This window comes from Helianthus annuus, chromosome 9, assembly GCF_002127325.2.
Source record: "Helianthus annuus cultivar XRQ/B chromosome 9, HanXRQr2.0-SUNRISE, whole genome shotgun sequence".
NCBI lineage: Eukaryota > Viridiplantae > Streptophyta > Magnoliopsida > Asterales > Asteraceae > Helianthus > Helianthus annuus.
Window position 1 is genome coordinate 12,065,016 of NC_035441.2, and position 72,089 is coordinate 12,137,104.

General features: G+C 38.7%; 3 protein-coding genes and 1 long non-coding RNA gene across 4 annotated transcripts; 1 reads left to right on the forward strand and 3 right to left on the reverse strand.

Annotated features, from left to right (window-relative positions):
- The first annotated feature begins 14,527 nt into the window (after positions 1 to 14,527).
- LOC110925666 (L-type lectin-domain containing receptor kinase IX.1) lies at positions 14,528 to 16,706 on the forward strand. Its single transcript, XM_022169554.2, has one exon. It carries the CDS (start codon positions 14,593 to 14,595, stop codon positions 16,579 to 16,581), a length of 1,989 nt encoding a protein of 662 aa, XP_022025246.1. The 5' UTR covers positions 14,528 to 14,592; the 3' UTR covers positions 16,582 to 16,706.
- Positions 16,707 to 33,666: 16,960 nt separating this feature from the next.
- On the reverse strand, positions 33,667 to 36,331 carry LOC110922192. The gene is made up of 3 exons (XR_002582949.2): positions 34,906 to 36,331; positions 34,624 to 34,821; positions 33,667 to 34,036 (listed from the first exon to the last, which is right to left on the reverse strand). It is a non-coding gene; the product is annotated as an uncharacterized LOC110922192 (long non-coding RNA).
- A 4,198-nt stretch (positions 36,332 to 40,529) lies between these two features.
- LOC110925486 (TMV resistance protein N-like) lies at positions 40,530 to 43,337 on the reverse strand. The gene is made up of 3 exons (XM_022169437.2): positions 42,198 to 43,337; positions 41,817 to 42,110; positions 40,530 to 41,720 (listed from the first exon to the last, which is right to left on the reverse strand). The coding sequence occupies exons 1-3, from the start codon at positions 43,224 to 43,226 to the stop codon at positions 40,530 to 40,532; spliced, it is 2,514 nt and encodes an 837-aa protein (XP_022025129.2). The 5' UTR covers positions 43,227 to 43,337.
- A 489-nt stretch (positions 43,338 to 43,826) lies between these two features.
- Positions 43,827 to 44,325, reverse strand: LOC110925469 (disease resistance protein RPV1-like). The gene has a single exon (XM_022169421.2). It carries the CDS (start codon positions 44,310 to 44,312, stop codon positions 43,827 to 43,829), a length of 486 nt encoding a protein of 161 aa, XP_022025113.2. The 5' UTR covers positions 44,313 to 44,325.
- Between the last annotated feature and the right edge of the window lie 27,764 nt (positions 44,326 to 72,089).

Here is a 72,089-nt window from a genome sequence, read left to right on the forward strand (position 1 = left end):
CCAGATTGTGTATTATGTACAATTTCTGGTTTTAATGGTTGTGACAAACTAGGTTTCCTTTTAACAGATTTTTCTTCAGGTTTTAAGGCCTTTTCTATTTTCTTAACATTTTGATGTCGTTGTTTCGTTTCTTGTTCTTTAATGGTACGTTTGTCATTTTTGGGTGAAACAGGACGACGTTCTGATTGATCTTGTTCAGAAGGGGTTCTTTCAACAAAATCTGGTTTGGGCGAGTTTATGCAGTCTTTAATGATGTGCCCAAACTTCCCACATTTAAAACACGTTTCTCCTTTCAATAAACTTAGGAGAATTTGATCGACTAGCAGATGTCGAACCTGTAGAACCTGAGGTACTTGCTCTTTCATCACACCCGTTTGTGTGTTGGGTGTAATTGTTATCACTATTACGTTTCAAAATCTTGACTTGTTGTACAAAATCGGTGTTTGATTTGTTTTCAAAAGTCTCAATTTTATCCGTACCCTTTGATGCTACAAATTTAACATCTTTTGCTTTCTTCTTGTAACGAGCTCCTTTTGATTCAACCTTAGCCTTTGGCTTTGGAGCTCGTTGTTGTTGTTTACCCTTAAAAGCAATTGGTTGTTGCTTTGTCGGTAATTTCTGTTTTCCAAATTGTTTTCTGATTTCAGCTTTTGGAATTGGGGCACATTGAGTTACAATGACTCCTGGAATTGTCTTTCCCAAAAACTGGTTTGTAGTATCTTCAAACACTTTGTCAATCAAAGATTGATTGACGTGTTTGATTGGAAAATCTTTGTCTGAATAAATTTTACTATCACCGACTAAAGTATACAACAAGTTATTGCTCTTAACAGCAGACACACATTCCTTGTCATCTTTGACATCCTTGACAGGATCTATCACTTGCTTGGCAACAGGTTGCATGACAGGAGTAGGAGGATCAAAAAGAATATGATTCTCAATTGGAATTTCTACTCCTTTCGTCTCATCAAGTGATTCATCCTGGTCATTCACATCTGATTCATCTTCTAAAGAATCATAGTCCTCAATGGTTGGAGGACTTTGATTTGAAGCACATGATGACTTTTCTTTGTTATCAGATGAGCCCTCCGATGAATTGTCTGGTTTGAACTCTAGGCCAGTAGTAACTTCCTAATAATCAAGAGGCACACTGGGTTCATACCGAGGCATATCCTCTTCATCGGGCATTTTGGTATAGTTGTGTCTCAAAGGAGGTGGACACGCCTTATACCCAACGCCTTTCACGTTCCCTTTCAGTTGTTGAACGTCAATTATGTGATCGAGCACAAATCGGGAGTTAGAATAACTCTCCAATTTTTGCTTGATTGCATCATGCTCGCATTTGGCAATGGCTAGTTCCTTTTTGCTTTCCTCAACGATGTTAATGTAATCGTTAATACTAACTTGTTTATGATAAACAACTTTGTTCAATTCGGAAACACTTTTCTTTAGGGTTTCAATTACAGATTTAAATTCCTTTTCGTTTCTAACCAGAGCCATATTTGCCTCTTTGCACTTTGACAGTTCAATAACCAAACTTTGATTGTGACTATGAACCGTTTCAGATTCACGTTTCAATTCAGCAAATTTAAGTTTCATATCAGCACAATCACTACATATGCTAGGAGTTTTAGATTGTACCTGACTTGTAGAAGCTGTGACATTAGCCACAAAGGCAGTCTGAGAAGAGAAAGGTGCATCTTCAGTGAGAATCTTCTCCATTTCTTTCGATGTAGCATCAGCTTTCTTGACCAAGTCAGATATTTGACTTTTCGTCTCCTTGGCATCATTCGACAAATTATCAGCTTCATAATCAGTTCTTTCATTCAAATTCGATTCTTCATCCGAACTGCCACTATATCCTTAGCTGTCATCATTTCCCGAAGATTCACCATCATTGACATTCTTGACAATTTCAACGTAAAACGCAGTTCTTGTTTGATCACCGTTTCCCAACTGTATGGCCGGACCACAATCGACACTTGGATCAAATTGAGGTTGTGTTGTGGAAACTTGAGGTTGAGGTTGTGCTTGAGGTTGGGGTTGAGATCGCGAAAGATAAGCACTTTGATTGAACTGTGGAAACGGAGATGAGCTTGTATTTGATACAAACGACGTTTGAAGCTTCGGTTGCTGAATTGAACTGGATCTAGCTAACTGATTAAAACCTGCAAGATACATTTCGGTGTTTTGAGTAGGTGCAATCCTTTTAGCTTTCCGAATTTCCTCTTCGTTCTTGTGCTCCAACTTCTGAATGAATTCATAGATATTAACATTGACAGCATCTAGAACACCCGTATGCTTTAAAAGCTCAATGAATGGGCTCCACTTTGGAGGTAGAGCATCAGCAAACCGTGCTACCATTTCCTGTTGAGATGTAAGAACACCAAAATAATACATTTCACACATCAAATGATAATAACGAGTAGTTATATCATTTAGGGTTTCATTCTCTAAGAAATGAAATGATTCGAATTTCTTCTTCAACAGATCCTGGCGTGTCTTTCTAGTAGCTGCATATCCTTCTCCTCTCGCTACCAAAAGATTCTGTATGTTTTGATTTTGATTCGACACCAAAGCCCATTGACTTGCACTTATGGATGGTTGAGGAATCATATTTCTTGCCCACGCGGCTGCGGAAGTTTGATCTTGACCTGGCTGTGGGTCCATACTCCAATCCCATGGACTCGTGCAACTCATGATTGGTGTATAGAAGTGAAAAATTCCTTTTTAATGAAACCGTGATATTTAGAAGCGCGGCTCAACTAAATTTCACGAACACCCGACCCCAAAACCAGTTAATCCCAAGGAGTATTAAATCAACAAAGTCTGTTTTGTTCGCTGACTAAGGCCCAAAAAAAAATAAATTAAATAAATTGTTGAGGCCCAATGATCGAAAATTCGGCCCAAGTCAACAACCCTATTAAACATCAGCCGCTAATCATATTCGGTATCAATTAAAGTTGCTGGCCACTATCTTTGAATTAATTGAATAGTTAACACTATTATCATCAATCAAATGAAAATGATGGTTGTATGCTTCGAGAGATCAGACCTGTGATCATAAATGAAATAAGGTTGCATGTGATATAATCACAATTTGCATGCAAGTGTCAGACCCACTAAAGTCTGATGATGAAAACCATGTGAATTGTCATGTGAATTGTATTGTCAGAATTAAATATATAGTTGTCGGCCATATCCCCAATTTTTTTAATTGACAAAACAGATGTTAAACAAAGTTCGATGAAACAGATAAATGGGTTTTCTTATTCCTGGTCGACGAAACTGAAACAGGATGATGATTGTAATAATGCGACGAAACAGACTTGAATAATCTAATCCGACGAAACTGGATTCCGTGTGTGCGACGAAACACAATACTAGACGACAAATCTGAAAGGTGTGTGTGTGACGAAACAGGATTGAATTTGTGAATCTGATCGACGAACAGGAATGGATAAGGTTGGGAGTTGGTGAGATATTTCAACTTGACCTTATCTCCTCTGACAAAGTGCACCGATTTCAATCCTTTTTTTTTTTGAACGGCCAACAAAATATTTTATTCAACTAGCAAGATGCTAAGCACCAAATATACAGTACATAGGATTATCCACCGATTAACATACACCAACTAGTTACATTATCACACTAAAACTCCGCCATTCATTCCAAGACCAATGAGCCGATCCCGAGCGATTTTTTATCCAATGATACGCCATTGATTTTGACTCTTCAACAACCCTCGTAATGCTAGGAACCGTCTGACCAAAAACGACATCATTCCGCATCCTCCATAGACACCAGATAACTACCTTAGAAATAGCATTATACACCATCTTCTTTTTCTTGGAACCACAAACCGACTGATACGACCGAGTTCGAGATGGTCAATCTCCAAGAACACAAGAAGGGAGAAGATGATCTGGGGCAAAATTTTCTGATAACCTTTATTAAAAAAAACAAAATACTTATAGGAAGTTCAAACTTAGAAAACAAGAAACAATCTTTTCAAAACGGGAAACAAATAACTAAAAATAAGAAAGCTGTAAATATTTTGATCTTGAGATCTTCGTCTTGAATTTGCATCTAATCTCTCAACCGAATTGGAACTCGGGTTTGTCTACTGGATCGTCGAACAACTTGTTGGGCCAGAATGACATCTGGTTGCGACCTGGATCCCGGGCCTGGTTCAATCGTATCAATATTCTCCCCTTCGAAAACGGCCTTGTCCCCAAGGCCGGAGTTAGCTGAGGAAACTGGACCCTCCAATAGATCTGGTGGTAAAGGAATGAAAGTTGAATCCCAGTCGCCTTTGCACAAGCGGAGCAACGACACGTGAAACACCGGGTGAATGCGAGAACCAATTGGCAAATCGAGCCGATAAGCGACTTTACCAACACGCTCTAAAACTGTGAACGGGCCATAATACCGACGACTAAGCTTCTCAACACCGCGATTAACAACCGACTTTTGACGGTACATGCGGAGTTTTAACAATACTCGGTCCCCAACATTGAATTCCATGTCTTGCCGGCGACGATTAGCTTGTTCAGTCATACGCTGACGAGTTTTGTGAAGATTAGCCTTTAGAAGATCAAGGATCTGTTGATGTTCCAATAAAGCATCATCAATTGACTTAGGCTTCGTATCCGACCGAGTGTAATGTGGAATAGACGGGGGTGGCCGGCCATATAACGCTTGAAACGGGGTCATCTCAATAGCACTATGATAAGAAGTATTGTACCATAATTCAGCCAAGTATAAAAACTTCGACCACCGCTTGGGTTCATCGCACGTGAAACAACGCAAGTAGCTCTCTAAGGTCCGATTAACGACTTCTGTTTGGCCGTCTGTTTGTGGGTGATACGCACTGGAATGCAATAACTTGGTACCAATGGCGTCAAAAAGTTCTGTCCAGAAACGACTTAGGAACACAGGGTCACGATCAGATAAAATACTTTTAGGTAACCCATGTAACTTATAGACTTGCTCAAGAAAAATGGCAGACAATGATTGTGCAGTGTAGTGAGCTGAAAGAGCAATAAAGTGGGCGAATTTCGACAACCGATCCACAATAACCCAAATTGCGGTTTTCCCATTTGACGGCGGCAAGCTCGTAATAAAATCCATAGAAATATCTTCCCAAACCTGATTGGGAATAGGTAATGGTTGCAACAAGCCATATGGTTTGTGTGTGGAGTACTTGGTTTGTTGACAAATTTGACATTCCGATACAAAGCGCGTAACTTCTGAACATAGGTTGGATCAAGAAAAATGAGATTTTAAGCGCTTGATTGTGGCGGTAATTCCGGAGTGGCCCCCTATCTTACTAGAGTGAAATTCATGTAACAATTTTTGGCGTAAGGCGGGTAAATCCGGAATTAATAGGCGTTGCTTATGATACACCAACCCATCATGAACAGTGTAATCGTTCACGGTAGTGGAGTCGCGGATGCCATCAAATAAGGTGCGACCAATAGAAGACTTGGCGTAATATTCACGCAACTCCTGTAACCACGGAAAGACAGGCGTGGATAAGGTGAGCATATGGAGATCGTCTATGCGACTCAAGGCATCAGCGACCTTGTTTTCTTTCCCTGGTTTGTAGTGAATTTCGAAATCATACCCCAACAACTTGCTAGCCCATTTGTGTTGTTCGGGCGTTTGGATGACTTGTGTCAAAAGATGACGGAGACTGCGTTGGTCCGTAAAGACTCGAAAACGGCGTCCCAGCAAATAATGACGCCATTTTTTAATGGCCTCAGTGATGGCAAATAGCTCCCTAATGTACGCCGATGACGCCCGCATTTTTTTGTTAATCTTCTTGCTAAAAAATGCAATCGGTCTATCTTTTTGAGACAAAACGGCGCCAATGCCATAATCAGAAGCATCCGTGGTAATATCAAAGACTTGAGAAAAATCAGGTAAAGTAAGGGTAGGAAGATTTACCATTGCAGCCTTTAGTGTTTCAAACGCACGCTGAGCAGCGTCAGTCCAAACAAATTTTTGAGAATGTTGCAACAAATCAGTTAAGGGACCAGCTATATGGGAGTACCTTTGGACAAATCGGCGGTAATAGCCTGTTAAACCAAGAAATCCACGCAACGAGGTTTGGGACGTGGGAATCGGCCACCTCTGGATTGCCATAATTTTATCATCGTCAGTGGCGACACCTTTCGCGGATATAACATGCCCCAAGTATTGCACCTTGGTAACCCCAAAGACACACTTAGATAGTTTAGCGAAGTACTTGTTGGAGGATAATAGTTGAAAAACTTGAGAAAGGTGTTCTAAGTGTTCATCACGAGACCGACTGTATACCAAAATATCATCAAAAAAAACTAGCACGAACCGCCGTAAGGAGTTACGAAAGAGGTCGTTCATAGCCGACTGAAAAGTGGATGGCGCATTCGAGAGTCCAAAGGGCATCACTAAAAATTCATAGTGGCCATCAATCGTCCGAAAAGCCGTTTTATGTACGTCAGTAAGCGCAACCCGAATTTGGTGGTAACCTGCACGTAAATCCAATTTAGAAAAAATTGTTGCACCTTGTAATTCGTCTAGTAAAGCGTCCACTGTCGGAATAGGGAAGCGGTCTCGAATGGTGATGGCGTTTAAAGCACGATAATCAACACAAAAACGCCAAGTGCCATCTTTCTTTTTAACCAACAAAACGGGAGACGAGTACGGGCTTGTGCTCGGTTGAATAATGCCATCTGCAAGCATGTCTTTAATCAGTTTAGTCATTATCTCTTTTTGATAGTGAGGGTAGCGGTACGGCCGAACATTTACGGGTTTACTGTTGGGTAGTAAATGGATGTGGTGATCATGTGGTCTAGGTGGGGGTAAGGTAGTTGGAGGTTGGAAGATATGGGAGAACTTTTGTAAAAGGGATTGAATGTCACTGTCAACATGAACTTGAGGTGTAGGCTTGGTGGACTCATTTTCATGTTCAAAAATTAATGTGTGCATGGAAGCTACACAACCTTTGGTAAGCAAAGTGTGAATGGCTGTGGGGGTAGCAGAAGAAACGATTGGCTCGCCGTTCAAGGTCATTGGCTGATCTTTAAAAGTGAACGATATAGACGGAACCGAAAAATCCGCTGTGATGCGGCCTAAGGAGCTTAACCAAGCTACACCCAACACAACATCCGCCCCTTCGATAGGTAAGACATAACATGGAATATCGAAATTTTGTTGTGAAAGTACCACCATGACTTGTGGACAATATCCGGCGCATTGTAGAAAATCCCCGTTACCTATCATAACTGAGAAGGGACAAATACGGTCCACTGGTAACTTGAGGAAGGAAGCGATTCGGGGTTGTATGATGTTGTGAGTGCTCCCCGAATCGACCAAAATCGTGACTGGATGGCCCATAATATAACCCGTGATTCTCAAGGTTTTTGGAGATGTGAGACCATGCAAAGCTGCGGCTGAAAGGGATAAAAATTGTGGTTGGGTGGCAGGGTGTGGGGAGCTGGTTGGTTCATCACTAAAATCGATCAAGGGCGCGGTGGTATCGAGGTCGTCATAGTCAACGAGCAAGTGGAACTGTGGTGGATTACACTTGTGTCCGGGGTGGTATTTTTCTGGGCAACGGAAGCACAACCCGGCGGCTTTCCGTTGTTGAATTGCGTCTGGTGATAAACGGTTGAAAGGTAGGGTGGTGGGAGGTTTCGGCGTGGGAAGAAGAGGAGCTGTGGTAGTGTTTGCGTTTGACTGAGAACTGGAACCGGGGCCGGTGGAGTTTGATGACACCAGAGAAGTGGTCGGACGGTAGGGGGGGTTGTTTTTGAAACGGAATCGTTGGTCATTGAGTTTATCCTCAACCAACCGGGCTAACCCAATAGCGTCCGGTAATGATTGCGGTTGAAGGATAGTAAGCTCCTGGTGGATATCATTCCGGAGACCGGATAAAAAGCAATTAAGAAGAACATCAGGTGGTATTCCTATCGTGCAATTGCTTAAGCGTTCAAACTCCGTTATGTAGGCGACAACTGTGGTAGTTTGCCGAAGTTTGAATAATGCGGCTTGATGGTTCACATACGAAGAAGGTCCGAAGCGAAGCTCGAGTTGTCGAGTAATGGCGGCCCAAGTGGTAAGGAGTTTGTTGTTGGAGAGGTACTTGTACCAACTGAGTGCGTCACCCGCAAGACTGAATGCCGCCATATTCATACGATTTTCCGGCGGAATATTATAATAGGTGAAATATTGATCCGCTTGAAAAAGCCAATCTAAAGGGTTTGACCCGTCAAAGGTTGGAAGAAAAAGTTTCGGTTGTCGTGGTTGGTTGTCATTGATTGTATGTGACGTGGATGCGGGTTTGGTTTCAGTTTTGTGAAGGGCTGCAAGGATGAGATTGGTTTGTTCGGCCTGAGCCGAGATCTGGGCGGTGAGAGTTTCGAACCGCTGGCTGGTTTCACGTGACTGGTTCGCGAGTGCCTCACTGAGTGCGGCGAGCGCGTCTTCGTTGTCCTTCCGGGGAGGCATTGGGTAAGCGAATGAAAGCACCAATTGATACGACCGAGTTCGAGATGGTCAATCTCCAAGAACACAAGAAGGGAGAAGATGATCTGGGGCAAAATTTTCTGATAACCTTTATTAAAAAAAACAAAATACTTATAGGAAGTTCAAACTTAGAAAACAAGAAACAATCTTTTCAAAATGGGAAACAAATAACTAAAAATAAGAAAGCTGTAAATATTTTGATCTTGAGATCTTCGTCTTGAATTTGCATCTAATCTCTCAACCGAATTGGAACTCGGGTTTGTCTACTGGATCGTCGAACATCTTGTTGGGCCAGAATGACATCTGGTTGCGACCTGGATCCCGGGCCTGGTTCAATCGTATCACCGACATTCCGGCATCCAGGATATCCCTTAGACTAAATGCAAATATGGGCGGTGCTCTAGTCCACTGTGAAATAATTGACCAAATCGATTGAGAGAACTGGCATGACACGAACAGATGATCACTCGTTTCTTCATAGTCTCTACAGAACAAGCACCGGGTATCCGTGATGTCGATACCACGAGCAGCCAATGCAACCCGGGTCGGTAACCTCTCCGATAACGCCCTCCAAGATACAATCCCAACCTTCTTCGGGATGAATCTATTCCAAAAGAACAAATATGCCGGGACCGATCTTGATGCCGAGGCTGCAATGGATTTGATACTTGCTACCGAGAAAACCTCCGATTTATCATACTTCCAGACCAGAGAATCAGACCCAATCCCGCCATTAAAATCGCACAGAAGCAGCATTAATTCCATCAGCTCCTCCTGTTCGCCCACCGTTAATGTCTCCCGATTCCAAACCCATGTACAGACCACCGAATTGTCATCCCATGAAACCCGATCCGATACACGGCATGCTTTTTCCTTTTCGATAGCAAATAATGACTGAAAAACCATATAAAGGGGCTGCACACCAATCCAATTGTCCAGCCAAAATGCTACCCGTGTTCCGCAACCCACCCGCCAACGAATAGAAGTTGGGAGATTAATACCCACTTGATTGAGCTATTCTTTAATACCAACAATCTGCTTCCAAGGGCCAGCCAAAGACATTTTTGCAGGAATTGGAGCCCATGACCTATTATTATGATGCAAAGCCCATACAATCCTCCTCCACAAACCATCCTTATCCGATTTGAATCTCCACCACCACTTCGATAACATGGCTAAATTAATGTCCCGGAGAGACCCGAAACCTAGACCACCATACTCCAAGGGGGCGATCACCTTCTCCCACGCCATCCAACTCATATGAGAGTTTTCCTCCGACCCACCCCAAAAGAAAACCCTTCTCAACCTCTCCAAGATCTCTAGGACTTTAACCGGAGCTTTGTATAATGAGAAAAAATAAGTTGGCAACGAGTTCAAAACCGACTTCACCAAAGTTATTCTCCCCCCATATGAAAGATTTTTTGCTTTCCAAATCGATAACCGGTTTTTAAACACCTCAATAACCGGCTTCCAGTTGCGAACAAGATTCATGTTTGCGCCTACCAATAAGCCAAGATGTTTAAAAGGAAACGAACCCTTTTTACATCCTAAGATATTAGCCATATAATTGACCTCTGCGTCCGCCACCCCTATTCCGTATATGGAACATTTAGCTAGGTTGACTTTCAATCCCGAGACTAAGTGAAAGCACCTTAATATTCTTCGCAAATTAAGAGCGTTTTCTACAGACCATTTCCCCAGAAACACCACATCATCAGCATAGATAAGATGTGAAATAGTAGGACCATTTGATGTACATCGCAAGCCATCGAAAATTCCACCCGACACGGCCTTTTTCATAATGATGGATACTGCCTCCATGGCTATAACGAACAAGAACGGTGATAATGGGTCACCTTGCCGCAACCCTCGTGTGCACTCGAATTCCATAGTAGGAGATCCATTTACGAGCACTGATGCCCTAGATGAAACTAGGGTTGCCATAATCCAGCCCCTCCAAAGATCCGGAAAATTCATTTGAGCCATCACTGAATCTAAATATTTCCAGTTGAGAGAATCATACGCTTTGTTGATATCAATTTTAAATACCATACCCGATTTTTTTACCTTTTCATCCATGCAATTGCTTCATTAAGAATAAGGGGGCCGTCCGAGATATTCCTCCCAGCTAGAAAGGCGGATTGTTCTTCCGATATTAGTTTCCCAACCACTTTTTTAAGACGATTAACCAGGACCTTAGAAATGGCTTTATTAACCACCCCGATTAAACTGATAGGGCGGAAGTCGGAGGGGGAAATCGGGTCCTTAATTTTTGGTATTAAGGCAATGAACGAAGACGCACAACACCGACTAATATTCCCATTACGGTAGAACTCCTGGAAAATCTTGGAAAAATCACCTTGAAACAGGTCCCAGTTCTTTTTAATAAATTTAAAATTAAAGCCATCCGGGCCCGGGGCCCTATCGCCAGCACAACCCCATATAGCTTCTTTAATTTCCGAAATAGAAAAAGGCTCGACGAGAGATGACGCTTCAGCCGCCGAAAGTGAGGCCATGCCCTGACACGATATAATTGGCCTATTCTCCAACGGTTCCACAAACTGATTAGCATAGAACTGAAAGAATTCTTCTTTAACAGCCCCCGGATCCGAGTTCCACACCCCATTAATCATGATACCATTAATACGGCTATTGCTTAGATTAGAATTTATAACATTATGGTAGAAGGCAGTATTCTCATCCCCTTCAAAGGCCCACCTGGAACGGGATTTTTGTTTAGCATCTAGTTGCTTTCTGTGATCCGACTCCATGATAAAACCGATGCATTCCGCTCTTTCATTCAGTTCCTCTACTTGCAGCACCCTCGATTTTGCCAGACTCTCCAAGAATTGAACCCGCTTCTTCTTTTCTAGGTACTCTCCATCCAATCTCTCCTTTTCATATTTAAGCCACACCTTAATATTATTTTTGAGCCACCTCAGTTTAACCGTCAAAGCCATATCCGCAGGCCCATCAAAGACAAAACTATGGCAGACCTGCTGCACAAGCCCCGAAAAACCCGGAAGGTCCATCCAGGAATTAAAGCATCGAAAAGGAATGTGACCATAATCCGATGGGGACGTAGATAACAGAATAGGCCGATGATCCGATACATCCCTGCTAAGAACCGTAACCGAAGCCGTTGGCCAATTCTCCATAAATCCCATACAAACTAGAAACCTATCTAGCTTACTTAGTTTATCCCCCCGATCCGAAATATACGTGAAATTTCCGCCCCCCATATTATACTCATTGAGTCCCGCCGATAGTATAAAATGATTAAAAGAATCCGCATTTGATGCATTGAACTCGGAATTAATTCTCTCTGCTTCGTTTCTGACTTCATTAAAATCTCCCATGAACACCCACAATCCCTGAATCGAATTTTTAATAGCCACCAACCTGTTCCAAATCACTCTTCTTACCGAAGCGTCGTTAGACGCGTACACATTCACCAGATTAATTCTCGTCCCTACCGGAAGTAAGGCTCTAGATAGGACCAAGAAATACCGATCCTTTATCACATTATCACAAGAGAATACAGCCGGGTTCCAAAGACATGCCAGCCCCCCCGATCTCCCAATCGCAAAAGATAACCTTTCAACTTTACACCATACCCATCATACCTTGAAAACCCAAATTTCAAATAAATATGATTTTAAATTACCAACAACTTGCACAGTTAACTTGTTAAAGATCAAAAAGTTGAAATTTTGAAGAACACTTTGAGGTTTGAATGAACTCTTATGAAGATTTCTGCCAAAGCATCAACTGACAAACTTTCGGAACCTAAATTTTGCATAAATTTTCAATAAAAACCAGTTCCTAACATGCAAACATTCAAATAAACAGGTTTTCACTAAAACTTACAGCAAAAACAACACAATGTCAACTGATTTTTGAACTATTTTTCCAGAAAATATGAATTTTTTTTTTTACGAACAAAAATCTGAAAAACAAAAGAACACACTTGTTTCAAACACGACAATGTTTGGTTTTAAACAAGGAAAAGAGCCAAAGCTCTGATACCAATGGTAGGTCCCGTTTTTTTTCGGTGGATCGATAACGAAAACCTATCCTTGTTTATCAAGAACACGGTAACGGGTGCGGAATCCCCGTGACGGTGCAAACTAAACAAAGTGTAAAATAAGAACACGCGTAACCAAAAGATTCAATATCTATTGATTAGGGATGAGTACAACCCGAAACATATACACACAATGTTTACAGAGTTTCACTAAGTCTCACAGGTCTCTCATGCATTTCACACAGAAACTGAGAGGGGTATTTGTACTAGACACAGACCAGACTATGACGAAACGCATAAAGGCACGACGAAACACTAAAGTCGACGAAACACTATCTGTTTCGTCGACATACATATTAATCCATGAAACCTGTTTCGTCGATTGTAGTGGAAGCCCAAATTGAAGTCAAAGCCCATCATAAGATCACGGCCCAAATGTTGAAAATCGGCCCAAAGCATGAATCTGCTTATAATCTTTGCTCAAATTCATGCATAGGACAAATATTTGACATCATCATGACATCACAATGATGATGTCATGGTGATGTGTAAACGGGAATGGGTTTGCGGCGCTCCGTGTTTCGCGTGTCGAACTCTGGGGCGCACGCCGGAGGAATGTCGTGATGTCGGGCTTGAGCCGGACCTAACCGTGTCAAAACCAAGTCAAACCGAGCCGAGTCTCGTCCACATAAAGTGTATCAACACAATCACTACTGTATGGTATTGAATCAAGAAAGTGTAGAACAAGAATGATGAAAATGATGAATGACATCACACAGAGTAGCCGTCAATTCACACACAGTGACAATGATTAGGGTTTCTTGAAGAAAAAACTTTTCACAAAAGAAAATCATTACGTATAACATTTCACTGAGAGTATATATACAAAGGAGAGTCCTGACTACTAAAGTCAGGACATGGGCCCAAAGCCCAATACAAAACAAAACACTGACTAAACAATACATCAAAATTCAGACCAAGGAAACTCCCAATCCCTGACCATGAAAACCCTGACCAAAATCAGTTTCAACTAATTATATAAAAGACCCTTGAGTTTGAGAGCCTGCACTTATCACCCAAATTGCATTTACAAAATAAATAAATAAATAAGTGGGAGAGGGCCATGCTCCATTTCCCTTGATACATTCTTGGAGGGGCATTCTCCTTGAATGTTGATGTGGCACTGACATGAAAGGGTATCCTTCAATAACTTGTCTCCTCTCATACTGAGTAGCCTAAGAAAGAAAACCAACGTTCATGTATAAAACAAAATACAAGTAGCATCAAAGGGAGTGTAATAGAGAGAAAAGAGAGAGGCTTAGGAAGGAGACATTTTCAACGTAGGTAGTCTTTTTTTTTTATACGAGATAGATAGGTTAAAACCCCATGACCGACCATAATTAACAAGGGCTGCCGTAAACAACCTTCTAATAAAAATTAACAATTTTTATAATATCTGATAACGCTGCTTATTATAGATAAATAATATGATTTGACATGCTATATTAAATAACATGATAAAATAAGAATGAGACTCGGTAAGTAATTATCGTTTGTCATAGTAGTTTAACTAAAGATGGTCTTATGCAACCAACAGAATTTTCTAATGGGTGTACATATTTGCACATCAAAATGTTTATTTGTAAATTAAACCTTAGATTTATATACTCCGTGTTTAGGTCTATACGTGGCGTATAACCAATTTTTTCAATTTCCAAGAGAATCTCTGATAAGATGTGGGAATTTGTCCCTTTATATACGTAGCGTATATAAATGGTGGTTTTTTTTAAGAAACATTGTTATACATTATTTATTGTTTATGCAACCAACAAAATTTTCTAAAATATATGACCTGGTTCTTATGCATATTAAATCTTACACACTTGACCAGTGTGTTGCCGTCTTAGACTTTTATGAACACTCTTATAAAGAAACGTTCAAATAGCTTTTAATCTCACTAAATCGTTGACTAAAGATATCCTAAGCAGATTGTTTAACTCATTATCACATAACCTGCAACTTAATTTTCTACCAATTGAATTTCCAGAATCATGGTGTCCTCCAGAACCCATTTGATCACTTACTTCCTTCCTTTCTTGATCCCTTTTGCTGTCTCACTTACCTTCAACTTCACAAATTTTGGTCTACAGAATCAGAATGGGGACATAGTAATAGAAGGACAGGGAGCGACTATCACTGACGGTGAAATCCAGTTGACCCAAAATGTGAGTCATCAAGCCGGACGGGCTACATACTTCAGACCACTTCATCTTTGGGATAGGAAATCTAATGAGCTAGCAAGCTTCACTACCAATTTCACATTTGTGATAGATTCAAACTGGCGTGGGTATTATGGTGATGGCCTCACGTTCTTTCTAGCTCAGAGCAATAATTCGGAGACGTATACTGGTCAAAATATTGAAACTGCGACCCAATTTGTTGCAGTGGAGTTTGATACTTTCTGGAACGTTGGTTGGGATCCAATAGTAGGGAGAGATATTCGCATGGGTGATCATGTGGGCATCAGCATTAGCTCTCTTAGTTCTGTTAGAACAGAGAAATGGTTTAGTAATGTACCTGGTGGCGGGGTGTGTCAAGCTTGGATCAAGTACGATTCAGATTTGAAGAATCTTAGTGTTTCTTTCACTGGTTTTCAAAATAATACATCTTTTCGTCAAGATGGACTTTATTACATCGTTGATCTCAGCCAAGTATTGCCCGAATGGGTTACTTTCGGGTTTTCAGCAGCGACAGGAGCTCTAAACCAGAATAATAAAGTGAGAGCTTGGGCGTTTGATAGCTCGAATTTACCAGGTGATGAAATTAATGAGGTACCACAAATCCCTATCCCTGATCTAGTGAAAGGAAAAAATATAAAGGTGAGTTTAGTTGTAGGTTTAGCAGTTGGAATAATGGTTACTGTTACTCTTCTGTTTCTGCTTGTATTCGCTTTTTTGTGGAAAAAGAAAAAAAACATAAAGGAAGAAGCGAAAGAAACTGGATTTGATGTTGTTTTGAAGAACGAATATCAAATGGGCGCTGGACCTAAAAGGTTCTCTTACCACGAATTAGCTCAATCAACAAACGATTTTGCAGAGAACAATAAGCTTGGGGAGGGAGGTTTTGGTGGGGTATACCAAGGTTTTCTGGCATATTCAAATACGTACGTCGCAGTCAAAAGGGTGTCAAAGAGTTCGAAACAAGGGATAAATGAATACGCATCAGAAGTGAGGATCATTAGCAGATTGAGGCATAGAAGTCTTGTTCAGCTTATGGGTTGGTGTCATGAGAAAGGGAATCTCTTGCTTGTTTACCAGTATATGGAAAATGGAAGCTTAGATTCCCATCTCTTTAAGGAAAAAAGCTTGTTGACATGGGGCACAAGGTACAAAATTGTTAATGGTCTAGCTTCTGCTCTGTTGTATCTACATGAAGAATGGGAACAATGTGTTTTGCATAGAGATATTAAATCTAGTAACGTGATGTTGGATTTGAATTTCAATGCAAAGCTTGGTGATTTTGGGTTAGCTACATTGGTTGACCATGAGAAAGGTGCGCAAACAACAAAGTTGGCTGGAACCTTGGGTTACATGGCTCCTGAATGTGTGGTGACTGGAAAGGCAACCAAAGAATCGGATGTTTTCAGTTTCGGAGTTGTTGTGTTGGAAATAGCATGTGGGAGAAGACCCATCGAGTACAAGGCTCAAGGAAATCAAATATGGTTACTAGAATGGATTTGGGAGCTCTATGGAGCAGGTAAAGTTTTGGAAGCAGTTGATCCACGTCTAGGGTCAGATTTTGATGAAGAAGAAATCAAGCATATGATAATCATGGGATTATGGTGCGTGCACCCTGATTCTAAAGTTCGTCCATCTATGAGACAAGTGATTCAAGTACTGAACGCGGAAGCTTCCGTGCCTATATTCCCCTCAAAGATGGTTATTTCATCCTATTGGAAACCTCCCGTCGTGAAAAACCATTCATCGTGTGTGGTTTCTAATAAAGATTCTTCAAATAAGTCATTACTTGTTGGTCGTTAAAGACCTACGTCAACAACTTTTTGCTCTCTCAAATGAGCGTATTTTTCATGTATCTATTCATGAGTGTGTTATTAATAGTCACTAACCTTCTTTGCTTTCAATATATAGGAGCTACTAAAAGTGTATATAAGTTTATTTTATCTCAAAGTGTGGCTAGTACGTATTTTATATATATGTATTTATTATATCTTAGTTGGTATGTTCAATGTGTGGTTGTCAATAATAGACTAAAACACTATCGCTTAGTAAACTGGGTCATGGAGTGTGGGAAACCAATGTTCAATGTGTGGTTGTCAATAATGGACTAAAACACTATCGCTTAGTAAACTGGGTCATGAAGTGGGAAACCACTTATTGTTCGTGCTAAGTTGGAATTTGAGTTGCATTATGAAAAGAACTTGTTAGAGATTGATTTGAATGTTAAGCTTTGGGATTACCTTCTCAACGTTAGTCAGTATTGAAATAAAGATTTTAGATTAAAAAAAGGAAGAGTGAGTATAGAGAGATCGTGTTCCCGAGTTTACTTAAGAATCCAAAAAATAGAGTATTTTTCCTTTACTTTTCTCTCGTTTCTTTCATCTTATCTTATTTTATCATATCTTATCTTATTTTCTCTTCTCTTCCCTTCACTTCCTTCCAATTTAAAAGGATTAAATTTAATCCTTAATTTTCCTTTCCTTTCTACCCTTTCTTTTCACTTCTCTCCAATAAAAATCTTCTAAACACAACATTGTTTTCTTTCCTTCCACTTCTCTCTAAAAAGATAAATAAATAAATAAATAAATAAATAAATAACCTCTAGACATATCTGAGGTTTTCTTTCATTTAACTTCTCTTCTTTTCTTTCATTAAATGAAGCTTGGGAAATTCCGTCTGTGATTACTGTAATCCGATGGATTTTATAAAATCCAAAGAAAAAACAGAAAAATAATTTGTATTCTAGTTTGTAGAGAGAGTGAGAGAGAGAGAGAAGCAGAGATACCAAAGAGTTTTTTTACATGTACATTTTTAAAAAAATTAAATGACAAAAGTAAACGATTCAGCTACCTTCATGTGCCTTGCACTTGATCGAATTTCCGTTAGACTAAAGGATTAAATGTGTGACAACATATTAACAAAAACAACAATTCATCTAATCTCCTGAGTTTAAAAACCAAAATAAAAAACTAACATAAACCTTTAGGGTTTCATTTCATCACACCACCAATTTCAATGGTGGAGGAACCATTGATTCAAAAACCATATCCATTTCAGAGTTACACTTTATGTCACACTCCGGCCGGATAAAACAACAAAACGTGGCGAAAACGTCGGGGAGTGATGCGACAGAATTATTGTTTCAACAACCATGGCAATTTAAGTTATGTATTATTGAATAAAGAGTTTACGTTGTCTTTAAGTTCAAACTAAAATAACATAATTAACTGTCTTTTAAGTCACTAAGGCCCAAGTCCGCCTAAGTGAAGCACAAACACCATCATGCATTAGCACCTGAAGACACATGTAAAAATAGGTACGTCAGCATAAAAATGCCTATGAGGGACATAGGTTTTGTTTGTGTAGATTCATGACTTGTGGTTTGAAAAGTGTTTAACAAAATGTAGTCATGAACCTTGTAAAATGTTTTATGAAATCATGTGAAAATCGATATGAAAATCAATGATGATGAAAGGACAATGCATGGTTAAATGAATAACCAAGTAAAAGTGAATTTGTATAAAATGTGTACCTTGTAAAACAATGTCATGTTCTTGTATAAAATGTTTCATGTCTTGCCCAAGTAGCTTAGATAACGCAACAATGTATAATTATAATAAAAGCACTTATATATAGGAAGTACCAGCGGCGTATCCACCATGCTTTTATCATATAACACATAGCCCCGTTACATAAGTCACTTACCAATACCCAACCAAAATGTTATGTTTAATGTCAAAATGAATATGTATAAACCATGTTCAATGTCATGTATAACATGTATCATGTATAACATGTATCATGTATAACTAATGAGATGCATAGTAAGTAGGAAATCATCTACTTGAACTATGTGATGATGTCAATGTGAAACAAATGTCATATATGGTGAATAACTAGTAATTACTCAACCATAGGAAAAATGTACAAAACAATGTTTTTGAATAAACCTAAGGTTAAATCAAATGTTATGTTTTGCAGAAAAACAATGCTTTATGATTACAAACATTTATGTAGTAATGTTAATCGCATACATTCAAGCCTTGCGACTGTGGCGACAAACCTTTAAACAAATTAAAGGTTTATCTAAGTTATGTAGTCGGATTCTGTCATTCCCAACTTCCAAACAAACCTAGGAAGTCGGAAACGGGAGTTGTCAATTCCTATGGTACCATTACATAAGTCCGAGCGGCGTGATCAATGTTAATGAATGTATTATTGTCCCGATTAAACACACCAAATGTCATAACCAATGTAAGCATGCTATGAAAACCATTTACTAGGAATGCTAAGTAAACATGCCTAGTAGAAATGTTCATGTAAAACAATGAGCTAGCATGCTTAGTAAACATACATAGCAGAAATGTCATGTAAAACGATGTGTACATATGCTAAGTAAACATATGCAACAAATGTGTAATAAATCAATGTGCTAGCATGCTTAACATACATAGCAAAACATAATTAAAAGCATGTACTAGATATGTACTAGATGAAACTAGCATGTTTATGTCATAAAAGCATGAAATGCACGAAAGTAACACGTATGTACATGTGTATCACCCCAAAATATTTGAAAACGGTAAAAGAGGGGAACTATTTACTCACTTGGGATTGCTAATTAGTCTTTAGAATAAGACCAATTTAAGCTCCAAGTATCACAGAATTAACCGGCACCTAGTATAAGTAACTATGTTAATAAATTGGCTCCTAAATCATGAGATAAGATAGAATGAGGTTCTATAAATTAAATGAGTATTTGAACTCATATGGTATGATTTAATAGGCCCTACATTCTGATTGGGAAGTCTATCTAAGTGCTTTTGACCCGTTTCGACCCATTATGGTAACATAAGCCACTATAATGCGTCGTTTGCGCAAAACTATATTCGGATGGTTAGCTATGTGCTATGCCAAGTCTTACATGCCCAATTATCCCTAAACATGTTACTAGATCAATTTACATGTCAAAAATATGTTCACATAGGCAAAATACGGATTTTAGCTTCAAAAGGGCATTTTGGTCATTTCTTATGGGCATACAAGCTAACTAGCATACGACTAACCAATCCTATGTGATCATAAGGTATAACCTCAGTAGTTATTCCCTATGCAACTATGGTCACTAACTAAGCTTGGTCGGATCCTAAAGATCGACCAAACGGGTCGGGTTCGAAAGTGTAAGCGGTGGTTTAGACCGCTTAACTCACGACCCTAAACAAGCACTAAACTAATAGTGACGAGTTAAACATGTCAAAACATGTTTAACCTACTGATTTGGTATCAAAACAAAGTGTTTTGATACTTAAAAGTAGTTCCATTGCAAAATGCGTGCTAAAACGCATTTTGACCGGGACTTTGACTCGTCACTACACCTAGTTAACGTGGTAATCAGCGGGTATAATCACTAAGGATTATAACCAACGTGATTACAATCACGTTGCAAAGTTCAACCGAACTTTGCGTTGACCAAAGGCTAGCCAAACTGAAAGTCAAACACTCTTTGACTTTTTAAACTAGTAAGCAATAAAAAGAATGAAAGAATGCTCACTACGGGTCCTTGCTATCTTTTCTACTAAGAATAAACCTCCAATTAGATTAGGAAGCTCTTTCAAAGCAGGTGTAGAGGAGAAAAGAGAGGAATGAGGAAGGAATGAGTGAATTGGCTTGGCTATTTATAGTTGTAGCAAGAACACAAGATCATTCCACTTGTTTATGTGGCCAACAAGGAAGAAATCATGGCCCTACAAGTGTTAGGAACTGATTGGGAACCTTGGTGATCACACAAACTTGCCCATCACACAAAGAAGTTACCATAACAGCCCCTAAAGATCAAACAGATTGCTAAAACTCATTTCTCGTCGCTGGGCCTGCCTTACGGACCATAAAGAGATGGGCATACGGTCCGTAAAGACCTGCAGATCAGCAACTTTCACATAATTACAGCATTGGTCCTTGCACGTATTCGAGTCCATTTTTGGCACTTTTGACACCCGTTAAGCCATTTTCAAGGCTCTACAAGGTCAATAAAGTTTAGAGGACTCAAAATATGCTCGGAAAACTATCGGATGTCGGCTCGTTTGGTCGTACGGCCGCGTTGTTCGTTAAATTACGATGAAACTCAATGGGACGTGTGTACGATCCAAAATGCGCGAAGAATGGCGTTTTTGCATCCCAAACACTAAAATAAAAAATATTTTAGTGTGTACAAAAAAATTTTGGATGCCCAGATGTGGCCAGAACGTAAGATATGCGCGAAAATGCAAACTTACACCGTTTTTGACACTTTTAGTCCCTGTAAGATCATATAAGCATGTTTTCGCACACCGAAGCTATCAAAGCTTATTTCTAAGCTATGTTTAGGTTATATATGGTATGTTTAACTTATGATCATGTTCCGGACTGTACGTTGCCTTACGAAACGGCAGACTTTTGCAAATTGACGCAAATAGTCCCTGAGAGCGAATAAACTTGTTTTTGCCATACCAAAGCCTTTAAAACTTATTTCTAAGTTATGTAAAGGTTATTTAAGGTATGTTAAGTTTATGTTACTGTTCCGGAGTGTTTGTCGCCTTAAACTGATTACGTTTACGCATCAGTTCGCGTATAACTCTCCAGAAAGCGATGTAGAGTTCAAAATCGATCAAAAATCAACATGAGCATAAATGACAAACATTGGGATCAAGACACACTGTTTTATTAATATTTTATTGTTCAGAGTTTGTATAATGACATCACAGGCACAGGTGTCACACTTTAGTGAACGAAAAACGGATAATCTTTATTAGATATATATTTTTTTTTGAATTGCTAATGTTACACCATTTACACCAATAATTCTAAATTATTGTCTCTTACCTAAGTTTGAACCTAGAATGTCACACCCTCAAATTTCACATGCAGGGTTTTAGCACGAGGCGCGTAACAAACTAGGATCTAGCCACTAAGGATGTTGAACAATTCACAATAATTTAAAAATACTTAACTATCACATCCAACACGAAGGATAGTGATAATTCTTTGAATGTTCAAAATAAAAGTTTAAGTTTAACAACGGAAGCTAAATGTTTAGAAAATCCTGACAAAAATTGAAACCACGGTTGTTTATCATGAACAAAGAAAACAATTTAATGAAAATCCATGACACCAAGCTGTAATCCCTCAAGTGTGTTGTACCTAACGATCTGCAAAGCATGCTCAAATGTATCAACAAAAAGTTAGTGAGTTCACAGTTTTAGTTCAACAAAAAGTAGTTTAAGTTCGAGAGTTTTAAAAACATGTCATGGGTAGTTAACCCATCATTAAGTAACTAAACTGGTGGTAATGACTACTCGACGTAGTATGTTTTTGTGCCTCACATCAATGTCTATGACCATTGATGCAATAGGAAAGCTCAGAAGTTCACGCCCGGCTCCCAGCATGGTGTGAGGTTTGTCAAAACTAATAGCGCTATCAACTAATACCCCGTTTGCCACCCGACAACTAATCGGTATAACGGTAGGGACTTTCATGATAGAGTTTTGGTTTAGCTTACTAAAGTCACGTAATAAATTGCGGTATTCCTCCCAGGAATATAAGGTGGTCCCAAACCAAGGATGCATGATTTTAGAAAAGTAGTAGTGAACTCACCTGTGAGTGCTCGGTAAGAATTACGTGACTAGAGTCAAGTGTGGTCAACCACGCCCTGATATGGTTACCATTTAACAATTAGTTATTAATCACATAAGTCACATTCATTCTACACGTATTCCACCCCATAATATGCATGCAAACTGACATTCGTGTGATCATGTGTATGTGTACATCTCAAGTTATGTCTTATGTCTTACGTTTACATCGGTTCTAAACATGCAAAGATACTTTATACAAACTAATAGAAGCGTTTACAAACACAAACACAATGTTTCGGCTTATTCAGTTTCACATCAGTTTTTGAGTTGTTTGCATAATTTATTTAAAACACAGAACGGACTAGAAACATTATTATATTTTTATGAAACGTGTCATATAGTCCACTATGATTTATAAATTTTTCTCAAGACCTAAATGTTTACTGAAAAAGAAAAAGAAGGAGGTGTAAACTCCCTAATATTTTTGCTTTCTCGATTAAGGACCTTCTTGATATTCACAAGGTCTTGACGTTCTCGAAGAAAAAGAAGGAGGCGGGCAAAGGCATTATCAGGATAGCGTGTTGGAGTTTATGGAGAGCTAGATATAATTTGGTTTTTTCTAACACTCCTCTCAGGATAGATAGAATCATTTGTGAGGTTAAGGCTACGGGTTTTTTATGGTTCACGAATAGGTCTAAATTCAAGGGGTTAGATTGGGGAGAGTAGATTTCTTCTGTAAATATGTAATTGGCTGTTTGGTTGTTGTTCTTTGGTTGGCCCGGTTTGGGTCGGCCGGTTTGTGAATGAAGTTAATTTTCAAAAATATATATATATATATATATAGGGAGAAGATCATGCGAGAACCAATGTGAACACAAACAAAAATGCCTAAAAATAGCTAAAAATCACACAAAATTTTTTTTAATATTTTTATATAAAAATCGCTACTTTTCGAAGCCAAAAAAAAATTAAAAAAAAACATTTTTTTTTAAAAAAAAAATATTTTTTTGGCCACTAAAAGTAGCGATTTGAGCATAAAAAATATTAAAAAAAAATTTTAGATTTTTTTTTAGATTTTTTTAGGTTTTTTTGAGGTTTAGTTTTTAGCATTTTAGCTTGGGGGAGGGGAGGGGGGGTGGGGGGTTTAGGTTTTTGAGGGGTGGGGGAGGGGGGTTTAGGTTTTGGGTGAGGGGGGGGGGTAGGTTTTTTTTAGGTTTTTTTGGGGGTTTTAGTTTTTAGTTTTTAGCATTTAGCTTGGGGGGGGGTTAGGTTTTTTTAGCTATTTTAGTTTGTGTTCACATTGATTCTCGCGGTTGTCGCAATAAATGGAGTTCTCGCATGAGCCCCTCCCTATATGTATATATATAGGGGTCCGCTAAAATGAGAACCACCTCGAGTTGTAAGAACCTTGAGAACTACACCGTACGGGGCGAGGTGGACCAATTTTTTTTTCACAAACATAGATGCGTCTATTATAAACACATTTGTTAAAAAAAATTCAAAAAAAAAGTTTTTGAGCACCACAAGTGTGTGTTTACGGGTACCGTAAATTTTCCGGTAGGATTTACGGTACCCGTAAACACAAACTTGTGTTGCTCAAAACTACACACACGACATTTTTTTAAAATTTTTTTTTTTCAAATGTGTTTATAATACACGCATCTACATTTATGAAAAAAAAAAATTTGGTCCACCTCGTCCCGTACAGTGTAGTTCTCACGGTTCTTACAACTCGAGGTGATTCTCATTTTAGCGGTCCCCTATATATATATATATATATATATATATATATATATATATATATATATATATATATATATATATATATATATATATATATATATATATATATATATATATATACACGCAAAACCTTCGGCCTTTTATCAAAAATAAACAAATAAACCCCAAGGGCCTTCGAATTAGTAGCAGCACACTCCCAAAATATGGTCGTATCGAGGCCTTGAAGCCCCAGAACAAAAACCAAATAACTAGCCTTTTCATAGAAACATCTTTTGATGTGGGTAATAGAGTGATGAATACACCACACCCTATTAACTTGGCTAGAATTTCCCAACAATTTTTCAACAAAACTGAAAATTACACAGAATAATTTCCAATGATGAGAAGCTTATTATCCATGACAAACTAAATAGAAAATGCAGAACTAACTCCAAAACCGAACCCACCAAAGAAAATAATAATGAAAAAATTAATGATAAAGTTACTTTCTCTTTTGAGAGATTTTGTTAACTACCGGGTCAAAGTATTTACTAGTTTTCATCTGGTGCCTAAGAAATTGAGTCGAGCCACTTTCGTCCTCGCCCACATCTTCAATGCAGAAGTAATTAGGATTCAGCCATAGCTCGACACATTTGTCCCTGAAAAAAGCCCATTCACCCTTAACCCAATCATCTTGATTAAAAAAGAGAAACTACAAATGTTGTCAGAATAACTAATGCCAAAAGAGTTTCGTTTTCGCAGGCGCTACATTAATCACTTGTACCTTTCGGTTAAAATTTTATAGAGCGGTTTATAAATTTGGATTTTAATAAACACTATGGTTGCACTTTGAGAGAGTTTGAGGAATGTGGAAAGTGAAATGGTGTTGAGGGGAGCTTGGTTTTATAGAAGTAGATTAGGGTTAAGCTTTGAATGAGGTTAGTTGGTTTGTAAGTTGATATTTTGGTCACCTTTATGTAACTTTTTAATTTGTAAGTTGATATTTTGGTCACCTTTTTGTAACTTTTTAATCTTAACGGCGTATGATATTTAAACGTATCCTTTGATTTTAAGATTGGAAATTAATTAAAGGGACTCGCAAGTTCATTATTGTTTATTATTCTTATACAACATTGTATATATATATTATTAACTAAAGGGACTCGCAAGTTCATTATTTTTAATCTTAATACATATTTTATGTGTTTATTATAGGAAACGAGAGATGCAACAGTTTATCGAAGTCACAATTCGAGAATGTCATGGTACTGTTTTCCTTCACTTTCCATACGCTTATCACTCACAGTTTGGCACTTGAAAACTCATTTAGTACTGATCTTTTTTACTTATATTTCTGCTTTGCTATAGTATTTAGGTTTCATTTTATTAATAATCATCATCTCAGTTAGATGATTGACTGCATACTGTAGAATGTTTCATCTCAAGTTTTGTGAAAATGGGTCAGTTGGAAATGGCAGTTGGTTTGTTTGAAATCTTAGCCTAAGGTTCCTCTATTTCTTGAGTTCAGTGCATTCTGAACATTTGAATAATTGTAGTTTACTTATAATAGATATTGAGTTCTTCAAAGGGTATCCGGGGCACCAGCGGTAACTCCTATCGGTGACCCAAGTCACCTAGCGGGAACACCGCCGCCGTTGGTGCGGGAAGGTGGTGCGGGGAGAGGAATCGGGGAGAAGACACCGAAGAGGGGAGTGAGTGCGGGGAGGGGAGGGGGATCGGTGGGCCCATGCTTGTAGCAACCAATCAACATTTTTTCTTTTTTTTTTTTTTTTTGAATAAAAAAACAATTCCCCTAAGAGGGGAGTGCCGCCATCAAATTGGGGTGCGAGGGGAGTTTAAGAGGGGAGTTGACGTGGCATAACCTGATTGGGTGTACGTAAGAGAGGGGACTCCCCTCTTAGGGGAGTGCCCCGCTCACCCTAAGCATACGTTAGTAAGCTATAGGTTTTAAGCACATTATGATAGGGTGTGCCTATTGGCACACCAAACCCTAGCAAAATTAGGGTTTATCTACGCAGTGTATTGGTCAATACGCAGCGTATAGGGTTAACCCTCTACGCTACGTATTGACCTATACGCTGCGTATATAAACCATAGATCTCAGTACCTAATAACCAATCATTGCACAGAAAACAAGGTTTATATACGCTGCGTATAGGTCTCTAAGCAGCGTATATAAACCATCTGAAAATTTGGGGTCATTTTGGTAGATTTGAAGCATCAGTTTTTCACAAGGTTTATATACGCTGCGTAGAGACCAATACGCAGCGTATATAAAGGTCTGAAAATGTCCTTTAGACCCTTATGTTGAGGTATACGAAGTCAAATACAAGGGTAGTTGTGTCATTTTTGTCTCATACGTTGTGTAGGGATCTATACGCAGCGTATATAAAGCTCCATTTTTGTATTTTTTTTTGTGTATTTCTTTGTTTATTTATAAAAAAAAGAAAATTATTTATAAAAAAACAATATTATTGGTAATACAAAGATAAATTATAAATATTAAAAAAAATACAAATATTATAAATTATAAAAATTAAAAATAATACAAATATTATGAATTATAAAAATTAAAAATAATACAAATATTATAAACTATATAAATAAAAAATAATACAAATATTATGAATTACAAGAGCTATAGAGAACTTATACGAGACATACACTATACACTATACGATACGATCCGATACGATATAACATCCGTATAGGCCTATAGGCGTGGTTTAGGTCGCGTACTGAACTCGTATAAGCCTATAAGTGTGATATCGTATTGTATAGGTGTGGTTTAGGTCTCGTATTGACCTCGTATAGGCCTATAGGTGTGGTTTAGGTCCCGTATAGGCCTATACGGGACCTAAACCACACCTATAGGTCTATACAGGACCTATACGGGACCTAAAGCACACCTATAGGCCTATACGGGACATATATACACCTATAGACCTATACGGGTGTTATATCGTATCGTATAGTAGCGTATCGTGTTGCATCGTATTATATAGTGTATAGTATAAATCTCGTATAGGTGATGTATATGCCTATAGGCCTATACAGGACATATACTACGCTATACGATACGATATAACACTTATAAGCTTATACGAGGTCAATACGTGACATATACTACGCTATACGATATGATATCACACTTATAGGCTTATACGAGGCCGATTCGTGACCTATACTACACATATACGATTCGATATAACCTTTATAAAAAAAACCTTCATATATGCTGCGTATAGGTCTATACGCAGCGTATATAAAAGGTCAAAAAGACCATTTAGCCCTTCATTTGGGGCTATACGAAGCCAAATGCAAGGGTAAAAATGTCTTTTGACCCTTTGTACACGCTGCGTATGGGTCTATACGCAGCGTATAGTGGGAAAGACCATTTTACCCCTGCATTTGGGGCTATACGCAGCCATATGCAAGCGTAAAATTGTCTTTTTGACACTTTATATACGCTGCGTATAGGTCTAAACACAGCGTATATAAAGGGTAGTTTTTATTTTAACCACAAACTTGTGGTAAAAATATACTTTTTGACCCTTTATATACGCTGCGTATAGGCCTATACGCAACGTATATAAAGGGTGAATTTAAAAAAAAAACATTTTTAAGTATCGTATCGTATAGTATAGTATAAGTCTCGTATAAACCCTGTATAAGTCTCATATATGTCTTGTAACTGCCTATAAGCCTATACGTGACCTATACTATAGTGCCGTATCGTATTGTATCATACCGTATAGTGTATAGTATAAGTCTCGTATAGGTTCCATGTAGGTCTTGTATATGCCTATACGCCTACACGGGACCTAAACCACACCTAAAGTCCTATACATGACATATATACACCTATAAACCTATACAGGTGTTATATCGTATCGTATAGTAGCGTATCGTGTTGCATCGTATCGTATAGTGTATAGTATAAGTCTCGTATAGGTTCCATGTAGGTCCTGTATATGCCTATACGCCTACAGGGGACCTAAACCACACCTATAGTCCTATACGGGACACATATACACCTATAGACCTATACAGGTGTTATATCGTATCGTATAGTAGCGTATCGTGTTGCATCGTATCGTATAGCTAGTGTATAGTCTAAGTCTCGTATAGGTTCCATGTAGGTCTTGTATATTCCTATAGGCCTACACGGGACCTAAACCACACCTATAGGCCTATACGGGACATATATACACCTATAGACCTATACGAGTGTTATATCGTATCGTATAGTAGCGTATCGTGTTGCATCGTATCGTATAGTGTATAGTATAAGTCTTGTATAGGTTCCATGTAGGTCTTGTATATGCCTATACGCCTACAGGGGACCTAAACCACACCTATAGTCCTATACGGGACATATATACACCTATAGACCTATACAGGTGTTATATCGTATCGTATAGTAGCGTATCGTGTTGCACCGTATCGTATAGCTAGTGTATAGTATAGGTCTCGTATAGGTTCCATGTAGGTCTTGTATATTCCTATAGGCCTACACGGGACCTAAACCACACCTATAGGCCTATACGGGACATATATACACCTATAGACCTATACGGGTGTTATATCGTATCGTATAGTAGCATATCGTGTTGCATCGTATTGTATAGTGTAGTAGCGTATAGGTTCCATGTAGGTCCTGTATAGGTTCTACGTAGGTCTTGTATACGCCTATAGGCCTACACGGGACCTAAACCACACCTATAGGCCTATACGGGACATATATACACCTATAGACCTATACGGGTGTTATATCGTATCGTATAGTAGCGTATCGTGTTGCATCGTTTCATATAGTGTATAGTATAAGTCTCGTATAGGTGATGTATATGCCTATAGGCCTACACGGGACCTCAACCACACCTATAGGCGTATACGGGACATATATACACCTATAGACCTATACGAGTGTTATATCGTATTTACCAATAGTAGTAGTTGTATTATTTTTAATTTTTATAATTTATATTTGCGTTATTTACCAATAATATTTTTTTATAAATAATTTTCTTTTTTTAATTCTTATAATTAATAGTAGTTGTATTATTTTTAATTTTTATAATTTATATTTGTATTATTTACCAATAATATTGTTTTTTATAAATAATTTTCTTTTTTAATTTTTATAATTCATAATAGTTGTATTTTTTTTTAATTTTTATAATTTATATTTTTATTATTTACCAATAATATTGTTTTTTATAAATAATTTTCTTTCTTATAAATAAACAAAGGAATACATAAAAAAATATAAAAATTGAGTTTTATATACGCTGCGTATAGGTCCATACGCAGCGTATATAAACCCTTGTTTTCTGTGCAATGATTGCTGATAAGGCTCTGAAATCCATGGTTTATATACGCTGAATATAGGTCTATACGCAGCGTATAGACCTATACGCAGAGTAGGTAAACCCTAAGTGTGCAGATAGACAAACAGAGTGTTCAGATAGTTAGGACCTTCTGATATTTAAGATTTAGGTAAGGGATGACCTAAATTATTGTATCAACAAAAAGGGGACCAGTATCTGCAAGTTTCATGTTTTGTGATGGCATGACCCACGTTATTAAAATATATTATTATTTAATTGTTTATTCTTTATTGTATTTAAATTCAAGCACCTGAAGTTTTATGGTCATACAAATAATATATATATATATATATATATATGTAGGGGAGGGTTATCTTGAGAACATGAAATTTTGTGAGAACACTAGGAACCATTTTCATCCCTTGATAATGATCAATCAAGGGCTAGGATTAAATGGGGAATTAAATGAGTAGGGAACCATTAAATAAGATGTAAAAGGGCAAAATTGTAAAAATCCACTAAAGAAACCCATTACCATCGCACAGACCATCAGCCCCCAAATTACCTTCATCCTCATGAAATCATAAACCCAATTCTCTGCAACTGATTTTTGACACAGCAGACAAGACTGGCGCTAGAGATAACTAAAGTAAAAGCCGACTGCGATACCATTAGTAAGGTGTGCATCTACAATTGATTCTTTTATTCTTCTTTGTGTTTGCAATTATTGCTTTTCCATTAATTTGTCTTTTAATCTGCAAGGCAATTGAGTGTTGTTTTGTTGTTGATTGAGGGTATTTGGTGTTTTTTTTATTTTGTTTTCGGTTTGGATCTTGTTGGGATTTGAGAGTTATGTGAGGGTGTAAGAGGGATAGTTGGGTTTGAGTAGTTGCATATAAGGTGTTTGATGAAATGTCTAAGTGTGTGTTAGGTTGATTTGTTGGGGTACTTCTGTTTGAGTAGTTGTATTTGAGGTGTTTAAAAAAAATTGGCTCCCTTTACTGAAAGACAAAACCATAATTAAAGATAGCAAATGTGGTTGAAGAAACTATGTTATCATGGGATCCTGAATACTTAACGATCATATCTATTATTCAAGATTACTCTATAATATCAATATATCCTTGTGAAACCAAGACCCTAACTTGTCAAGTGTATCAAATGGTTAGAAGCCTATTTAGTGTCGTCTAAAGATCTTTAGTTTAGATTTGCATTAATTGGGTTTGGGCTATTGATCTTTGGCTTTTTGTTTGTGTTCTATTAAATTCTCGTTGAATTTACAATGTTTTTTAATTACATTTTATTGTAACTGAGAATTTACACATGTGTAAAACATAAAGTTGGTAAAACAAAACTACACGTGTTTAACTGAGAATTTACACATGTGTAAAATAAACACTTACATGTGTAAAACAAACACTTATATGTGTAAAATAGAAACTTACACATGTGTAAAATAGAGACTTCGTAAAACAAATATAAACATGTTTAACTGAGAATTTACACATATGTAAAACAGAAACTTACACATGTGTAATACAAATTTACATGTGTAACTGAGAATTTACACATGTGTAAATCAAAATGTTTATTTTTTAATTATTTGTTGGCGGATGTGAAAATCAAGTTGGTTTAGTGTCTGTTGGTGATATTGTTTGGTGTATGGTTGTTTGCAGTTTGGGCAGGTTGTGAAATGAGGATGATATTGTTGCTTTGTCGAGTTCAAGGTATTTGGGAAGCTCAAGATGGACCCTCGGGTGTTATGCTTTAGATGTTGTTTTAATGTTTCAGTCAATTTTTTTATAGTTTTTGTTTTTTTATGGTTTTGGTTGTTTGAAACTTGATTGTATAGATTTACTTTTAAGCTAGGCTTGGGCCGAGTGTGGCTTTAAGTCTAGAATAAGTTTTTTTTGATTTCTAGTTTAGCTTATGGTCGGGGTCTTGTTAGGTTCTAATTGTTAGACCATAGCTAATGATTTGGGGTTGGTGTCTTCCTTGGGGTATACATCCGGGAAGTCCAATGCCCGTTGGTTGTAAATTTTCTTTTTGTTATCAATAAAATTTACCATTTGTCGTACCCTTTTACATAAGATAAGATACTATCTTGTTTAATTGACAATTTATATATGTGTAAATGAGCTGCAAATGTGTAAAACAGACACAATTAATTGACAAGGAACAGTTTACACATGTGTAAATGAGCTAAAAATGTGTAAAACATAAATATTAAGTGACCAGTAAACAATTTGTACATGTGTAATTGAGCTCAACATGTGTAAAACATAATCAAATTAGTGACAACGACAATTTACACATGTGTAATCCAGCTGAAAATATGTAAAATAACAGTTTACACATGTGTAATTCAGTTGAAAACGTGTAAAGAAACAGTTTACACATGCGTATTTCAGCTAAAAATGTGTAGAACAGATACATATAACTAAGAGGGAACAAATTTACACAGGTGTAATTCAGTTGCACATGTGTAAAACAAGCACTTAAGCATGTGTAATACAACTTAACATAGGTAGAATAGAAATAAAAGACAGTGAGCAGTTTACAAATGTGTGAATCATATGCAAATGTGTAATCTAAATGGTTAAAAAACAACCCTATATATGAAGGCTTACACATGTGTAAATCATATGGTTTAAAAAAACCATATATATGAAGGTTTGCACATGTATAAATCGTGATATTAAAAAAACAAGCATACAAATGAAGGTTTACACGTGTGTAAATCATAAAGTAAATTAAATAAGCATATATGAAAAAGAAAACAAACCGGTACATATAACAATACTGGAACAATTACATAATAAAATATAAAAATAAATAAATCACCAACTGAATAAACATAAAACACGAGTAGTAATTACATAGACTCAAAAAGCGTACAAACAATCTTTGTTCGTGTTTTCAAATGACCACCAAGAATCAAATTGACTTCTATGTTGTAATATTCAGTTACTTGATTGGTGGTACTTCTAACTTTCATGTTGTTGCTAGTGCTACTACTACAACCGCTCGACTTTCTTAGTTTTCTTCTGTTGTTAGTGATTTCTACTATGGGAACAATGATGATATCTCAAAGTTGTTGTTGGTTTTTAACCCACTTAGTCGCTTTGCTGCAATGTCATACGCACCTACCGCATCCTTTGTGGTATCAAACATTGCTAATAGGCCTGCACCACTCTATCATAAAAACAATTTATAACTGAGTAAGTTAGGTAATGGATGGAGAATATCACATATTATGTTGAATGATAGCTAACTGATTTGGCTTGTGGATATCAACAGTTCACTATGGCTAACAATACTACAACATTAACGTTGGATTGTTACTTAAACTTTATTATTCGACTAAGCACATAAACAAAAATAGATTAACTACCCAAAAACATGATCAAATCATCAAATGGTAAAAAAAAAGGAAACAAAAATTAAGTAGTAATTGAACAAGCCGATTGATACCTAGAAATCATAGCACTCCAAACTTCTCTATCCTCAACTAGTGCTTCGTTAAAAACCAATTTTGCACCTCAACGGCCCCAATTTTAGCATATCCAGAAATCAAAATCATCCATAACACAACACAACATAATGCCTAGGCATTTCATCAAACACATAGCGTGCATCACCCATTTTATCAAACAAATAATACATAACCATCAAACTATTACCCACAAACCCATCAAATACAAAACCCAATTTCTGAAATAATCGTCATCATCATCATTAGTTTTGGGTTAATCCCTATCATATGTTTTAGGTTAAATGGTGGAATCATTGAATGAATCTCCATATAAACAGAACACAAACTACACCACCATTAGAAAAAAGAAACAAGTAAATCGAAGTAAGAAAAATGATTGAAGAATTCGAACATATGATACAGATTGAAGAATTGGCAAAATCATATAGTAGAATCAAAAATTGGGTGAAGATACCTGAATATGGAATGGACGAAGATCACAGAAGGAATCGATGAAGTTCATAAGATACAATTGTTGAATTCAAACCCTAAGCAAAAGGAATTAATGCGATTGAGATGTTTGATGATAAGAACATATTCTCAAAAGAAGATGGAAAAGCCTAAATTAAATGTTCGATGTTTCCAGTTAGTATAAAAGAAGATAAGTAGAATTACCTATTTAACCTTTTAATTAAATCATAAGGGAAGATAAATGAGTGGACGAGATTTGTTCTCATGGTTCTCACAAAAGATGGGTGTTCTCATTTAAACCATCCCCTACATATATATATATACACACACACACACACACACGCACACACTAGTGGAGTGGGAATGCCCACGTGTTGCGGTGGATGTTCTGACTGATGTTTATTATGAACCACAACTTATATTCCATACATGATCCATCTAAAACTTCATTCTACTTCGATTTGGTAATCATAATATTTCCAATTAAGCAAATACTTTCTATCCGATGAATATTGGATTAATATATGTATTATAATTTGGGAATTTTGCGCCTCCATAGAGTTATGGGCAGATCAACGTTAATCATGTCATTTGAACTCCACTGTTGTGAGACCGGAGGAAAGTACCTGCACAAAACAAACCTTATGAGACAGACATATTAAACACATGCACAGGAAAAAGATGTTAAGCCTTTTAACAATAGCAACAAACATTTGTGAACCTCTTTGGTCCATGAAAATCACAATAATTGCATCATGTTGTGGAAAGTACCAACTGAGTTATATCAATATCGAAAACTGATGATATTAGGAAAATAGGTAATTCTAAGCTGTAAATTTCCTAAGCAAATGCTAAAATTTACGATACTTCCCAAAATTGACATTGTTATAAATTTCAGAAGTACAAAATTATCATTTATATAATTTTAAGGACTTGTGTGTTAGATTGTGCTCCTCCCCAAAGAGATCAAGGTTTCAAGTCTACGATGGGCAAATGGTGTAGAATTAGAAGTAGATTTGATCGTCATTAAACAAATAATAAATATGATATTAGGAAAGTCTTGTCGAGGAAACATTTTGATACTTGTTTATTATGAGTTGACCCTACCCGCGCGTTGCGGCGGAGTGTTAATTATAAAAGTTTTTAGTAAGTATACCCCAGTGGTAACCGGAAGTTACCTTCACCGAAAAAATTGGCAAACAAATGGATATACCGCAGTGTTGCATCGGCAACGGTTTGGCTCTTGGCCGGCTATCGGGTGTCCCACATGCCGGAAAACTGATGACCCCGGGCAATCTATTCGAAGAGACCCTCTTCCCACTTCAGTGGCGGCATGCCACCACCGTTCTCTTCAACTTCTATAACGTCATCTTCGCGATCAGCCATATATGCAGATGAAGGTCTGAAAAATCTAGAAAAAGATGAAGAACACTTGAAAATCTTTAGAAATCACTTGAAGGTTTGTAGATAAATAGAGAGAGAATTCAAAAAAAACCTGTTAAACCGTTTGCTTTCCTCTCCTATTTATACCCATCACGTTTAATGTGATGGGTAACCGTGCCTGCAACTTGGAGCACGTGACCACTAAAGGATCGACACGTCAGACGGGGAAACAGAAGCGACGATTATCATGCGCGCGTGGACTCCACTCTCCTGACACAAGACGAAAAGGCGCGCCTGACACAGTGACAACACTGTGTCAATGATCACATCAGCCGTCGCTTTCGCCACCAACCTGTTAGAATATGCTCTTTTCAAATTTCAAAGTTTTTGTCGCGCAAACGGAGCTGAATGGCCCTAGAAAAGCTTGATAGTTGCGTCACATGACTAAGAACTAACACATGCGCGCGCCAGCCTTCCAACCCACGAGGTAATTTCTTCAACCTCCGAGTTGAAGCGCAGACACTTCTTTTATTTCTAATCCAGAGCTCCAACCACTAGCCTCGCACATGGAAGCAGCAATGGACTGGGGGGTCTTGAAGGGGTATGGTTCCAAATCTTGCGCCGACCACAAGAGTTAACCGTAGGTCGCGCGTGAGGCCATACCCAAAATAGATCAAATCTAACACTTGGTTCTTTCTAGAAAAGATTTGGCATTTCTGACCTTGCGCCGACTACATGAGTTAACCTTAGGCCGCTTGAGGCCATGTCCAAAATAGATCAGATCCAACACTTAGTTAAATCTACAAGCGAATTGGCGCAAGGACAAGAAGCGCAAGACAATGTTGGACAGTACAAAATGTACAATTGACAAAGCAGTAGACCAATGAGCGTATGACAGGCTGTACTCTATCGTGTTGCACGATGAATAGTCGTGCAGGAGACAAGAAGTACACAAGGACACTTACGTGGCACCAATTAACGTATGCTGACCACAGCTCCATGATCTCCACTTAGCCGCTGATGCCAAATCAGACAATAATGACAATCCCCAGGACACGTGGATCCATTCAACGTGCACCAACTAGGCCCTCGCCTGTAAACACTAACGGCCCTGACAAGGGAGACAAAACGGATATTCCTTGTTGTTTGCCTCAAGCCCAAGGCCTATCAGCCTACCTCCTTCACTACGACTATAAATAGAGAACTTCGGCTAAAGGTTTAAGGATCGCTCTCTTTCTCTTTCACTTAATACACACACTTTATCCTCAAAGCAAGTTCTTATTCTCACTCCGGAGGGTGTTTACAAGGAGAACCCCGTATTCTCCTCCTTGTAACGAGCTTCACAATGTGCTGATTGTTTTGCAGGATTATCATAGTTGTTTGTTGAGAGCAAAAGAAGATTAATCTTATTTGGACGAGACACAAGCCACAAGCTAATACCACGATTAACTTGGTGTTTCTTCATTATCACTAAGGTTTTGGTTGATATGGTGATATTAACAAATATAGATTACTGTGTTAGCATTTTAGCCAGCTATGGGATCAGGGTGTTACAAACGACACTGAAATAGTGGCATGCAGTAAGGATTGTGAGTTTTTTAGTGGTTGGACACATATAAATTATGACATTGATTAGTTAGTAAGTTAGGGGCTGTTTGGCAACTTCTGAATGGTTAACTGCTGAACCAGTAAGAGGCAGTATAATGCTTAACCCTTCAGAGTCAAATATCTGATCAATTCAGATTAGAGGTCTTAACCATTCAGACTCTGTATAATACTTAACCATTCAGAGGCAAATGTCTAAACCATTCAGATATCTGCTCACGAAACAAACAGTCTGAACCATTAAGTGCTAAACCAGTAAGAGGTCTGAATTATTAAGGGTCACATTAAGAGGTAAACAAACAACCCCTTAGTATGAAGTTTCTTATCTTTTGAGTGTTTATGTGGTCTTGGGGAGTTACGTACAATTGATGATTAATGCTCGTCCCGTCTAGAAAGCAATCTCTAGTAGTAGTTTTTCGCCTAAAAGTAGGATTGAAGTAAATAAAAGAGTAAATTGGCATTTTAGTTTATGAGATTTGTCTCAAATTATTGTCACTTTAGTCAAAATAGTTTTTTTTCCTCTACGACCTTGAGTTTTCCTTTTTTTTGGTCATTTAGGTCCAACCCACTAACTTCGTTAAAAATGTCAGTTAACTCACACTAAATAGTTTGGTAGTTGCCATTTTTGACGAAAAACCATTTTTTTCTTTTATTCAGTTATATATATAAAAAAAACTTTAATAAAAACCCTTAAACTAAAAAAATAAAAATACATATTAATATATAAAATAAAACCGTTTATTCTAAAAAAAATTATATATAACAAAAACTAACCAATCCCCAACCAACCCCCCCCCCTCCCTCCACAGGTCCACAACCCCCACCTCCTCCGTCACCCATTACCACACACCTCCACCACCCATCACCACCCGCTTTGCACGTATAAAACAATCGGGGATTGGTGGATTTTTATTATATATAAAAATATTTTTTAAAAAAAATTAAAGGGTTTTTTTTTTAATATATATTGATTCATATTCTGTTTTTAAAAAAATTAAAGGTTTTTTTTTACATATTAATATGTATTTTTATTTTTTTAGTTTAAGGGTTTTTTCAATTAAAGTTTTTTATATATATAACTGAATAAAAGAAAAAAAATGGTTTTTTTGGATGAAAATGGCAACTACTAAAATATTTAGTGTGAGTTAACTGACATTTTTAACGAAGTTAGTGGTTTAGACCAAAATAGCAAAAAAAATGGAAAACTGAGTAACCTAGAAAAAAAAAAAAAAACTATTTGGATTAAAGTGAAAATTTATGACAAAACTCAGGGAGTAAAATGATAATTTACTCTAAATAAAAATAAAAGAAATATAGGAAGTCATTAAAGCATAGAACCAGTGAAACCATAGATTAGTAGTTAATAGTGAAAAATATTTATTTATTTTGTTAGTCAATTTAACTCAACGAAAAAAAATTATGTTATTTTTAATTTGAATTTATTGATGTGTTTAGTTTACTCTTTCTTAATCGTTTGAGGAAACAGCTATAAGACTAAAATCAAGCAGAACAAATAAGCTGTGGTTTGTCAAACATAATAATTTTCACATTGGAGAGATGTAAACAAGTGAATTCGACTACGGTATGACGGTAGTAAACAGAGATATCGTTTCTTTCATGCCTCGTGAATAACAGTCTCGAGTAGTGTGAATTGGGCTGGGAATAATAAATTGGGCCATTGTTCGGTTGGTGGATATATGTTTTGGCACCTTGGGTCAATTCAATGTTTCGTATGGGCCACCTTTTGTAGTTATTCACTTATTTTGGTGGCGCGGCCCAGAGAGTGTAATATTTTTATAATAATGTTGGGCCACCGGAATCTGTTAGGGTATGGGCTTATTATTTTGTTTGACGGTTTTAATATGAGTATGTTGGGCTGAAGAGACAAACTCCATGGGCTTAATAGATAGATCTGTGGACTTGGTTTGCTACATAAACAAACCATAGATTTAATAGAGATGACAAGGTCCAATGGGTTGATTATATCTTCATTCATGGGCTTTAAATATGGGTTTTTGGACTGGACCAGATTGATTGGCACCATCTTGAAAAGCTGGATATCTTTGTGGGCTCTTTGGGGTACAATAGATGGCGTTTGTACAAGGCTGGCCGAAGAGTTCTTTCATCTCCAACTTGGAAATTTTGGGTATTATTATATTGTTGGGTTGTAAAAGATATAAATTGGATAATTGAATGATGTTTTAGTTAGGCTTTTAATTTGGTGTTATGAGATGGGCCTATGTTGGCCCATTGGAGATGGATTATTTATTTTCTTGTGATTAGTCCAAATCGGGCTCTAAGCCCAATTGTAAGATTTTGTATTAGTTTTCTTTTCTTTAAGGGCTATTTTTTTCCAAAAAATGGTACAATAGATAGGCTACCTTATAAAGAAGGTGCTTGATACTCTCACTGTCACTTATAACAGGGGTGTGAATTTTCGACACGACACGAAAACCCGACACAAACTGAACAGGAATTTTTGGGTTTGAGTTTACTCTAAACGGGGTCAACAATGTGTAGTACCCCGATAGAATCCCACCACAGCAATAGTTTCTATGCAATCGTCCTTGATAAAATAAAACAAACATAAAGAACACAAGTAGTCATTACAGCTTTTAGGGGTTGTTTGCCTGTTTGGTAGCATCTGGATGACATTAAGAGGCTACCTCTTAATGAAATCATTTAAGAGTTTAACAAAGATAATGTAGAAGAATGTGACATGTGATGGTTTACCATTTAGATGTTACCTCTTATCCAGTCAGACATAAGGTTACCTCTTATTCATTCAGACATAAGGGCCACAAATGATTTCATTAAGAGACAGCCTCTGAATGGATTAAGAGGCTACCAAACGAAAAGAAACTTGGTTGTAACATTCATCAATTATCATCAAATTTACAAATGAAAAGGTTTGGGGTATTATAGGTGGTGAACGGGTGTGAAACCCATTTGTGAACCTCTATAAATTCCAACACTTAGGTTTACAATAATAATACATAAGTAAATAACTAAACTTAGGATAAATACTAAATTATATCTAACATCTAGTTCATGGGTTTGGTCAGGTTGTGGTTCAGTTTGGGTTGTCATTTGATAAAGTTGGTTCATGTTTGGAACCGGTTTCTGTTTTAAAACAGGATCGGTTTGGTCTTAAACCATTTTTAATCGGTTCAGTTTGGATCAACCAATTCCAAACCGGTTTTAGCGGAGAAGTCAAACGGGTGGTTCGTTTGGAACAGGGACCGGTTTGCGAACCAGTTTTCTGCTCACATCTAATTATCTATTTCTGTTCACCTCTAATTATCAAATCAGGAGAAAGTAAAGAAAAAACATAGGAATCCAAAATATATCCAAATAAAACAGAAGAGATGAAAGTATATCACCCAAACAAGCTAGGAATCTAAAATATAATTCAATAAAAGATGTAAGTATATGTTTAAATTCCTAAAACATCACAGATAATCCAAATATACCTAACTAGTCAAACAGAACACAACGTCTAAGTCATAGCTGGCTATAACTCAAATACGGCTCCAAAATTTTGGCTGAAAAAAATTCAAATGTATGTAAAATTACCAACAGAAAGAAAGTCCCTGTTACATTCATAATAACAAACCTAAATATACAAAGACTGGACTTTGAATACTTGTTTTTTAATCCAAACCATTCCTTCGGAGACTCATGTTCATGTTCTGAGTGCCTTGTTTTTCACAGCTCTACTGCGTACAGGTCAAAATTTGTTCCTGGGTGTAATTCTGTGAAGGATGTAAAACCACACGACTCAAGCTGACCTCTAGACCCAATAATACGCAGGCCTTTCAATTGAAATACGCTCTCTGGAAGACCACTTATGCCCGCACCGACTATATATAACTCTTTCAAAGATTCTAAACACCCAAGTTCCTCTGGCAATTTCTCGACTTTATCACAACCAAAGAGATTTAAACATTTTAAACATTTCATCTTACATATGTTGTTTGGAATGTCTCGTAGGGATGTACACTTTTTTAGGTCTAACTTCTCTAAACATTCTAAACATTCAAGTTTCTCGGGCAATTTCTTAACGTTATAACAACTATCAAGAAGTAAGTGTTTTAAACATTTCATCTTACATATGCTATTCGGAATATCTCATAAGGATTTGCAATAGCATAGCTCTAACTCCTCTAAACACTCTAATCTGCATATATCTTCTGGTAACTGCTCAATATCCTGACAATTCCTAATTTCAAGTGATTTCAGATGTTTCAACATATAAATGCTATCCGGAAGATGCTGAATCTCTACCTCCCTCAATGAAAGCTTCTCTAGACTTTCTAGCTGCCACAGATCCCTAGAAATACTCCCAGGAATACTGCCTTTAAGTTCAAGCCCTCTTAAATGTTGTAAACCACAAATAGTTGCAGACCAGCATTCGAGGTTTTTGCAAGGGCATAGACCAGAATAAATAAGCTTGAAAAGATTTCCCATCCATGAGGATAGAGGTTCATCTGTTTCCAATTCAAACCCAAACTTTGGCAATTTATTATTAGGGTGCAGTGGGCATATATGTATACATTGTGCCATTATATTTGATGTAGCTTGGTTCTTCGGTGAGTAATACATAAAAGTTTTAAAATTTGAGTGAGTGTCTAAGCTAAAGTAGACAAGCTTTTCTAGACATCCAACTGGAGCATGAATTTCTAGCAGACAATAACATTTTGAAAGATCTAATATCTCAAGATTCGGAATCAGCTCAAGGTTAAGGTTACTCACCTTAGAACCCCTGATTTTAAGGTGTATGAGATTTGGACATTCAACGGGCATGTGGAGTTCGAACTCATTACATGCATCAAGATCTAACTTCTCGAGATTTGGGGTCATCCCGAGGTTTAGGTTACCTACCTTAGTTATATAGAGGGTGAGCATTTTGAGGTTTGGACATTCAACGGGCATGTGGAGTTCTACAAATTCAGCACATCCTCTAAGATCTAACTTCTCGAGATGTGGAGTCATCCCAAGGTTAAGGTTACTCACCTTAGAAAGACTGAGATGGAGGATTTTGAGGTTCAGACATTCAACCGGCATTTGTAGTTCTACAAAGTCAAAACATTCTCCGAGATCTAAATGCTCGAGATATGGGATCATCCCAACGTTAAGGTTACTCACCTTAGTACGACCGAGGTTGAGGAACTTAAGGTTCGAACATTCAACAGGCATACGGAGTTCTACAAAGTCCTTACATCCTTGGAAATTTAAATGATTGAGATGTGGAGTCACCGTAAGGTCAAAGGTTCTCAACCTTGAATATGAGAGGTCAAGGAATTTAAGCTTATTAAAAACCTGTCATGAGGAAAAAACAGATGAATATTAATTAGTGTAATACAAAATAAAACATTATATGCATTATGCAAAACAACAGATCAACCATTATTCTACCTTTCTTTCTCCCCCTTCCCAGAGTTGAGAGATATTGCTCCTTGCCATTTCAAGGTGAACAAGCTTATTTGCTCGAAATGTTTTAGGTAAACAACAAAAAGGGTATTCACGCCAACATAGTGATTGTAAAGAATCTGGTAAGTATTGGCTAACTTCATCGACAACTTCCCTTTTGAAATTACGAGGGTTCACGTAAAGAAATCTGAGGTCCTTCATCTTTCCAAGACCTTTCATAATAATTGCTGGATTGAGATCTGTATCCTCCAGTTTGATACATTTTGTTTCTTGATTACCCTATAAATAGAAAAACTTTATATGAAATTTTTGTAATAACAAATAAAAATGTTCTAGTTTTCCACTTCATATAAACTTGAACCTTACCAATTCATTAACCAATATATCTTCAATTTCATCTTTAATCCATAATCGACTATGTCTACTAGGCTCATCAGGATGCAAACGCCTAACAATATTCCTGCCCAATTCTTCTAGATGGTCATGCATGAACAACTTCTCAACATCATCTTCATCATAGAGTTCAACCTTAGATAAAGTTATCAAGGATTTTTGTACAAGAACTCTTAGACCGATCTGAGCATGAAATCCACGGCTTTCAAGTATTCTGATTGCTTCCTTCTTCCTTTTACCTTTGAGTATGCAAGCAATATCCATAAATATTTCTTTTTGATCATTCTCTAGACCATTAAAGCTTAATTCCAATTTTTCGAGAGTTTCTTTAAGAGGAATTGTTTTCAATCTTCCGATGGCATCTGCCCATTCACTCTTAATTCTATCACAAAGAAATGAACCCAAAACTTTAACTGTTAATGGAAGTCCAGCAGCATAATGTATAACCATTCTTGATAGCTCTTCATACCCTTGATTTGGAATCTCTCTCCCAAATGCATACCTACTGAAGAGGCAAATAGCTTCCCCATCAGATAACAGATTGACATCATGAATAAAGTTCACTCGATGCGCCTTCAACACTTGCTCATCTCTTGTTGTGATGATGATTCTACTTCCCATCTTAAACCAAGTAGGCTCACCCGCTAAAGCTTCCAGCTGCCCTATATCATCCACATCATCTAGAACTAGAACAATCTTTCGATTACCCATCATCTTTTTCATCATATTTTTTCCGTCTGAAACACTTGGTACAACAATGCTTTGATCATTTAACACAGTTGAAAGGACGTGTCTTTGCAACTCCTTCAAACCAGAGCCTTTAGAAACTTCTCTTACATTTTCAACAAAGCTTTTACCTTCAAACCAAGTGGATATATAATCATAAACAGCTCTCGCCAAAGTGGTCTTCCCACCACCTCCTATCCCCTTGATCCCTATCATACGAACATCATCAGAATCAATTTCTAAAGATGAAACCATGTCCATTACCCGGGTTTCCATCCCTACTAATTTTCCATCGATGCTTGTATTAAAGAAATGTAGCTTTCGCGAAACCTCTTTAACAATTTGTTGGATGAATCTTGCTTCATGGCTGTGTGTTAAAGAAGATTCAATTAGATTACTCAGAATCCCACATGAAACATGAGATGTCCCTATTAAACAGATTATAACACTACTACACAAACACGTTTCAGCGGACTTTTGCTATGGAAAAAATTTCGTCGCAACTTTGCTACGAATTTGCTATGAACATATTTTGCTACGGCTTAGCTACGGATCTTCCATTGCAAAAAATATCCATAGCAAAATAAGTAGCAAAATAGCGATGTCCCTTCTTGTAGCTAAAACCGTTGCAAATATGATTTTCGTAGCTAATCAATTAGCGACGAGACTTGTAGCTACGCATCACTTTTGTAGCAAATCCGTAGCAAAATGGGTGTTTGCTACAGATTTGCTATGGATTTGATCATAAAAAATACTTATTTTTCTAGTAGTGTAAAGAAACAAAAGTGAAGGATATATCTCCCAACACCCTCTTCCTTTTCCTGTTTGGCGAAATGCAAACTTTCTTAATATTATTAACAAATCAAGAAACTTTTTCTACAAATGCAGTGTTACCAGATCCTCCGACGTCCTCTTCCTCTTCCTTGTGAACAATTTCAAGAAGGAGAACATCCCGCTACCCTTTTCATGTTTAGCAACAAGTTTTGCAAAGGCTTCCCCAAATGCCCCACTTTGGTGGCGCACTTCGGTGGGTTCCACATCATAGAAGATGGGGTAAGCAGTATGCTCGGATGTCTTCTGGCACTTGATAATCTCCACGAGCTCGTCTAAGCACCACGATGAAGAAGCATAGTTCTTGGAGAATACAATTATGTAAAATCTCGAGTCTTGTATGGATCTGATTAGCCGCTCCTTGATCCTTTCACCTTTGTCGATTGTTTCATCATCTTTGTAAGTAATAATGCCTTTATTCACAAGAGCAACATAGAGATGATCAACAAAGGTTTTGCGGGTGTCTTCACCCCGGAAACTCAAGAACACATCGTACTTGAAGCTTTTTGGAACTGATGAAGTAGAAGCCATTGAATTGAATGAATTCATCAACGATCAAATGGAATGGAATGAAATATTGAGTGATTGGGGGAAAGTTCAGTGAGCTGTATGGAAAAAGAGATGAAGAACCATCAGGAGTTAGATATTTTGTTTGGAAAACCAAAAAAAAAAAAAAAAAGCACATGCAATTACGTGGACTACCTCCAGCCTCTTGTTTGGTCAAGAAAAAGATAAGATTTCAATAGTCTGAAATTTCAACGAAAATAATAGGAAGTTACACAAAAACTTTCCGATTTTACCACTTCTTATAATCCCTAGAATAAATATTTGTGCTGTGTTAAATTTTTCCAACTCCTAAAAGCATGAAGCATAATAGATTATAACAAAATTACATAAAAATGAACGTAGTCTGAGCACACTTGGCTAGGGCCCCCGCTTTAGGGGGTGTGGGAGTTGCTCTCACAAACAAAGTGGACTCTTATCTTTAAAAAAAATAAATAAATAAGGGTGAGAGGGGCACTCCCCTCTTAGGGGAGTCCTCTCTCTTACGCACACCCAATCAGGTTATGCCACGTCAACTCCCCTCTTAAACTTCCCTCACACCCCAATTTGATGGCGGCACTCCTCTCTTAGGGGACTTGCTTTTTTACTTTTTTTTGTTTTTTTTATTTGTTGTAATTATGCATGTTTATAAATTAAAAAAATATTAATAAAAATTAAATAAAATTTAATAAAAGACATTTCATTTAATTAAAAATAAAAATTACATTCAAACTAGAAAAATAAAAATTACATTCAAACTAGAAAAATATAAAAACAAACTACTCGTCGTCGGAACTCACTTCAAGGTGAGGTAGATCTAAACGTCCGAGATGCTCAACGAGATCGTGTTTTAGTCTCCAATGCGTTTCTTCGTCAATGAGCTCGCTATAAGCTGTATCATCGAACACGGGTTCGACTGGAGGATCTTGAATGTGTACCGGTGCTATCGCCCTTCCGTCGTCTTTTATAATCATCTTATGTAAAATAATGCACGTATACACGATGGACCTTATCTTTTTCACCGTTTTGAAACGCATTAGATGATTTAGTATTCCCCACTTCGCCTTTAACACACCAAACGCTCGTTCCACATCTTTTCTTGCGGCCTCGTGTTGCCTTTTGAACTTTTTTTCATTCGGGATGTGAGGATATGGAAAAGACTTCACAAACACGGACCAGTTAGGGTAGATCCCATCAGTAAGATAATAACCGCGTTTGTATAAGTGGTCGTTCACCTGAAATGGACAATTTGGCGTTGTTCCGTTTCGTTGAGTAAGAAATAACGGAGATTGTTGCAGCACGTTGATGTCGTTTTGTGAACCCGCCGGGCCACAAAAAGCATGCCAAATCCACAAATCTTGAGACGCCACCGCCTCGAACATAACCGTCGGGTCGGGTATTGATGATCGCCTCTCATATATTGTCCACTCAATTCTGTGGGGCACATTCTCCAGACGAAGTGTGTACAATCCAGACTACCCAACATACCAGGTATGTGATGTCTCTCCTCATGAGCCTGATACAATAGCGCAACGTCGTGGCTCGTTGGTCTACGTAAGAATTCACCGGCATACATTGTACAGACCGTCTCGCAGAAATATTCAAGGCACACACGAGATGTCCTTTCAGCCATATTTAAATACTCGTCGTTTTTGTCTGGTGGGTTACCGGTTGTAAGTTGTTTAATCGTAGAAGTAACCTTTTGAAACGGCGTGAAACTTTTCTTCATTCTCTCGTCCAAGCCCTTTTGAAACCACTCGTTATTCGCTTCCACGTCACTAACAATTTTTAGGAACAAAGACTTGGACATACGAAACCTCTGACGAAAAATATCGGCATTAAATTTTGGATTTTCGACAAAATAATCGGCCATGAGTGTTTTGTGGCCTCCCACACGATCTCGACGGACAACTTTTTTTACTAGACGATCCCGTGTCTAGTAGCTCCGCTTGTTGGATGAGATTTTGGAAGAAAATTAAACTACCATCGCTTGACGATGAATCTTAATCGTCGGGAAAGTCGGGTAGGGGAGAAAAAAAGGGGAACTTGGAATCCATTTTGTGTTGTATTTGATAGATTTTTAGAGTGAGTTTGAGAATGGGTGTGGTAAAGAATTAGATTAAGTTGGTTATTTATATTGTTAAAATTGATTTTTTTTAAATGACCGTTGCCCAACGTATACATCATCGATCCTTGTGCTTCTTATGAGGTGACTCCTCCCCGATCCCCCTCCCCGATTTGCCTCACCGCAGGGATGGCGGCGGTGTTCCCGCTAGGGGAATTAGGTCACCGATCCCCCTCCCCGCTGGTGCCCGTATACCCTAATATATGTTCCACTTTTAGGGTCAACGCGGGGACCCGATTCGGGGAAGGGGATCGGTGGGTATTCACCGCGTTGAATGGGCTCGATTTTTGAGGAACGGTCATGTTCAACGGTCGACTTTTTTTAAAAAAAAAATCACTTTTTAAAACATATATAAATAACCACACCATTCACTCAATTTTTATACTCAAACCGCACCAATTTCACACATTTTTTATACTCTCCAACCACACCCACTTCACTTATTTTTTATACTCTCAAACCACACCCACTTCAAACCGAGCAATGGGGAACCAACCCCGCGAGGCCAAGAAAAAAACTAAGGGACGGGGCTCGCAAGCGTCTCGTGGTGGTTCGAGCGGTGCAAGTGCACAACCACAACCCCCTTTCGGATACACTTCACAACCCCCGTTTTTTTTCCAACAACCTTCACACCCCTCCTTTTACAACACCCAACCACCCAACCTTCAAGCCAATTTCGGCTATTTTCAAAATTTGTTATCAATGGACGCTCCTCCTCAATCCCCCGCCTTCGACCCATATGTTTTTCGTTCCCCACAAGTTCCATCACGAGGAAATGTCGAACGTCCTCTACCTATTTACGACGACGAGGACGATGAGGTAGTGCCCGAAACTCAAAATTTGGGCGACGAGGACGAGAACGAGGATGATGAATATAACGTGGATGAAGACGCGGGCAACGAAGAAGATGACGCTCGGGATAAAAAGGGAAAAACGGTGAGCGAAAAATGGACAAAGGTCCAAGAAGAGGCGTTGGCGAAGGCGTGGGTACATTTCTCTACCAACAAAAAGAAGGGCAATCAACAAAACCGCGATAGTTTTTGGCGTAAAATTTTAGATTATTTTAACGCCACCGTCAGCGGAAGTAACCGGACCGTGCATCAAGTACGGTCTAAATGGAACCCGATGTTGGCGAAAATAAACTTTTTCAACGGCCTATACCAACAAGCGGTAAAATTTATATTTTTTTAACATTGTATATTTTTTAATTTTAGTTACTAAGTTCATACTTTTCTAACACTTATTATTTTTATAATATGTAGGATCGCACACGAGGAAGCGGATGTAAGGATCTTGACGTGATGAAAGTCGCGTTAACAGAATTTAAAGAGAGATTTCCGAACGGTTTTCAACATGTCGAGGCGTGGGAGGTCGTTGAAAACACGACAAATGGGCCCAAGTCCCATTGTTGGGTGAGGAAGGTGAAGGTTCGGCACATAAAAGAAAGCCCGTTGACATGGACCCTTCGATACCGGATATGAACGAAGCCCCTCGCCACAAAGACCACAACGGCGAGACAAGCGTCAAGCGGCATCGTCCGAGGGAGGCTCGGTCGAGTTGGCGGCACAATTCAAAGAGTACACCGCCATGAAAGAAGCGAAGCAAGCGATGGAATTGGAGGCGATCGAATTGAGGAAGAAAAGAGAGTCGGAGGCTCGCGAGCTCATATCGGAACAACGCGAGACGATTAAAAACTACAATTACGATCGAGATATGAAAACATTCCTCAAGCCGCACGACGATACTCCGCCAAATATGTTGCCGTTCATTCTCGCCCGAAAGCGCGAAATCGCTAACAAGTACGGGTGGCCATGCGATTTCTAAAATTTTTATTTTCTAGTTTAATGTAATTTTTATTTTCTAGTTTGAATGTAATTTTAATTTTCTAGTTTGAATTTAATTTTTATTTTCTACTTTGAAATGTCTTTTGTTATTTTTTATTTAATTTTTATTAATATTTTTTTATAAACATGCATATTTTCAACAAATAAAAAAACACAAAAAATGTAACATTTGTGCTTGTAATCATTGTGAACAGTTTAATTATCAATAAAACAATGTTATTTTATCCCAATGTTTGTTTGGTTGTGTTTTACATTTTTCATGTTTTGACTTTTGTTCAATTTCAAACTCTACATCACTTTCTGGAGAATTATACGCAAACTGGCGCATAAACGTACTCAATTTAATGCGACAAATACTTCGGAACATCATCTTATACTCACATACCTTAAATAACCTTTACATAACTTAGAAATAAGTTTTGAAGGCTTTGGTATAGCAAAAACAAGTTAATTCGCTTACAGGGACTAAACTTGACAAACTGCGAAAGTATGCCAATTTGAACTGTAACGAACATTCCGGAACATGTCCATAAGTTAAACATACCATAAATATCCTTTACATAGCTTAGAAATAGGCTTTGAGGGGTTTGGTATGCTAAAACAAACTTTTGGATCATTCAGGGGCTAAAAGTGACAAAAAGTGCACAAGTTTGCACTTTCGCGCATAACTTACGTTCTGAATACATCCGGACATCCAAAAATTTATGTAAGCATTATAATATTATGCCTTAGTGTTTGGCATGAGAAAAATCCATTCGTCGCGTCATTTGGATCATTTTTCGTGCTTATGCGCATTCCGTCGTAATTAACCGGACATCGCGATCGTACGGCCAAACGAACCAACATCTGACACATTTTTGAGCATGTTTCATATCCACAATGTTTAGGCATCATTTTAGGGCCTTAAAGTTGGCTTTACGGGCCTTAGAAGTGTCGGAAATGGCTTAAACATGCAACAGGGACCAAAACTGCCAATTCTGAAAGTTGGTGCAGATCAGACATAGCCAGGCGGCCCGCCTGAGTTTTGTCTGATCCTGATGCGGGCCGCATGGCACCTTCAGTAACAGAAATTTTGTCTTTCTTGCAAATTTGGCCTTTCAAACACACCAAAGGGCAATGCCCTTTCACCGTTTCAGGAGCTAAGGGTCATTTTGAGCCACCACAACTTTGTGACAAGTGTACGCTTAAGATCGTGGCACGAAATTCAAGAAACGATCCTAACGGCTTTACTTTTCCTATAAATACCCCCCCCCTTTTGAGTAAAACCCACAAAAATCTGATCAAGAGCTCTAAGTTGGAACCTTTGTTTCATACCTGAGCCATTTTTGATCTAGATTAGCATTCGGGGACCCTCCGTAAGTATTCATTGACCAGCCTATGGTCAACACGAAGTTCATTAGAACTTCATAACATGAGCGTGATCTCGATGGTTATAGTCTGTAGTGACTATACCTACTGATTACCACGTTATCTAGGCTCAGTGACGAGTCGTAGTTTCGGCCCAAAATGCGCATTCTTGCGTATTTTGTAACCAAACTACTCGTGAGCATCAAAGCCGTTTGTTTTGATGCCAAACCTGTTTTCTAAACTTAGTTAGGCATGTTCTAACATGCTTAGCTCGTCACTTTTAGTATAGTGCTTATATAGGGTCGTAAGGTAAGCGATCTAAACCATCGCTTATGCTTTCGAACCCGACCCATTTGGTCGATCATTAGGATCCGACCAAACACATTAGGTGACCATAGCTGTAACCTTCCGAGGTTATACCTTGTGGTCACGATGTTAGGCGTTCCAAATGCGTTCTACGCGAACGACGCGTTAAGGTAGCATAAGCTACCTAAACGGGTCGTAATGGGCCGTAAGCACTTAGGTTAGGTTTCATTTTAGTATGTAGGCTTTGTTAAACCATATTACACGAGTCTCCATACTCGTTTGGGTTACGAACCCGCATACTATCCGATCCTTCCGATTTGGGTCCGGTATATTAACATAGCTACCTATTAGGTGCCGTTTGATATTCCGTGATCTCTAGCATTGTTTGGTTATTATACAAGAACTTCAAAGCAATCTCAGGTGAGTACATTGAACCCCTCTTATACTGTTTTCCAAACTGTTTTGGGGTGAAACACATGTGCCTATTTGTTACTTTCATGCTTTCCATGTTTTCACATCATATACCTACTATGTTCGTTAGTACATTATAGTACATGATTTCATTACATTTCATGCTATGTATGCCCATTGTGTGCGTACTTAGTACATTGCTTTACATTACATTTCATGCTATGTATGCCCATTGTGTGCGTACTTAGTACATTGCTTTACAATACATTTCATGCTATGTATGCCCATTGTGTGCGTACTTAGTACATTGCTTTACAATACATTTTCATACTATGTATGCCCATTGTGTGCGTACTTAGTACATTGTTTCACATTGCATTTCATGCTATTTATGCCCATTATGTGCATACTTAGTACAATTGTTTACATCACATGCCTTCATTTTGGTATAACATTTGGTTTGTTTAACATGGAACAATACATTCATTAACATTGATCACGCCATTCGTTAGTAGGTAGTGGTACCATAGGAATTGACAACTCCCGTTCCTGAAATCCTGGGTTGTTTGGAATGGAAGGAATGACCGAATTCGATATACATAACTTAGATAAACCTTTAATTTGTTTAAGGGTTTATCGCCACAGTCTCAAGGCTTGGATGTATGCATATTTCACAATACCGCATAAATGTTTATATCAGTAGAGCATGCATTATTCCACAAAACATAACGTTGATTTAAACCATGTTTTACTTCAACACCTTGTTTTGTGCATTTTACATATGGTTTAGTTGATACATCTCACTTACCATACAAGATATATTTTGGGTACACATTACATGATCTACATTAAACATAAACATTTGACATTGATATACATACTTGGTGGTTTACATTGAACATTGACATTTCGATATGGTTTACACAATAACACTTGACAATTGATTTATACATGAACAAATTACATGGTGTTTGGTTTGGGTAAATGGTTGGAGTAACGTGGCGTACGTAATATGATACAAACATGGTAGATACACCGCTGGTACTTCCCATATATAAATGCTTGTATAATATTACATATCGTAGCGTTATCTAAGTCATTTCAGTTTAGACACATTACATTTTACACAAATAACATACTCTTCACAAGACATTATTTTTACAAACAACTTATCTTATTCAACTCATTTTACTTGGTTACTCGTTTAACCTTACACTTATCTATACATATCATCTGATATTATCGTTTTTCAAATGGTTTACAAAGCAAGACAAATTACAAGGTTCATGACTGCCTGTTATTAAACATTTCTTTAAACTCAAGTCATGAATCCCATTTTCACAAAACCTATGTATCTCACAGGCATTTTTATGCTGACGTACCTACTTTCACATGTGTTTTGAAGAGCTATTCCATAGGATGATGATCATGACACTAGGGCGGACCTGTGCCTTAGAGACTAAAAATGAAGATAGTCTTAGTTAATTATGTTATAAACTCTTTGTTTTCCTGTTTAAGACAATGTACTACGCTTGTTTAATAAATAAAATGTAACTTTGATTTCCATGGTTATGAAACAATTTAATTCTGTCTCAACACTCCCCGGCGTTTCCGCCGCGGTTGCATGTTATACGCGGCCGGGGTGTGACAGAAGAGTTGGTATCAGAGCCAATGGTTATAGGGAATTAGGTTATTAGTAATGCTTTGACCTAGACTATAACTTTCTAGGACCCTAACACAATTTATCTTGTGTTTAGATTTTAAAACATGCACTTCACCTATCCTTAGGTGATAACCACAACGGGAACTTCGCTTCCGAATCCGCTTTGAAAATTAATCGTCTGTTCGAGGATGATTGATTACTAGGTTTTGAACCCTCTGTTATAAGGTTTTGAACCCCTTTGAATTTTCAAAAATCTCGTCAAGGTTTTCGGGTTTTAATAGTGTGAACACGTGCGAACTGGAAGAGTGAATGCCTGTACCCTGGGTTTTCTGTCTAAGGCTAGAGTGTTCGTACAAATCCACATAATCGGACCAGTCACTCTTACCTGGGAACTCTTGGGGTGAGTGTTCACTTATAGGCTAACATGTCTTCGCGATACATTATTTTGACCCACTTACTTTGACTAGACAATTCGTGTCGCTTGTTTGCTTTGCGATGCATAACCACCATCTTTGCTTTTGTTGATTCTGTTTCATCTCATTCTCTTCATCCAATCATCTCACTCGTTTCCTTTCATGTTTTTCCTCTTTTAGAATGCCTCCTCGACGCGAACACCAGATAGCAACTGCCGAGCTGGCAGAAATTATTGCGCAGCAGATGGCTGCTCAATTCCCAAATCTCTTTGCTCAATGGAACCAAGCCAACAACAACAACAATGGTACATTCAATTTCAAGAACTTTAACTCGGCTAAACCACTCAAGTTTAGTGCTTCTGAGGGAGCAACTGGGCTTCTTCAATGGTTCGAGAGCATCGAGAATACTTTTCGCCACGTGCAGTGTCCGGACAATCGCAAGGTCGAGTTTTCTTCGAGCGTGTTTCAGAAGAGGGCTCTTACATGGTGGAATGGGGTAATGAGAGACCGTGGTGCAGATGTTGCTCTAGCACAGACATGGGCTGAACTGAGAGCTCTTATGATGAGGGAGTTTTGTCCTCGTCATGAACAACGAGCGTTAGAGAAGGATTTTGATGATTTGAAGCAAGATAGTGGCGAGCACAGGGCATACACTGATAGGTTTGAGGAGTTGAGTATACTTTGCCCGACTATGGTCGCCCCACTCGACAAGGTTATCGAACGGTACATCGACGGCCTGCCTGACTCGGTACAAGACATTATCACTGGTAGCAACCCTACCACACTCCGTCAGGCAATCGAGTTATCAGCGACACTGACTGAGTCGCAGATTCGAAAGAATAAATTACACAGGAAGGGTGACAAGGGCAAGAAACAGTCGGCTGACAAGGAAGATAGCAAGAAAGGTCAAAACAAGAAGGGAAAGGATTCTGGTTCCTCAATGGGGTCAAGGAAGTGTAAGGCTTCCCAAAATTTTGCTATCACTGCCCAAGCTAACCAGGCAGCTCCCAACCAAGCCGCACAGCCTCCACCAAAGAAGCCCTATTCAGGAAGTGCACCTTTGTGCAATCGATGCAACAGTCACCATCAGCCACAACATCAGTGCCATTTCTGTACTAACTGTGGGAAGTCAGGTCATCTTGCCGATGTTTGTCGGTTTGCCCAAAATCACGCAGTTCAGAACCCTGCTCAACAAGTTGCTCAGCCTCCTGCTCAGCAACAGGGTCAGGCTGCACGACCAAACTACCTACCAGGTGCTTGTTATAACTGTGGGGATCTGACCCACTACATAAACCGGTGCCCAAGGCTAGCAAACCAGAACCAGAATCAGAATCAGGCTCAGGCTCGAGGGCGAGTCTTCAACATGAATGCTCAAGAGGCACAAGCAGACAATGAAGTGGTGAACGGTACGTTCTTTATTAATAATCAGCCTGCATCTGTTCTTTTTGATTCGGGTGCCGACAAGAGTTTTTGTGTCATTGAATTTTGAGCCAATGCTTTGCGTGTCTAGAACGAAACTAGGTAAACCTTTGACAGTAGAGGTTGCCAGTGGTGAACCCATTGTTCTTAATTCTGTTCTACTCGACTGCCAGTTGAACCTTAACGACCATATTTTTCCTATTGACCTCACGCCTATGCAACTTGGAAGCTTCGACGTTATTATGGGTATGGATTGGTTATCTAAGCATCGCGCAGAGATAGTTTGTTCTGAGAAGATTGTTCGTGTGCCGTCGTCGACATGCGAGATCCTACAGGTTCGTGGTGAGAAGCCTACCGGTGGTCTCAAACTCATGTCTTGTTTTAAAGCACGGAGGTATCTACGGAAGAAATATGTGGCTTTCTTAGCACATGTTACAGCAGATAAAGGCAAAGGTAAGTCTATTTCAGATATTCCTATCGTTCGGGATTATTCTGAAGTTTTCCCTGAAGAGTTACCTGGTCTACCTCCAGCACGCCAAGTCGAGTTCGCATTGATCTCGTACCTGGTGCAAATCCCATTGCTAGAGCTCCATACCGTCTTGCACCGTCTGAGATGCAAGAATTATCTAAGCAGCTTCAGGAGCTCTCTGACAAAGGTTTTATCCGTCCTAGCTTTTCACCTTGGGGTGCTCCCGTTCTTTTTGTCAAGAAAAAGGATGGATCTTTTAGGATGTGTATCGATTATCGTGAGCTTAACAAGCTTACCATCAAGAATCGATATCCCCTATCTCGCATTGATGATCTCTTTGATCAATTGCAAGGCGCTTCTTATTTTTCAAAGATTGATCTACGATCTGGATATCACCAGCTTCGTGTGCATGAAGAAGACATTCCCAAGACAGCGTTCCGCACTCGCTATGGACATTATGAGTTTACAGTCATGCCATTCGGTTTGACTAATGCTGCTGCTGTTTTCATGTACTTGATGAATAGGGTCTGCAAACATTATTTGGATAAGTTCATCATCATTTTCATTGATGACATTTTGATATATTCTAAGACGCGAGCTGATCATGAGCAACATCTTCGTCTTACTTTGGAACTCCTAAAGAAAGAGCAACTTTTCGCCAAATTCTACAAGTGTGAATTCTGGCTTAAAGAAGTTCAATTCTTAGGATACATTGTCAACGAACAAGGTATTCATGTAGATCCCTCCAAAATCAGTGCGATTAAGGATTGGGATACACCTACTACCCCTACTGAGGTTCGTTCTTTTCTTGGTCTGGCGGGTTATTACCGCCGCTTCATTGAGAACTTCTCGAAGATTGCAGTTCCTCTAACTGCTCTAACTCAGAAGAACAAGCCCTTTGATTGGGGATTCAAGCAAGATGAAGCTTTTCAACACTTGAAACAAAAGCTTTGCGACGCGCCTGTCCTAACATTGCCGGAGGGCAATGATGATTTCGTAGTTTATTGCGATGCATCTAAATTAGGCCTTGGCTGCGTCTTGATGTAAAGAAACAAAGTCATAGCATACGCATCAAGGCAGTTGAAGATACATGAGAAAAACTACACCACTCATGATCTTGAGTTGGGTGCAGTTGTCTTTGCTCTTAAGATTTGGAGACACTATTTGTATGGTACAAAATGTGTGGTTTTCACTGACCACAAAAGTCTTCAGCATATCTTCAATCAGAAAGAACTCAACATGAGACAGTGACGTTGGATTGAACTTCTAAACGACTACAAATGCGAGATTCGCTACCATCCTGGTAAGGCGAATGTCGTAGCCGATGCTTTGAGTCGCAAGGAACGTACTAAGCTTCATTGTGTTCGTGTCCAATCTGTTATTCAAGCTCAATCCGATATCCAAGCCCGTATTTCTCAAGCTCAACAATCTTGGGTTTCGCAAGGTTTGATGGATAAGGAATTTCCTTATCACATAACACCTGATCTGGAACTGAAGGACAATTGATCGTATTACTTCATGGACCGTCTGTGGGTCCCAAGCCAAGATAATCTTCGTACCTTGCTTATGGATGAAGCCCATAAGTCTCGTTTTTCTATTCATCCTGGCTCAGATAAAATGTATAAGGATCTTCGTATTCAGTATTGGTGGCATGGTATAAAGAAAGACATTGCCTTATATGTATCAAAATGCCTTACTTGTCTTAAGGTTAAGGCTGAACATCAGCGTCCTTCTGGTTTATTGGAGCAACCAGAGATCCCGGTTTGGAAATGGGAAAACATTACCATGGATCTCATTACTAAACTCACGCGCACAAAGAAAGGTCACGATGCCATCTGGGTAGTTGTTGATCGTCTTACTAAATCAGCGCATTTCTTGCCAATCCGTGAGGATTTTTCTGCTGACAAACTTGCTCAAATCTACGTGGATGAAATTGTAGCTCGACATGGTGTTCCTTTTAACATCATTTCTGACAGAGATGCTCGTTTCACTTCTCATTTTTGGAGAACCATGCAATCTGCTATGGGGTCCCAACTTAATCTGAGCACAGCTTATCATCCGCAAACGGATGGTCAATCTGAAAGAACAATCCAGACACTGGAGGATATGCTTAGAGCTTGTGTGATCGATTTTGGTGGTAGTTGGGATTCACATCTTCCGTTGATTGAATTCTCCTACAACAACATTTATCACTCCAGCATCAACATGGCTCCTTTCGAGGCTCTCTATGGTCGAAAATGTCGTTCACCAGTCTGCTGGAATGAGATCGGCGAGGCTTAACTTACTGGACCTGCCCTCATTTTAGAGACAACAGATAAGGTAAAGAAAGTTCGTGATAACTTTCAGACAGCTAGAAGCTGTCAAAAGAGTTACGCGGACCTAAAACGCAAGCCCTTGGATTTTCAAGTCAGTGATCGTGTATTACTTAAGGTCTCACCTTGGAAAGGTGTGATCAGATTTGGAAAGAAAGGAAAACTTGCACCTAGATACGTTGGACCATTCAAGATTGTCGAAAGAATCAGTAAGGTAGCCTACAGACTTGAGTTACCTCCTGAACTTGGAAATGTTCATCCAACTTTTCACGTGTCCAATCTCAAGAGGTGTTTAGCTGATGAGAACTTCCACATACCACTTGACGAAATTCGTGTTGATAAAACACTGAAATTTGTTGAGAAACCGGTGGAAATCATGGAACGTGAAATCAAGTGGCTTAAACGCAAGCGCATTCCTTTGGTCAAAGTTCGCTGGGAATCTAAACGTGGACCCGAGTTTACTTGGGAACGCGAAGACCAAATGAAGGCAAAATATCCGCATCTTTTTCCACGAGTTTCATCTAAATAAATTTCGGGACAAATTTCCACAAGTAGGGGAGACTGTAACATTTGTGCTTGTAATCATTGTGAACAGTTCAATTATCAATAAAACAATGTTATTTTATCTCAATGTTTGTTTGGTTGTGTTTTACATTTTTCATGTTTTGACTTTTGTTCAATTTCAAACTCTACATCATTTTCTGGAGAATTATACGCAAACTGGCGCATAAACGTACTCAGTTTAATGCGAAAAATACTCCGGAACATCATCTTATACTCAACATACCTTAAATAACCTTTACATAACTTAGAAATAAGTTTTGAAGGCCTTGGTATAGCAAAAACAAGTTAATTCGCTTACAGGGACTAAACTTGACAAACTGCGAAAGTATGCCAATTTGAACTGTAACGATCATTCCGGAACATGTCCATAAGTTAAACATACCATAAATATCCTTTACATAGCTTAGAAATAGGCTTTGAGGGGTTTGGTATGCTAAAACAAACTTTTGGATCATTCAGGGGCTAAAAGTGTCAAAAAGTGCACAAGTTTGCACTTTCGCGCATAACTTACGTTCTGAATACATCCGGACATCCAAAAATTTATGTAAGCATTATAATATTATGCCTTAGTGTTTGGCATCAGAAAAATCCATTCGTCGCGTCATTTGGATCATTTTTCGCGCTTATGCGCATTCCGTCGTAATTAACCGAACATCGCGATCGTACGGCCAAATGAACCAACATCCGACACATTTTTGAGCATGTTTCATGTCCACAATGTTTAGGCATCATTTTAGGGCCTTAAAGTTGGCTTTACGGGCCTTAGAAGTGTCGGAAATGGCTTAAACATGCAACAGGGACCAAAACTGCCAATTCTGAAAGTTGGTGCAGATCAGACATAGCCAGGCGGCCCGCCTGAGTTTTGTCTGATCCTGATGCGAGCCGCATGGCACCTTCAGTAACAGAAATTTTGTCTTTCTTGCAAATTTGGCCTTTCAAACACACCAAAGGGCAACACCCTTTCACCATTTCAGGAGCTAAGGGTCATTTTGAGCCACCACAACTTTGTGACAGGTGTACGCTTAAGATCGTGGCACGAAATTCAAGAAACGATCCTAACAGCTTTACTTTTCCTATAAATACCCCCCCTTTTGAGTAAAACCCACAAAAATCTGATCAAGAGCTCTAAGTTGGAACCTTTGTTTCATACCTGAGCCATTTTGATCTAGATTAGCATTCAGGGACCTCCGTAAGTATTCTTTCGTTCTTTTATTCGCTTTTCGAGTCCGAATGTCAATGACTTGTTGACTTTCTACATTGACCAGCCTATGGTCAACACGAAGTTCATTAGAACTTCATAACGTGAGCGTGATCACGATGGTTATAGTCCGTAGTGACTATACCTACTGATTACCACGTTATCTAGGCTCAGTGACGAGTCGTAGTTTCGGCCCAAAATGCGCATTCTTGCGTATTTTGTAACCAAACTACTCGTGAGCATCAAAGCCGTTTGTTTTGATGCCAAACCTGTTTTCTAAACTTAGTTAGGCATGTTCTAACATGCTTAGCTCGTCACTTTTAGTATAGTGCTTATATAGGGTCGTAAGGTAAGCGATCTAAACCATCGCTTATGCTTTCGAACCAAACACATTAGGTGACCATAGCTGTAACTTTCCGAGGTTATACCTTGTGGTCACGATGTTAGGCGTTCCAAACGCGTTCTACACGAACAACGCGTTAAGGTAGCATAAGCTACCTAAACGGGTCGTAATGGGCCGTAAGCACTTAGGTTAGGTTTCATTTTAGTATGTAGGCTTTGTTAAACCATATTACACGAGTCTCCATACTCGTTTGGTTTACGAACCCGCATACTATCTGATCCTTCCGATTTGGGTCCGGTATATTAACATAGCTACCTATTAGGTGCCGTTTGATATTTCGTGATCTCTAGCATTGTTTGGTTATTATACAAGAACTTCAAAGCAATCTCATGTGAGTACATTGAACCCCTCTTTTACTGTTTTCCAAACTGTTTTGGGGTGAAACACATGTGCCTACTTGTTACTTTCATGCTTTCCATGTTTTCACATCATATACCTGCCATGTTCGTTAATACATTATAGTACATGATTTCATTACATTTCATGCTATGTATGCCCATTGTGTGCGTACTTAGTACATTGCTTTACATTACATTTCATGCTATGTATGCCCATTGTGTGCGTACTTAGTACATTGCTTTACAATACATTTCATGCTATGTATGCCCATTGTGTGCGTACTTAGTACATTGCTTTACAATACATTTTCATACTATGTATGCCCATTGTGTGCGTACTTAGTACATTGTTTCACATTGCATTTCATGCTATTTATGCCCAGTGTGTGCATACTTAGTACAATTGTTTACATCACATGCCTTCATTTTGGTATAACATTTGGTTTGTTTAACATGGAACAATACATTCATTAACATTGATCACGCCATTCGTTAGTAGGTAGTGGTACCATAGGAATTGACAACTCCCGTTCCTGAAATCCTGGGTTGTTTGGATTGGAAGGAATGACCGAATTCGATATACATAACTTAAATAAACCTTTAATTTATTTAAGGGTTTATCGCCACAGTCTCAAGGCTTGGATGTATGCATATTTCACAATACCACATAAATGTTTATATCAGTAGAGCATGCATTGTTCCACAAAACATAACGTTGACTTAAACCATGTTTTACTTCAACACCTTGTTTTGTGCATTTTACATATGGTTTAGTTGATACATCTCACTTACCATACAAGATATATTTTGGGTACACATTACATGATCTACATTAAACATAAACATTTGACATTGATATACATATTTGGTGGTTTACATTGAACATAGACATTTCGATATGGTTTACACAATAACACTTGACAATTGATTTATACATGAACAATTTACATGGTGTTTGGTTTGGGTAAATGGTTGGAGTAACGTGGCGTATGTAATATGATACAAACATGGTGGATACGTCGCTGGTACTTCCTATATATAAATGCTTGTATAATATTACATATCGTAGCGTTATCTAAGTCAGTTCAGTTTAGACACATTACATTTTACACAAATAACATACTCTTCACATGACATTATTTTTACAAACAACTTATCTTATTCAACTCATTTTACTTGGTTACTCGTTTAACCTTACACTTATCTATACATATCATCTGATATTATCGTTTTCCAAATGGTTTACAAAGCAAGACAAATTACAAGGTTCATGACTGACTGTTATTAAACATTTCTTTAAACTCAAGTCATTAATCCCATTTTCACAAAACCTATGTATCTCACAGGCATTTTTATGCTGACGTACCTACTTTCACATGTGTTTTCAGGAGCTATTCCATAGGATGATGATCATGACACTAGAGCGGACCTGTGTCTTAGAGACTAAAAATGAAGATAGTCTTAGTTAATTATGTTATAAACTCTTTGTTTTCCTGTTTAAGATAATGTCCTACTCTTGTTTAATAAATAAAATGTAACTTTGATTTCCTTGGTTATGAAACAATTTAATTCTGTCTCAACACTCCTCGGCGTTTCCGCCGCGGTTGCATGTTATACGCGGCCGGGGTGTGACAAAAAAAATTAAAAAACCAAGTCACCTAAGAGGGGAGTGCCGCCATCAATTTAGGGTGTTAGGGGTGTTTAAGAGGGGAGTTGACGTGGCACACGAGGATTGGTTGGGCGTAAGAGAGGGGATTCCCCTCTTAGGGGAGTGCCCCTTACACCCTTAGCTAAGACTACTGTCAAACTCTTGCGGTTTCAGAAAAAGTGACAAACTAAACGGCTAGGGATGATTAGATTGACTAGACCTGCCAAGACATACTAGGGCAACCGAAGAAACCAAAAAACTGACTTATCACTGACTAAACCGAGAACGGACGCTTTGATTTTCAGTTTTGGGAATAAATCGATACTCGGTTCATTCAGTCAGCACACTTTAAAAAACGAATTTAACGAAATAGAAGTAACCGTAATTTTTTACATTTGATGCTTAATCTACGGCTACAATACTCTACGTACTGCTTTATACTTGGTTACGTTGCTTTGTGGAGTACATGTCCTACATGGATTTTGACATTTGTTGCTGATTTATTCACTTAATCATTGTTGTTTGTTGAGTTATAGCTCGTGTGTTAGTTTCATAATCTGTGATTTGACCCTTTAACTGTCTGGTTATTGGAAGTAATTACTTGAGTAACCAATAACAATGACTTTGTAAAGCAATAAAAAAATAGCAACGTTACAAATAATCATAAACCCCATTAAAAATTATCAATTAGCATAATCATTAGCAACTCTTTTTGAGAATACAATAAGAATAACCAATTGGTGACTTAAAGTTGAGCAAAGTTCTTTAAGACAAATAACTAAACACTTAATCTACAACCATTAAAAAATTATCAATTAGCATAATCATTAGCAGCCCTTTTTGAGAATACAATAAGAACAACCAATTGGTGAATTAAAGATGAGCTAAGTTCTTTAAGACAAATAACTAAACAATTAATCTACAAAATAATACAAGTTCCTTTCATTATAACTAAATGTTTAGTATGACATTCATCAAATAGGTTATAGGTGTTCTACAAGATACAATAATCTATTTAAACTGGTAAAATCTACAAAAACGCCAAAAAAATGTATAGTTTGTATTATTAAATGTATATAATGATTTTGGTAACACCATGGACACCAAAGATGTTAGAATTATTAATTAATTTTATTGAATTTGGGAATGCCATAAACGCCAAACTATTATCTATGTGACACAAGAACGATTAATTGAACGAGACAAAACTAAGAAAGACCAGTAAAACGCCAGATAGTTATTGAATATAAATAAACGCTAAACAAATCTTATACGCCAAAAAATAAAGCTGTATTGTGACATACGAAAAATGAAAAAAAAGGGAAGATAAAAATACAAAAAAACCTTTCCGACCTGATAATATCGTGTGCCACGTGTCCCATCGTAATGCGTTCTCACCGTTCTCACACTTTAGGGCGTTTTCTCCTGATCTCATTCCTATATATATGTATATATATATACATATATATATATATATACATATATATAGGGCCATGATCATTTTAGAACCATAAATATTTACAGAACTCGTAGAACTCCTAATAAACAATCTTTTTTTATATATTTTTATGTTTAGGATAATTTTGTCATTTATTGTGTGTATTTTTACGATTACATAGATTTTAAGAGTAATTTTATCATTTTTATATGTTATTTTATAATTACACATATGTAAACTAGTTTTTTACATATATGTAATTAGTTATGACACATATATATAGTTTTGTCAATTAAACATATGTAAACTACTTTTAACATATATGTAATCAATGAAATACATATAATAGATAATATAAAGATCCTAAATTCAAAAACTTATATATAAAATAATTGTTTATTAGGAGTTCTGAAGTTATTTAGAGTTCTGAAATGAACTCAACCCTATATATATATATATATATATAGGGTAAGGTTCATGCGAGAATCACCTTTATTGCGAGAACCGCGAGAACCAATGTGAACACAACAAAAAATACCTAAAAAAACCTAAAAAAAACCTAAAAGAAAACCTAAAAACCCTAATCTCCCTCCCCAAGCTAAATGCTAAAAACTAAACCCCCAAAAAAACCTAAAAAATACCTAACCCCCACCCCCCTCCCCCCGTAAAAAACCTAAACCCCCTCCCCCACCCCCCAAAACCTAACCCCCCACCCCCCACCCAAGCTAAAATGCTAAAAACTAAACCCTCAAAAAACCTAAAAAAATTTTAAAACAATTAAAAAAAACACACAATTTTTTTTTTTTTGTAATATTTTTTACATTAAAATCTCTACTTTTAGTAGCCAATTTTTTTTTTTTAAATTAAAAATTTTTTTGGTAACGAAATCCAGCAATTTTTTTATAAAAAATATTAAAACAAATTTGTGTGTTTTTTAGCTATTTTTAGGTATTTTTGGTTCTGTTCACATTGGTTCTCGCGGTTCTCGCAATAAAGGGTGGTTCCTAACGGATCCTTCTCCTGTATATATATAGAGTAGGGTTCGCACGGAAAGTGTATTTTTCATAGAAAGTCTAGGAAGAGATCTTTGTTCATCCGATTGGTGTGTTTAAGGGTTGAGATTAAATCAATGGCAATCTTGTAATATTTGAGTTTAATTAATTGATTGTTTTAAATGAGTAGGGGCAATTTTGTCAATGGCCGTGTTTTAAATCAATTAGATAACCGCCCAGTTCCTAAATTCAAGCGATTTTCCCTCTCTCTCTCTCTCTCTCTCTCCAAACCCATCTTGGAAACCCCAATCCCTACAAAAAATAACTACAATCATGGAAGAATATAACTTTAGAAACGATGGAGAGCCCGGATCAAATTAAAACACTTCTCCATCTCCACCATCTCCGAGTTCATCATCACCATTCAAATATTGTTCTTATCATCTCCGTTTTCTTGACGATGTGTTTTAACAACAAGCAAATTAATACAGTTGTGTTTTAGCAGCAAGCCGATTCATACAGTTGTGTTTTAGCAGCAAGCAGATTCATACAGTTGTGGTTTAGCATCCAGATTCATACATATGTGTTTTAACAGCAAGCAGATTGTGACACTTGAGGTTTTTCCAAACGATCACCTTGTAATATTTTGTGTATATAAATATTATTAAATGAAAACGTGACCTTTGTGCATGATATGTGATGTATGTACGTATTATATATATTTATATGAGAGCCGAAACCACGACCCGAGACCATGACTCGCAACCGGGCGGTTGCGAGTGGGCCACTCGGTCTCGAGTGGGCCGATGAGCCGAAACCGGTTTGGGCCGAAATCCCAAGCCCAACCCGAAAACACCCCTTGTATATATAATCCCCACCATCTCCTCATTTCCCTCATTTACTACAAAAACATACACACACACTCCTTATTTTCTCTCAACTAAGAAAACCCTCAAACAACAAACCATTCTCTCCTTCTCTTCTCGGTTCAAGCTTGGATCCCGGACAAGAAAATTCGGACACTTCATCTCCTCGGCTTCTTCCTTTATTTCGGCTCATTCTTCTCCTTCTCAACCGGTTAGTCACCATTATGTGCATAGGACTTATGTTGTGTATATGAACTAAGAAATGTTTGGTTAGTAGTTTATGCATGATTATTAGGTTGTTTTGTAAAGTTTGTGAATATGGGTTAACATGACTAAAATGACTTGATATTAGTAGTTTACAAGTGCTCATAACCAACTACACTATGCTTTAAAGTTTCTTGCAAAAATGATGTTGATAAACATAAGATTTCGGCTATAAAGTGTATGTTTCTTTGTTCTTACCATGATAATCTTGTCATAATATGTGATTTTTGGTTCATAAAATGTATGATTTGTTATGGTGAAAACCCTAGAAATGAATATAGGATGAACTTGTTGAATGTGGGTTTGAAGATTCAAAATAAGGCAAAGTTTGATCTATTTTTACTACTAGTCAAATGAGGAAAAGTGTTAGTGAAATATTATTGGTTGTTTCCTATTATGGGCCTGAATTCTTGGTACAATTTGGACTGTCATATCTGCATCATCACGTGTGTATGAAAGTGACAGATTACGACTCGCAACCACGACATTACGACTCGAAACCACACGGTTGCGACTCGCAACCATAGCAGGACAACTCGAAACCACGAGATTTCGACTCGAGACCACGCCGTTGCGACTCGCAACCAAAACGTGACAACTCGAGACCACGGTTGCGACTCGCAACCACAGCGTGACAAGCCGAGACCACCTGGTTGCGACTCGAGACCAGCTGGTTGCGAGTGGGCTGTCCATTTTGGTTATTGGGCCATTCTGTGTTAACTTGGGCTATCTGTTAAGTGGACTATGTGTTGCTGTGTTCTGTTTGACTGCGTTACTGTTAGGGCCGGCCCAATAACCCCATGACTATTTACTTGTATGCATGCTACGTGCCCGTATGTGTTTTACGTGAATGCTTGTATACCGAACCTGACCTATACCGGTAACCATGTTAGGACGTGGTGACCAACGTGATTGGCAAGCAACCTAAACCTACCGAGCAACCCAAGGTGAGTTCACAACTTAAAAGCATGCGTCCCGGTGGTTTGGGACACGAGACTGACAACCCTATCCCCTGGTAAAAGGGGATACCATTTACATACCTTCCCTAGTTATTGGGAACAAAACTTACTTTTCCTTCCCGGGTATTGGGAAACCTTTTGGTTAATTACTGTTTATACGGATTGCAACTAACAGCACTAAACGAAACTCTATCACTCAAGTCCCTACTACAAATACCGATTAGTCGCCGGGTTCAGGCGAGCGGGTTATTAGTTGATAGCGCTATTTAGGTGTTTACCAGCCTCACACCGTGCCCTGGTTTGGGACGGTCGTGAACTAATGTACTCAGAAATCCGTCAATGATGATAGAACATTGACATCGGGGCATCCTGCGGATACGCAACGGTTACCTAGTGTTCGGTATTGGAAAAACAGTTTAGTCGCTAACTTTTGGGGTAGCTCCCCAGGGCATGTATAAACGGATAAATTAACCGGTGAAACAAGTTTTTGGTAATTAAAACTGGACAACTAGTGAACTCACTCAGCATTATTGTTGACCCCTTACTGCATGCTTTGCAGGTAACCAGTGACGAAGGAGCTTGCAGCTTGGGGACGTGTAGTGTCTGTTCACCCTTGTGTTGGGTGTTACCTTATTTTGAACAATGGACTTGTTTTAAACTACCTTACCTATGCTTCCGCTACTTATTACTGTTTTGAACTTAAGACTTTAAACTCTGAACTTAATATTTGCTAAGCTTATGAATAGTAAGTATTACTTTTGTTATCAACTTAAGTATTCGGTATAATTGGTGGCTGGATCCTGGTCAGTCACGCCCCCGAAGCGGGTGTTATCCGCAGGTGGATTTTGGGGGTGTGACAGATTGGTATCAGAGCCATTGGTTATAGTGAACTTGGTTTTAAAAAGGGGAAAATCTTTTTGGAGAAAACCAGACTATAACCCGTGACTCGTGACGACACTACACTCCAAGTGCAAGGCTCGACATATTTGACCTCATAGCTCGGACCAGTGTTTACTTGTTGCTTACTTTATGTTTCCTGTTATGCTATACGTACTAGTGTGCCTAAACTAGATAGATACACCTCTCTCTTCTATCTCATTCTCGCTACACTACGACATCACACTCATACTGTGTTTTCTGGTTATGAAGACAATGAGTGGACGCGGAAGAGGAAACATTAACATGACGCAGGCTCAGTTCACTAACCTGCTCAACACAGTGGCTGCGGCTTTTGCAGCTCACCCTATAGGTAAGCTCGTTGTTTTAGGATGTATAGATCCTACCGCCACATCGACTTTCCGCCTCTAAACCTATACGCTTCGCTTCTCACGAACAGGTCAGCAAGCACCTGCGCAACCACCAGTGTGTACTTTCAAAACTTTCATGGATTGCAAGCCTCTCCCTTTCAACGGCACTGAGGGTGCCATAGGTCTACTGCATTGGATTGAGAAAATTGAAGCTGTTTTTGCTGTTTGCGAGTGTCCCCCTGCAAATTGGGTGAAATTTGCTACTGCTACGCTTGAAGGAAGCGCGCTTTCTTGGTGGAAGGCGCAGATTCAGATGTTTGGGTTGGAAACTGCAAATGCTACGGCATGGGAGGATTTCAAGGATATGATTAAGGATGAATACTGTCACCGGGATGACATCCACAAGCTTGAGAATGAGTACTATGAGCTCAAGATGGTTGGGTCAGAGATCGAAACCTACACCAAGTTGTCCAACGACTATGCCGCTCTTTGCCCAAACATGTCACGACCAATGTACCGAAGGATCGAACTGTACATCAAGGGTTTGGCTCCAGAAATTCGAAGCCATGTAACTTCAGCCAACCACACTACCATTCAGCCGATCGTTCGACTTGCTCACAAACTCACTGATCAGGCCGTGGAGGAGGGCAGGTTGCCCAAAAGGATCAGTGCTACCGTCGGAACTTCTAGTGACAACAAGCGTAAGTGGGAAGGAAATCAAAGCAAGGATGCTAACCCCACTCAGGCCCCAGCACAGCAAAGGGAAACTGAAAACAACAAAGGCACTCAGCAACAGGGTGGCTACCGGGGAAGCTACCCTAAGTGCAACAAGTGTAACAAGCACCACAATGGGGCATGTAACAAGGGCCAGTGTCAGCGATGCCACAAGATGGGGCACGACGCCAAGGATTGTCGAAGTCAGTTCCCAGCTAGACAGAATCAGCAACAACCCCAACAGCAACAGCAGCAGGGAAACAACCGGGCATGTTTTAAGTGTGGAGCTGAGGGACACTTTAAGAGGGATTGCCCTGAACTGAATCAGAATCGCAACAATAATCAGGGAGCTGGGAACAACAATCAGAACAACAATGCTGGGAATGGTGCTAGAGGAAGAGCTTTCGTGATTGGAGCTGGTGAAGCAAGGAATGACCCCAATGTCGTGACGGGTAAGTTCCTACTCGATGATCGTTATGTTTCTGTGTTATTTGATTCCGGTGCCGATGCTAGTTATGTGTCCCAACGTATTAGTAAGAAGTTTAAGCGTCCGCTTTCGCTACTAAGTTCTCCTCATATCGTCGAGTTAGCTAATGGTAGAAACATCGAGGCCTCACATGTTGTCAAAGGCTGCAAACTAGAGTTGTCTGGTCAGACATTTAGTATCGATCTTTTCCCTGTTACTCTTGGAAGCTTCGACGTCGTCATTGGTATGGATTGGTTATCCAAGCATCGCGCTGAGATCCTTTGTCAAGAGAAAGCAGTTCGTATACCTCGCCGTTCTGGCAGACCCCTCATTATACAAGGTGGCAAAAGTGGAGAAATCTCCGGCGTTATTTCTTTCTTGAAAGCCCAGAAGTGTTTACGAAAAGGGCACACCGCTATCTTAGCACTTGTTACCAACACGCAGGAAAAGGAAAAGAGGATTGAAGACTTTCCAGTAGTGCGTGACTACCCCGAGGTATTTCCTGAGGAATTACCTGGACTCCCTCCCCATCGTCAGGTCGAATTCCAAATCGAGCTAGCTCCCGGGGCAGCGCCTATAGCTCGTGCGCCTTATCGACTAGCCCCCGCAGAATTGAAGGAACTCTCTACTCAACTACAGGAACTTTTGGATAAAGGGTTTATTCGCCCTAGTTCGTCACCCTGGGGAGCACCGGTACTCTTTGTTAAAAAGAAAGATGGCACGTTCCGAATGTGCATCGACTATCGTGAGCTGAACAAGGTTACCATCAAGAATCGTTACCCTCTCCCTCGAATCGACGACCTATTCGATCAGTTGCAAGGATCGAGCTACTATTCCAAGATTGACCTGCGATCAGGCTACCATCAGTTAAGGGTCCGTAATGAAGATATTTCCAAAACTGCATTCAGAACTCGTTATGGTCACTATGAATTCCTCGTTATGCCCTTTGGAATGACCAACGCCCCTGCAGTGTTCATGGATCTTATGAACCGGGTATGCAAACCCTACCTCGACAAATTCGTGATCGTTTTTATAGACGACATCTTGATCTACTCGAAAAGTCAGGAAGAGCATGAAGAGCACCTACGACTTATCCTCGAACTCCTTCGCAACGAGCAACTGTATGCCAAGTTCTCGAAATGCGACTTCTGGCTTCGAGAAGTCCATTTCCTTGGGCACGTGGTTAACAAGGATGGAATCCACGTCGACCCAGCTAAGATCGACTCTATAAAGAATTGGCCTACCCCTAAGACTCCGACTGAAGTTCGCCAATTCTTGGGATTGGCAGGTTACTACCGCAGATTCATTCAGGGATTCTCAAAGATCGCTCAACCCCTCACTACGCTCACTCAGAAAGGCGTCACCTACAAGTGGAATGAAGCACAGGAATCTGCTTTTCAGAGGCTTAAGGATAACCTCTGCAGTGCTCCTATTCTCTCGTTACCTGAAGGAACGGACGACTTTGTGGTTTACTGTGATGCGTCTATTCATGGACTCGGTTGTGTGTTGATGCAACGCGAGAAAGTTATTGCTTACGCCTCTCGACAACTTAAGACACACGAAAAGAACTACACAACACACGACTTGGAACTGGGAGCAGTGATATTTGCGCTTAAGATATGGAGACATTACCTGTACGGTACCAAGTGCACCATTTACACCGATCACAGGAGTCTCGAGCATATCTTCAAGCAAAAGGAACTAAACATGCGACAACGTCGATGGGTCGAACTTCTGAATGATTACGAATGCGCCATCAAGTACCATCCGGGCAAGGCCAATGTCGTGGCAGACGCCCTCAGCCGAAAGGACACTATACCAAAGCGCGTGCGAGCATTACAACTTACCATCCAGTCTAGTCTCCCTACCCAGATTCGAAATGCTCAGGTTGAAGCTCTGAAACCGGAAAACATCAGGGCTGAGTCCCTGCGAGGATCGAGACAGCAACTAGAACAGAAAGAGGACGGCGCCTACTATGTGGCAGGGCGCATTTGGGTCCCACTTTACGGAGATCTACGAGAGCTTGTGATGGACGAAGCCCATAAGTCCCGTTATTCAGTACATCCTGGTGCAGATAAGATGTACCACGACTTAAGGACCACTTACTGGTGGCCTGGCATGAAAGCCCACCTAGCAGCCTATGTTGGCAAATGTTTGACCTGCGCAAGAGTCAAGATCGAGTATCAGAAACCAGCAGGCCTACTACAGCAACCCGAAATCCCGAAATGGAAATGGGAACAGATTTCCATGGATTTTGTTACAGGGCTACCTAGATCTCAACGCGGGAATGATACTATTTGGGTGATAGTAGATCGATTGACTAAGTCTGCACACTTTTTGGCCATTAAGGAAACAGACAAGTTTTCTACCTTAGCAGAAATCTATTTAAAGGAAGTAGTCTCCAGGCACGGGGTGCCAACTTCTATTATTTCCGACCGAGACGCTCGTTTTACTTCCGAGTTGTGGCAAGCTATGCACAAATCCTTTGGCTCACGTTTGGACATGAGCACCGCTTACCACCCGCAAACGGATGGGCAGTCTGAACGCACCATCCAAACCCTGGAAGACATGCTTAGAGCATGTGTGATCGATTTTGGCAAGAACTGGGAGAAGCATCTACCGTTAGTGGAATTCTCCTACAACAACAGCTATCACACTAGCATTCAGGCGGCACCTTTTGAGGCATTGTACGGTCGTAAATGCCGATCACCTCTCTGCTGGGCGGAAGTCGGTGATAGTCAACTCACAGGCCCAGAACTGGTAGTAGATACAACGGAAAAGATATCACAGATCAGACAACGCATGGCGGCAGCTCGTGACCGTCAGAAAAGCTACGCTGACAAGCGTAGGAAACCATTAGAATTCCAGGTCGGGGACCGGGTTCTACTTAAAGTCTCACCCTGGAAGGGTGTGGTTCGTTTCGGTAAACGAGGCAAGCTGAATCCACGGTATGTTGGACCATTCGAAATTACCGAGAAAATCGGTAAGGTTGCTTATAGATTAAACCTGCCTGCAGAGCTGAGTGCAGTGCACAACGTTTTTCACGTATCTAACCTGAAGAAGTGTTTGTCGGATGAAACACTTGTAATTCCTTTTAAGGAACTGACTATTGATGAACAGCTACACTTTACTGAGGAACCGATTGAGATCACGGATCGAGAGATCAAAACCCTCAAACGTAGCCAGATACCCCTTGTGCGAGTTCGTTGGAACTCACGACGCGGCCCGGAGTTTACCTGGGAGCGGGAGGACCAGATGAAGTCCAAGTATCCCCAGTTATTCCCAAACGAAAACCCCAGCACTGAAGCTACAACCGAATTTCGGGACGAAATTCCAAACTAACGGGGGGATGATGTGACACCCCGTTGAAACACGCTAGCTTGGCAGTGGCTGCTTCAACTTTCGGGACGAAAGTTCTTAAAACTTGGGGATAATGTGACACTTGAGGTTTTTCCAAACGATCACCTTGTAATATTTTGTGTATATAAATATTATTAAATGAAAACGTGACCTTTGTGCATGATATGTGATGTATGTACGTATTATATATATTTATATGAGAGCCGAAACCACGACCCGAGACCATGACTCGCAACCGGGCGGTTGCGAGTGGGCCACTCGGTCTCGAGTGGGCCGATGAGCCGAAACCGGTTTGGGCCGAAATCCCAAGCCCAACCCGAAAACACCCCTTGTATATATAATCCCCACCATCTCCTCATTTCCCTCATTTACTACAAAAACATACACACACACTCCTTATTTTCTCTCAACTAAGAAAACCCTCAAACAACAAACCATTCTCTCCTTCTCTTCTCGGTTCAAGCTTGGATCCCGGACAAGAAAATTCGGACACTTCATCTCCTCGGCTTCTTCCTTTATTTCGGCTCATTCTTCTCCTTCTCAACCGGTTAGTCACCATTATGTGCATAGGACTTATGTTGTGTATATGAACTAAGAAATGTTTGGTTAGTAGTTTATGCATGATTATTAGGTTGTTTTGTAAAGTTTGTGAATATGGGTTAACATGACTAAAATGACTTGATATTAGTAGTTTACAAGTGCTCATAACCAACTACACTATGCTTTAAAGTTTCTTGCAAAAATGATGTTGATAAACATAAGATTTCGGCTATAAAGTGTATGTTTCTTTGTTCTTACCATGATAATCTTGTCATAATATGTGATTTTTGGTTCATAAAATGTATGATTTGTTATGGTGAAAACCCTAGAAATGAATATAGGATGAACTTGTTGAATGTGGGTTTGAAGATTCAAAATAAGGCAAAGTTTGATCTATTTTTACTACTAGTCAAATGAGGAAAAGTGTTAGTGAAATATTATTGGTTGTTTCCTATTATG

Bases quoted from the DNA above. Each gene is read 5' to 3' on its own strand.
- LOC110925666 (XM_022169554.2), top strand. From the start codon at position 14,593: ATGGTGTCCTCCAGAACCCATTTGATCACTTACTTCCTTCCTTTCTTG.
- LOC110925486 (XM_022169437.2), bottom strand. From the start codon at position 43,226: ATGGAAACCCGGGTAATGGACATGGTTTCATCTTTAGAAATTGATTCT. The intron at 42,111-42,197 runs GTAAGGTTCAAG...TTCTATTTATAG, and splicing joins ATATATTGGTTAATGAATTG to GGTAATCAAGAAACAAAATG. The intron at 41,721-41,816 runs GTAGAATAATGG...TCCTCATGACAG, and splicing joins GGGAAGGGGGAGAAAGAAAG to GTTTTTAATAAGCTTAAATT.
- LOC110925469 (XM_022169421.2), bottom strand. From the start codon at position 44,312: ATGGCTTCTACTTCATCAGTTCCAAAAAGCTTCAAGTACGATGTGTTC.